General features: G+C 42.6%; 1 protein-coding gene across 2 annotated transcripts; it reads left to right on the top strand.

Moving 5' to 3' along the window:
* The first annotated feature begins 22018 nt into the window (after window positions 1-22018).
* RPIA (ribose 5-phosphate isomerase A) lies at window positions 22019-44257 on the top strand. 2 transcript variants are annotated; one of them, XM_004437244.3, is made up of 9 exons: window positions 22019-22337; window positions 29206-29266; window positions 30753-30808; window positions 32478-32537; window positions 34891-34955; window positions 36196-36264; window positions 37004-37145; window positions 38916-39015; window positions 43337-44257. In XM_004437244.3, exons 1-9 carry the CDS (start codon window positions 22053-22055, stop codon window positions 43432-43434), a joined length of 936 nt encoding a protein of 311 aa, XP_004437301.1. In that variant the 5' UTR covers window positions 22019-22052; the 3' UTR covers window positions 43435-44257. The 2 variants fall into 2 exon arrangements, with proteins under 2 accessions (XP_004437301.1, XP_087292570.1); XM_087436444.1 differs by lacking the exon at window positions 32478-32537.
* The last annotated feature ends 27452 nt before the right edge of the window (window positions 44258-71709 follow it).

Below are 71709 nucleotides of genomic sequence, written 5' to 3'. Positions count from 1 at the left end.
GGCTGCCAAAGTGGAGCCTGCCAAACTTAACCGCCAGGCCATCAGGGCTGGCTCCAATGTGATCTTAATTTGCTTTTCCCTAATGGCTAGTGAGGTTGAACATCTTTTTGTGTGCTTATTTTCCTTCAGTATATGCTGTCGAAGTAAAATAACCAGTAACCACTCTATAGATAAGAGAGATAGGTGAGTTTTACTGAGCCGCAGTGAGGATTATAACCTAGGAAGGCCTTTTCCAGAAAGCAAGAAAGTACTCTGGAGAAGCACAGTTTTCAGTACAGTCTTCTATCTTTTTAGAACAAAGAATTTACATTAAACACACCCAGGATACATATTCATCAAAGTTTCAAAGAGGAATTCAGTCGCCAATTAACAAGCCAACATGATCCTGATGTCTGGAAAGGGACTAATATGGGCGTTACCAATAGGATGTAGGAGGAGAAGTGTGCATTGTTGTCTTAAGAGAGTGCATTCTTTAATGGTTAAAGCAGATGTACAATGTATGTCTGACAGGTCATAAGTCAGGCTTTTTAGTTCAAGCTGAATCAGTTTTGAACCCAAATAGTTACCCATATACCTCAACATGTGAAAATCTCTTATCAGTGTCGTGCTTAAGAACTCTTCAACAAGGCCTAGGTCCTGAAGATTTTCTCCTACGTAATTGTGGTATCGTGATATAATAAGAAATATATCTTGGTCTTGTAGGAGAGGAAGAGAATTCCTCTACCCTCTGGGTCCTTCCGGCTGGGTTATGAATTAAATTGACCTGAGACAGAATAACAAGAGAAAATCGAACAAAGCTTTATAACATGTATACAGGGGAGAAACCCGGAAAAGCTGAGTAACTCACCAAAATGGCAGAGGCTGCCAGTTTAAATAGCATCTTTTGCTGAAGACAGAGGAGGATGTTGGAGGTGGGAGGAGTCAGTAATGGAATTTTGGAGGGAAGGGAGACAATTTACGTGGAGATGGAAATGCAAATGTTTATTAAACAAGTTTTGCTGGGTCAAAAATAGGCTCGTTGGTGCCTTTCTAGCACACCTATTTTACATTATACTATGGTTATCTTATGGTACTAGCTCCTTCCTGGAACAGGCCTTCTATGTTCAATTCTTTTAGGCAGTTTGGGAGAAGGTCATGTGTTCTTCCTGGGCTGGCCCCGTGGCTTAGCGGTTAAGTGCGTGCGCTCTGCTGCTGGCGGCCCGGGTTCGGATCCCGGGCGCACGCAGACGCACCGCTTCTCTGGCCATGCTGAGGCTGCGTCCCACATACAGCAACTAGAAGGTTGTGCAGCTATGACATACAACTATGTACTGGGGCTTTGCGGGGGAAAAAAAAATAAAATCTTAAAAAAAAAAAAAAAGTGTTCTTCCTGAGTCTTCTGAGCCTTCACTGTCTTCAGCTTGAAATAATCTGCATACCAGAGTGGCACATCTTGGGGCAGCCTGCCCTGAACCCCACCAGTCTTTATCCACATTCCTCCTGGTACACACTTTTAAAACCCTTGTAATTTCTAAGTGATAAAAGCTATAGAAGCATCTTTTGTTATAACTAGTTTTTATTCCCAGCTCCTGAAATAGCTCCAGAGTGTAAAGGTGAAAGGAGTCTTTTGTTATTCATTACAAGCTCCTTTCAACCATATCTGAGTTTTTGTTAATGAGGTAACTTTTGGAAAGCCCCTAAGGATGAGGGGGTGGTGCTGGTCACCAAGAGAGCCAACCATCGATTAAAGAGTAGGAATTTTCAGTCCCACCCCTGCCTCAGGGGAGGCGAGACGGGCTGGAGATCGAGTTTAATCACCAATGGCCAATGATTTAATCAATCATGGCTATGTAATGAAGCTTCCATAAACATCTCTAAAATAAGAGGTTTGGAAACCTTCCAGGTTGGTGAACAAGTGGAGGTGCTTGGAGAATGGCGTCCCAGGAGAGGACATGGAAGCTCGAGCCCCTTCCCGCATATCTTGCCCTATGTATCTCTCCCATCTGTCTGTTCCTAAATTGTATCCTTTTATATTAAACTGATAATCTAGAAGGAAAATGTTTTTCTGAGGTCTGTGAGCCGTTCTAGCAAATTATCTAGCCCAAGGAGGGGGTTGCAGGAAGCTCCAATTTCTAGCCAGTCAATCAGAAGCTCAGGTGACAACCTGGGACTTGCAATTGGCATCGAAGTGGGAGCAGTCTTGTGGGACTGAGCCCTTAACCTGTGGGGTCTGTGTAACTCCAGATAGATAGTGTCAGAATTGAATTGAATCGTAGGACACCCAGCTGGTGTCTGCATAGAACCAGAGAATTGGTCAGTGTGGGGGAAAAAAAGCTACACATGGTGTCAAAAGTAAAGTATTGAGAGTACTAGTAGAGTAGAAAAGAAACAGGAATTTTCCTTTTGGTAATCTTCTAAAAATTTTTAGTTGTGCATTTTACATTTAAAACTATGAACCATTCTGAATTAATTTTTTAATGAAGGGTGAGCTTTAGGTTGAGGTTCTTTTTTTTTTTTGCTTATGGTTATCAGTGGTAAGCTGAATAATGGCCCCTCAAAGATGTCCACATCCTAATATCTGGAACCTGTGATTGCTACCTTATATGGCAAGAGGAATTTTGCAGATGTGATTAAGTTAAAGTTCTTGAGAGGGGGCCATTATCCTGGCTTATCTGTGTGGGCCAGGTGTAATCACAAAGCTTCTAGTAAAAGGGAAGCAGGAGATCAGAGTGAGTAGTAGGAGATGTGACCACGGAACCAAGATGTTGAGTGATGTAGGAAGGAGCCACAAGCCAAGAAATGCAGGCAGCCTCTACCAGTTAGTGACAAAGACGGGACTGAAAATTAGTTCTTCTAACCCAATTCTTTATTCTTTCCATTACACTATATAGTTTCTACATGATGTTATATGTTAAATCATATATGTTGTTAAGCAACAGAAATTCAGCTGAGTAAATTTGATGATCTAATTGGCTTTATTCAACAATTCATGAATTGAGCAGCATCCCATCTAGAAAGTAGCAGGGAGTTCCAAGGAGTTGTAGAAAATGGAAAGTTTTTATAGGCAGAAGGGGGTGGGAAGAGGAAGTTATAAAAACAAAGAGCAGGCTGTCTTAGGCATGGTCACCTTCCCTTAGGGGCGGGAATGGCAGGGGTCTTATCAGGCAGATTACCTCCCTCGCTAGTGTTGATCAGGAAATTCCAGACTGGTTTAAAATTCCGCTCCTGGGAGAGATTGAAACTGCAGTTAGGCTAGGTAGTAAGTCTTGGTTTGCCGACATGGGGCTTAGCACGAGTGACTCCATTTTGGATCTGTTACCTCTTTTTAACAATGTTATATATGTTAAATCATATTTTAATAAACTGTAAGCAGTTATATAATATCTGGGTTGTACTGAAATTTTAACATGCTGATTTTGTTCATTCATCATCCATCCATCCATCCATCCATCCACCCATCCAATAACCACATACTGAGTGGTGCCTACCTTGTGCTAGGGTAAAGTCCTGAGGATGCAGACATAAAAGATGCAGGCTCTAGGCTCTGACCTCGAGGAGTTTGCCCTCTAGTGGCCAAAAATATGAATAGGTAGATATACATGTACATATATGAGTGTGAATAGTACTGTGACAAGTTTATTTAGTAAGTGAGGCCTGAGCTGGGTCTTAGACGATGAGTAGGAGTTAACCAGATGAGGGTGAAGCCTGGTGGGACAGAGTGGTTGTAGAGAGGACATTCTAGGCTGAGGCACCAGGTCTTGCAAAGGCACGAAGACATGACAGAACATGGTGAACTAGGTAAACTATTGGCTGGCTATGATTGGTGTTTAGGCAGTGAGGGTGCTAGTGAGGGAGGAGGATGTTGAAGGAAAAGGCAAGGGTCAGCTCCTGGAAGGCCCCTGCATGCCTAGTTAAGAAGTTTGGAACTGATCCTGAAAACAATGAGGTTCCATTGTAAGATTTAAACCAGGATAACATGATCAGATTTAAAAAAAAAAATTGCTCTAATGGTTGTGGAAGGGAGTTGAAACTGGGGAAAGGGAGAGAAGTTATGAAGCTGTTGCGGTAATCTAGAATTGATAAATGCCTGAACTGAGGAGCTGCCATTGGACATAAAGAAAGGGGCTGGGTCTAAGGGTAATACAGGTGGTAGAACGTGTAGGCAGAAAGTGATTAATTGGATATAGTGAAAGAGAGGACTATTCCTAAAACTCTGGCTTGGAATTTGTTCATTCATTCATTCATTCATTCACTCATTCATTGCAAATGGTTCTTGCTTGTTGGTGGCTTAAATCTATCATCTGTAGGGAAATATAGACATTTCCGATGATCTGGTGTTGGTTATGATAGTATTTAACTGGAATAGCATTGTAAATCAACTTTCCTTTCTTTTGTGCAAAATGTACACAATAAAATTTGCCTACAAAAATATTATAACTCCAGCTATTTTTTCCCTTTGCCACATTGCTCACTCGTGGATTGTTTCCCTGACACTAGCAGATGGTAGCTGTGTATATGGGAGATGCCAACCCATTTTAATATTTTATTGATTGTTTAATGTATTTGTAACTCCACCTGTTTCCAAAAAGAATTTGAAAGAGCCTACTATGAAAACACAAATACAATAGGACTAAACATAATGAGTACAAAGCAAAAGATTGATGGATAGTCTTGGTACTCCCTTGTACAAGTGGTGCTATTTTCAACTTCCTAGCATCCATTTCTTTCTTCCGCCCAGTAAGAGTACCCTCATTTTTATTCCATCCCTCCTCTCCACAGTCCTTGAGCTTCCAGGGACTCCAGCTCCTAAAGAATTTGAGGCCCAAACTAAGCAAAATCCACCTCCCCCAATTGGTTCTGAGTGGGCGTATTCTTTAAATTGGTCCAATTAAAGTAAACCTGAGGACTTTTGCTCAGAGGCTGGGGGACACTCAACTGAAGCTTCTGGTAGTCATCTTGAGATGTAAGGAGAGGGTCCATCTGAGTCTGGAGACAATTTAAGGGAGGCCGAGCTGAGACACGGATTATAGTTACATCCTTTGAAATGGAAATCAGGGGGCCGGCCCCATGGTGTAGCGGTTGGGTGCGCGTACTCCGCTGCTGGCGGCCCAGGTTCTGACCAGGCGCGCACAGACACACCGCTTGTCAGGCCATGCTATGGTGGCGTCCCACATAAAGTGGAAGAAGATGGGCACAAATGTTAGCTCAGGGCCAGTCTTCCTCAGCAAAAAGAGGAGGATTTGCAGATGTTAGCTCAGGGCTGATCTTCCTCACAAAAAAAAAAAAAAACAAAAAAAAAGAAATTGAAATCAAGCTGAGCTGTGGACTATTTGGTTTGGGGAACCAATGAATTTCTTTGTGGCTGGACCCAGTTTGGGCTGGGTTTTCTGACTCCCAGAAGTGACAGATTTCCTAACTTGAAGACCTCCCTGGGAGGGGCTTCTTGCTCTGGGAAAGTCAAGGCTAGTAAGAACTGACGTGGAGCCCAGGGGAAAAGAGGTTTGAAACCAGCCACCGAAACCTACTTTGTTTTGGGTAAACAGTATCCTTTTTAGACAGCACATTCACCTGTTACTCCATTAGGTTGGGGCAGCAGGGTGGGAGGCAAGGTCCCTGGGGGTAATAAGGAAAAGCACATTTGCCTTAAGGAGGGAAAGACCCAGGGAAGCAGCTTTGGGTTCCTCAACAAAAAGATGTAGACCCTCTGCCCAGAGGCCTCTGCTGTAAATACAGCTCAATCCCAACAATAATCTTGGAGAGATGCTGGGTGTTTGGAAACACCAGGGTAGGGCAGCTTCTTGAAGGAACCTCAACCAGACTTGCTTCCAACCAAAGCCTGCAAGGCTTTTCTTCCTTCTGACTCCACTGTCTGCTCTTCAATATATAATGAGCTTCACTAAATACGTCCTTCATCCAGGTATCTCTGTCCTCCGATCCTGCGTCACAGAGGCCCCAAAGTTGTGTTTTTCAAACTGCTGATCTCTACCCACTAGCAGTTGTGAAATCAATTTGGTAGTCTCAACTAATGTTAAAAAAAAAACAAACAGACAATATCAGTACATTACATATAATGAGTCAGTGCTGTTTTCATGAATATTTTTTCAGTGTTGCTATGTATAATGTAGTCCTTGCTGTGGGTCTGGGTGAAAGGTTGAATGGGTTTAGCTGCGACTCTTCTTAGAGGACTTGGGGTGGGAAGCCACGGTGGGATGACGGGAGCTAGAGGGGATGAGGGAGGGGAAAGAAGCTGGATAAAATGGAGCTGCTAATTACAGCTGTTTTTTTCACCCCTACAGCTTTTTTTTTTTTTTTTTTGGAGGAAGATCAGCCCTGAGCTAACATCCGTGCTAATCCTCCTCTTTTGGCTGAGGAAGACCAGCTCTGAGCTAACATCTATTGCCAATCCTCCTCCTTTTTCTTTCCCCCCAAAGCCCCAGTAGATAGTTGTATGTCACAGTTGCACATTCTTCTACTTGCTGTATGTGGGACGCGGCCTCAGCATGGCCAGAGAAGCGGTGCGTCTGTACGCGTCTGGGATCTGAACCCGGGCCACCAGTAGCGGAACACCGGCACTTAACCACTAAGCCACGGGGTCGGCCCTCTACTGCTTTTTTTAAATTGATGTCTTAATTGTTTATAACATTGTGAAATTTTAGTTGTACGTTATTATTTGTCCATCACCATATAAATGCCTCCCTTCACCTCTTGTGCCCCCTGCCCAACCCACTTGCCCCTGGTAACCACCAAACAGTTCTCTCTGTCCGTGTGTTGGTTTATCTCCCACATCTGAGTGAAATCATATGGTGTTTGTCTTTCTCTCTCTGGCTTATTTCACTTAACGCAATACCCTCCAGGTCCATCCATATTGTTGCAAACGGGATGATTTTGTCTTTTTTTATGGCTGAGTAGTATTCCATTGTATATATATACCACATCTTTCTTATCCAGTCATCAGTCGAGGGACAGTTGGGTTGCTTCCACTTCTCGGCTATAGTGAATAATGCTTCGATGAACATAGGGGTGCATAAGCCTCTTTGGATTGTTGATTTCAAGTTCTTTGGATAAATACCCAGAAGTGGGGCAGCTGGATCATAAGGTATTTCTATTTTTAATTTTTTGAGGAATCTCCATACTGTTTTTCACAGAGGTTGCACCAGGTTGCATTCCCACCAGCAGTGAATAAGGGTTCCTGTTTCTTCACAACCTCTCCAACATTTGTTATTTTTTGTCTTGGTGATTACAGCCATTCTAACGGGTGTAAGGTGATATCTTAGTGTAGTTTTGATTTGCATTTCCCTGATGTTTAGTGATGGCACATGAACATCTCTTCATGTGCCTATTGGCCATCTGTATATCTTCCTTGGAAAAATACCCGTTTATATCCTTTGCCCATTTTTTGATCGGGTTGTTTGTTTTTTTGTTGTTTAGTTGTGTGAGTTCTTTATATATTTTGGAGATTAACCCCTTGTTGGATATATGATTTGCAAATATTTTCTCCCAGCCGGTGGGTTGTCTATTCATTTTGATCCTGGTTTCATTTGCCTTGTAGAAGCTCTTTAATCTGATGAAGTCCCACTTGTTTATTTTTTCTTTTGTTTCCTTTGTCCGAGTAGACATGGAATCTGACAAGATCCCTTTATGACCTATGTCAAATAGTGTACTGCGTATATTTACTTCTAGGAGTTTTATAGTTTCAGGTCTCACGTTCAGATCTTTGATCCATTTTGAGTTAATTTTTGTGTATGGCAGAAGAAGATGGTCCACTTTCATTCTTTTGCATGTGGCTGTCCAGTTTTCCCAACACCATTTATTGAAGAGACTTTCCTTTCTCCATTGTATGTTCTTAGCTCCTTTGTTGAAGATTACCTGTCTGTAGATGTGTAGTTTTATTTCTAGGCTTTCAATTCTGTTCCATTGATCTGTGTGTCTGTTTTCTTAACATTACCATGCTGTTTTAATTACTATCACTTTGTAGTATATTTTGAAGTCAGGGATTGTGATGCCTCAATGTTTGTTCTTTTTTCTCAGGATTGCTTTAACTGTTCAGGATCTTTTCTTGCCCCATATGAATTTTAGGATTCTTTGTTCTATTTCTGTGAAGAATGTCCTTGGGATTCTGATTGGGATTGCATTGAATTTGTAGATTGCTTTAGGTAGTATGGACATTTTAACTATATTTATTCTTCCAACCCATGTGCATGGGATAATTTTCCATTTCTTTATGTCATCATCGATTTCTTTCAATAATGTCTTATAGTTTTCATTGTATAGGTCTTTCACCTCCTTGGTTAAATTTATTCCTAGGTATTTTATTCTTTTTGCTGCAATTGTAAATGGGATTATCTTTTTGAGTTCCCTTTGTGTTAGTTCGTTATTAGCATATAGAAATGCAACTGATTTTTATAAGTTGATTTTGTACCCTGCAACTTTGCTGTAGTTGATTATTTCTAATAGTTTTCCAATGGATTCTTTAGAGTTTTCTATATATAAAATCATGTCATCTGCAAATAGTGAGAGTTTCACTTCTTCATTGCCTATTTGGATTCCTTTTATCCCTTTTTCTTGCCTAATTGCTTTGGCCAAAACCTCCAGTTCTATGTTGAATAAGAGTGGCAAGAGTGGGCACCCTTGTCTTATTCCTGTTCTCAGAGGGATGGCTTTCAGTTTTTCCCTGTTGAGTATGATGTTGGCTGTGGGTTTGTCATGTATCTCAACATTTATTATGTCGAGATGATACTTTCCTTCTGTACCCATTTTGTTGAGAGTTTTTATCATAAATGGATGTTGGATCTTGTCAGATGCCTTCTCTGTGTCTATTGAGATGAACATGTGGTTTTTATTCTTCGTTTTGTTAACGTGGTGTATCACGTTGCTTGATTTGCAGATGTTGAACCATCCCTTTGTCCCTGGTATAAATCCCACTTGGTCATGGTGTATGATCCTTTTAACATATTGCTGTATTCAGTTTGCCAATATTTTGCTAAGGATTTTTGCATCTATGTTCATCAGCGATATTGGCCTGTAGTTTTCCTTTTTTGTATTGTCCTTGTCTGGCTTCAGTATCAAGGTGATGTTGGCCTTGTAGAATGTGTTATCTTCCTCTATTTTTGGAATAGTTTGAGAAGGATGGGTATTAAGTCTTCTTTGAATGTTTGGTAAAATTCTCTGGAGAAGCCATCTGGTCCTGGACTTTTATTTTTTGGGAGGTTTTTGATTACTGTTTCAATCTCTTTACTTGTGATTGGTCTATTCAGATTCTCTATTTCTTCTTGGTTCAGCTTTGGGAGGTTACATGAGTCTAAGAATTTATCCATTTCTTCTAGATTATCCAATTTGTTGGCATATAGTTTTTCATAGTATTCTCTTATAATCCTTGTATTTCTGTGATATCCATTGTGATTTCTCCTCTTTCATTTCTAATTTTATTTATTTGAGCCTTTTCTCCTTTTTTCTTAGTGAGTCTGGCTAGGGGTTTGTCAATTTTGTTTATCTTCTCAAAGATCCTTTGTTTCATTGATCCTTTCTCTTGTTTTTTTGGTTTCAATTTCATTTATTTCTGCTCTAATTTTCATTATTTCTCTCTTTCTTTTTTTTTTATTTATAATTTTATTTATTTACTTTTTCCCCCCAAAGCCCCAGCAGATAGTTGTAGGTCATAGCTGCACATCCTTCTAGTTGCTATATGTGGGACGTGGCCTCAGCATGGCTGGACAAGCAGTGCGTCGGTGCACGCCCGGGATCTGAACCCGGGCTGCCAGTAGTGGAGCGCGCACACTTAACCGCTAAGCCACAGGGCCAGCCCTCCGGATATTTTCTGATTTCTCCTTTAATTTCATCAATCATCCATTGGTTGTTCAGTAGCATGTTGTTTAGTCTCCACATCTTTGTCACTTTCCCAGTTATTTTCTTGTAGTTGATTTCTAGTTTCATAGCATTAGGGTCAGAAAAGATGCTTGTTATGATTTCAATTGTCTTAAGTTTATTGAGACATGCCTTGTTTCCCAACATATGATCTATCCTTGAGAATGTTTCATGCATGCTTGAGAAGAGTGTGTATTATGCTATTTTTGGATGGAGTGCCCTATATATGTCTATTAAGTGCATCTCATCTAGTTTTTCATTTATGTCCACTATTTCCTTATTGACTTTTTGTCTGGATGATCTATCCATTGATGTAAATGGGGTGTTAAGATCCCCTACTATTATTGTATTGTTGTTAATATCTCCTTTTAGGTTTGTTAATAGTTGCTTTATGTACTTTGATACTCCAGTGTTGGGTGCATATATATTTATAATTGATATGTCTTCTTGGTGAAGTGTCCCTTTTATCATTATATATTGCTCCTCTTTGTCTCTCTTAACCTGTTTTATCTTGAATTCTACTTTGTCTGATATGAGTATGGCAACACCTGCTTTCTTTTGTTTGCCATTAGCTTGGAGTATTGTCTTCCATCCTTTCACTCTCATCCTGTGTTTGTCTTTAGAGCTGAGATGTGTTTCCTGGAGGCAGCATATTGTCGGGGCTTGCTTTTTAATCCATCCTATCACTCTGTGTCTTTTGATTGGAGAATTCAATCCATTTACATTTAGAGTGATTATTGATATATGTGGGCTTAATGTTGCTATTTTTTTGCTCATTTTCTGGTTCTTTTGCATTTGCTTTGTTTGTTGTCCCATGTGTTTTGGACTACCACTTCAGTTTGGTAGTTCTATATGATGACTCTTTTAGTTTTCTCTTTATTTCTTGTATGTGACTCTGTTCTGATTATTTGTTTAGTGGTTACCTTGAGGTTTGTATAAAAAATCTCATTGATGAGATAGTCCATTATCTCATGACCTCTTATTTCCTTAGACTAAGTCAATTTCATCCCTTTCCTCTTCCCTTTCTATTATTGTCACAACTTATTCCTTCTTGTGTTGTGAGTGTGTGTTTAAAGTGATGAGGTTATAATTTATTTTTGGTGTTTTCCTTCCCTTAATCTTTGGTTTTTGCAATTAAGTGTTTGCTAACCTATCCTGATAGAGAGCTGCAATTTTTCTGATTTTGTCTACCTATTTTTCTCCTTGCTTGAAGCTTTGTATCCCCTTTCTCTTTTTTTTTTTTTTCCGGGCATGAGGGCCTTCTTGAGCATTTCTTCTAGTGGGGGTCTCATGGCAATGAACTCCCTTAGCTTTTGTTTATCTGAGAAAGTTATTATTTCTCCATCATATTTGAAGGATATTTTCACTGGATTCAGCATTCTTGGCTGAAAGTTTTTGTCTTTCAGAATTCTGAATATATCATTCTGGTCTCTGCTGGCCTGTAAAGTTTCCATTGAGAAATCTGCTGAGAGCCTGATGGGAATTCCTTTGTACATTATTATTTTGTTTTTGGTCTAGCTGCCCTTAATATTGTTTCTTTGTCATTGACTTTTGACAGCTTTACTACTATATGCCTCAGAGAAGTTCTTTTCATGTTGATATATATAGGCAATCTATTGGCTTCATTCACTGGTATTTCCAGCTCCTTCCCCAGATTTGGGAAGTTCTCAGCTATTATTTCCTTGAACAATATCTCTGCTCCTTTTTGCCTCTCTTCTCCCTCAGGAATACCTATAATCCTTATGTTGCATTTCCTAATTGAGTCAGATATTTCTCAAAAATTTCTTCATTTCTTTTTAGTCTTAGTTCTCTCTCCTCCTCTATCTGGAGCATTTCTGCATTCCTAACCTCAATACTGCTAATTCTTTCCTCCATATTGTCAGCTCTGTTCTTTAAAGATTCCAGATTTTCCTTCATCTCCTCCATTGTGTTCTTCATCTCCAACAATACTGATTGGTTTTTCTTTATGGTTTCAATTTCTTTTGTGAAGAAATTCTTGATATCATTGAATTGTCTATCTGTGTTTTCTTGTAATTTGTTGAACTTTTTTATGATAGATATTTTGAATTCTCTGTTATTTAGGTTGTAAACTTCTGTGCCTTCAGGGTTGATTTCTGGGTGCTTGTCATTTTCCTTCTGGTCTGGAGATTTAGTGTATTTTTGCATCATGCCTGGTGATTTGGCTTGTTTTTCCTCATCCTAAAAATATCTGGTTGCAGTTTCCACCTGCCGCCACTGGATGGGTGTCAAGGGCTATGTATTCTGAGCCGGCTGTGCTCTGCTGGCACTCTGGCTGAAGCATCGGGCGTAAGGGGTGGAGGGTCTCTGTCTCTTTTGCCTCCCCCATGCCAGGGCGCTTCTTGTTCTTCCCTGGCTATCTGCTCTCCTGGGGTGCTCAGATCTTGATGGTAGCCCTGCAACAGTTCCGTGTCTTCCATATGGGATTTTCCCACAGGCTGTGAGAGGACTTAGAGAGCGACGGTTCTCCTGCAGAGGGCTGCCCCCCCCACCCCCCCGGGAGCCGCATGGTCTCGGATGGGAGGGGTTCTTTCTTTCTTCTGCCTGATCCCATGGGCTTCTCGTGCTTCCCTCGCTATCTGCTCTCCTGGGGTGCTCAGATGTTGATGGCACCCCCACAACAGTTCAGACTCCTCCGTATGGGAATTTCCCATAGGCTGTGAGAGGACTTGGAAAGGGACAGTTTTCCCATAGGGGGGTGCCCCCCCCACCCCGAGCCACATGGACCCAGAGTCACGAATGGAAAGTGGAGGGGGAGAATTTCTCCTTACCTCTCCCCACTTCCTCCAGGGGTCCCAGCACCTTCACCCTCAGATGTACAGCTGCATGGGTCTCTCAGATGTTTTTTGTGTTGTGTGAGTGTCCTTTCTTGGTATGCAAATGTCATTTTGTTGTATCTTATTGGGGGAGAGTTTACAGGGAAAGCTCAGTCTGCCATGATGCTGACATCACTCCCCACAGCTGTTTTTGTATTTGTTTTTGTGGCTGGGGGCGGGGGGAGGGCAAGTCTGTGGCTACTCCAATGTTCATAGGATCCTAAGACAAATATTGGGTACTAGGACTACAGCTATCTAGGGTTGCCTGTGTTTTCTACAGTTTGTGGGGTTGGGATTAGTGCTGCAGTATTCATGCATGCCTGTGTTGCCAGCTCAGTGGTTCCCAACCGGGGACAGCTTTACCCCCCAGGGGACATTTCACAATGTCTGGAGACACCATTGATTATCACAACTGCAGGGTGTGGGGGTGCTACTGGCATCTAGTGGGTGAAGGCCAGGGATGCTGCATTTCCCTACAATAAAGGATTACTATGTTGTTAAAAATGTCCGTAGTGTCGAGTCTGAGAAATTCTGTGCCAGCTCCCTGTAGCCTTAGAGAGACAGGGTGCATGGAAGTCTTGACGTTGGCATTGTAGGGAAAATTTTGGGCTTCAGTGGAAAACTATGCATTGTCTAGACTGCAGAGAACACCCCTCCAGGTTATGTGATTCTATGGAAGATATTTTGCAGGTCTGTAAATTAGCAATAACCAACAAAATCATTCCTGTCTATAGACATGCAGAATCTGCTTTATCTAGTAGATGTTCAGTTGACTTCCCTGTCCCACTGTGGAACAATTTGTTTTGTCTCCGTTAGCACATTCATTTCAATATTCTTTTACTCCACAGAAATTTGTGATTTTTTTGACTTCTTCTTTAAACTGGTGGTAACACCTCACCAGTTTCCTCGTTAATGAGTTAAATAAAATCATAAACATGTGTTCACTTTTTTTTATCTGTAGGAGAGTCATACTTTATTTCTTGGAGAATTCTCTTTTAACAGCATCATCCACCTTTGAGGTGCTGAGGGAACTGAATCATTTCCATTGGAAGCTGCCCTCGCCTTGGCAACAGAGGCAGGAACCTGGACTTCTATGTGAGCTTCAAAAAGACAGACATTTGTCTGTATGGCCCATTGCTGTGTTCCTAGTGCGTAAACCAAGATCCAGCATGTAGTAAATGCTCTGTAAATATTTGTGGAATGACTACATGAGGCAACTCAATGGAAATCTTTTGTTTAGGCTGAGTAGATTGAGAACAAAATGGGGGAGAGAAGTCATGTGTTCTCTGTAGGAACAAAGAAGCGTAGATTTCTCTAAGGAGAGGAAAAAATTGACGTGATAATGGGAAGAAATTTGTGTTAAATTTTGTAGGGTGCTAGCAAATTTGGGGTCCCTTACAATGCTGGTGGCTGTATTATCTGGTGCATATTGCATAAGCCAGTCTACGGAGTTGAGCATAATTGAAAGAACAGATGGTGACTTCTCTCCTTAGGTGATAGTGTTTCAGATAAACTTATTTATTTCAAAGACTTCCTGGGTAAAAATGAAAGGCATTCATAAAATATTTAAGGTGCAGTGCTTCCTATATATTTGGTCTCAGGTGAATACATAAGGGGTCAAATACAAGATAACCTCAAACATATTGGGATTATAGGAAATGTACAAATAGTAGAAAAAACTTAAGAAATGAAACGTGGAAGCTTTGAGCTTCTGAAAAGCCTGAGCAGAGCTTTTGTTGTCTAATAGTAGGAAGCATATCTGTTCATCAGGGGGAGTAAATATAGGTTTCTTGTGCCCTGAGCTCTGAGGGAATTTGTTACAGATGGTTCTGGAAGACTGGACATCCACATGCAAAAAAATTAATCTAGACACAGACCTTAAACCCCTCACAAAAGTTAACTCCAAATGGACCACAAACCTAAACATGAAATGCAAAACTATAAAACTCCTAGAAGATAACAGGAGAAAATCTAGATGACCTTGGGTTTGGCAATGACTTTTTAGATGCAACACCAAAGGCAAAATCCATAAAAGAAAGAATTGATAAGCTGGACTTCATTAAAATTAAAATTTTTGCTCTGTGAAAGACACTGTCAAGAGAATTAGAAGACAAGTCACAGACTGGGAAAAAATGTTTGCAAAAGACTGTCAACTTAAAAAGCAAATTTGCTTGTTACTTTATCTCAAAATGAGTTTATTTGGGAATAGCTAAAAGAATTGCAATTTGGGATGTGTGTGCTATGGTAAACAACCGGCCAATCCAGAAAACAAAGGAGGGGATCTGCCTTTATAGAGACAAAGGGGGAGTAGGGAGGGATTATTCTAAATGCAAGTTCATTGGGAGAAAGTAGCAGTTGAGGGCAGCAAGAGCTTCTCATTGGTTGAGCTGTGGCATTTCCCACTGGCTAGGCTGCTGCCAGGTGGGAAGAGAAATCTTCCTTCAGTAGTGAAGTAGTTTTACTTTCTGTCCAAGATGCAAGCCTCTGTCTCTTTCTGTTTGGTGTAATTGACAGTGTGTGCTGAGGCATGAGAGCACCCCCTATAGGTCTTCCTTAATCGAATTCAGTTAAGGTTTCTTTTATTAATTCCCACAATACGTATCAGATAAAGGACTCTTATCCAAAATATACAAAGAACACTTAAAATTCAACAATAAGAACACAAACAATCCGATGGAAAAATAGGCCAAAACTTCAACAGGTGCTTCACCAAAGAAGATATACAGATGGCAAATAAGCATTTGAAAAGATGCTCCACATCCTATGTCATCAGGGAAATGCAAATTAAAACAACAATGAGATACCACTACACACCTATTAAAATGGCCTAAATCCAGAACACTGACAACACCAAATACTGACGAGGATGTGGAGCAACAAAAACTCTCAACCATTGCCGGTGGGAATGCGAAATTTACAGCTACTTTGGAAGACAGTTTGGTGTTTTATTACAAAATCAAACCTCCTCTTACCATATGATCCAGCAATCACACTCATTCCTATTTACCCAAAGTAGTTGAAAATTTATGTCCACAAAAACACCTGCCCGTGGAGGTTCATAGCAGCTTTATCTATAATTTCCAAAACCTGGAAGCAACTAAGTTGTCCTTCAGTAGGTGAATGGATAAATAAACTGTGATACATCCGAACAATGGAATATTATTCAGCACTAAAAAGAAATGAGCTATTAAACCATGAAGAGACATGGAGGAAACTTAAGTGCATATTACTAAGTCAAAGAAGCCGATCTGAAAAGGCTACACAGCACATGTATGATTCCAACTATTTGACATTCTGGAAAAGGCAAAACTATGGAGACAGTAAAAAAATCAGTGGTTGTCAGGGACTGGGGGGAGGGAAGGATCAACAGGCAGAGCACAGAGGATTTTTAGGATGGTAAAACTATTCTGTATGATGCTACAATGGTGGATACATGTCATTACATAATTTGTCCAAATTCATGGAACATACAACATCAAGAGTGAACTCTAATGCAAACTATGGACTCTGAGTGATAATGATATGTCAATGTCGGTTCATCAATGGTAATAAACACATCACTCTGGTGGGGGATGTTGATAATGGGGGAAAGCATGTGTGGGGGCAGGGCATATATGGGAAATCTCTGTATTCTGCTCAATTTTGCTATGAATGTAAAACTGCTTTAAAAAATAAAGTTTATTAAAAATTATAATCAAAACATCTGAGTCATAAACCCAATAAATATTTAGATATCATAATTTAGAAAAAAACTGAAACCTAGGAGAGTCTGGACTTTCTAACCAAATTAAGAAAAACATGCTGAGAAAGTTTGCAACTTGTTTTGCTTTTATCCTTCCTGTAATAATAGAAATAATGCTCATTTCCTGCAGCTTCCTTTCCCATTAATAGAACTTTGTGTCAGGCCACTCTAAATGGTGCTCAAGACATGTTCTGCTTTTCTAGTGGGGAGAACAATGGTGGCTGACCCCGAGTTTGTTCCTCTCCTGCTTGAACCACACCCCCGTCCAGTGTGTGGTGACACCCAGGCCCAGAAGCCTCTGCTAGAAGCCCCTCCCCTCTAACCTCTGGCTGGGCCCCAAGTCAGGGAAATCAGCAGGGAAACGGTTGCTGTAAAAGACATTGGGAATGCTGTGCAGAGCACCCAGTAGTGCCTACAGTGTGCTTCACACATAGCAAACAGCTCCAGAGATGCAGGAGAAACATTTGGGATGGAGTTATCTTGCTTTGTTGTTGTTGTTTTTTTTTTTTTTTTAATTTTTTGTTTATTGCAGTAACATTGGTTTATAACATTGTAAAAATTTCAGGTGTACATCATTGTACTGCATAGATTTCTGCATAGATTACATCATGTTCACCACCAAAATACTAATTACAACCCATCACCACACACGTACCGAATTATCCCTTTCACCCTCCTCCCTCCCCCCTTCCCCTCTGGTAACCACCAATCCAATCTCTGTCCCTATGTGTTTGTTTTATCATAGTTTCTTGGTAAAACTATTTCTTAAACTCTTAAACTGCTTGTAAGCTAATAAAGAGGGAGGTAATTCCATACCCTGACTGAGGTAGAGTGAGGGTGAAGGTGGGGAGTTGGAGGATGAGGGGAAGGAGGAGCCAAGGGCTGGTACCCTGTATTCATTCATTCTGCAAATGTGGGAGTCCAGCAGTGAATAAGAAAGGCAAGTTTTCTACTTATATTCTACAAGGGGGAATACAGGCAATAAGCAAAGAAACAGATTACTTAACAAGATGATGTTAGAGCAGAATAGGATGATATGATGGGCATGAGGTGGGAACTGGAGGGCTGAGGATCGGGGCAGTGGTACTCTGAGTGGGCAGAGACCTGAGGGAGTCAGCAGTAAGAAGGTCCATGGCTAAAACGTGTGGTCCAGTCTTAGAAGTGCCCCTCTGACTTCTCTGGAGAACTCCTTTATGTACTAAAGTGGCAGAACAGGTTATTTTCTTCCTCTCTTGACTCCTTCTTGAAGTGGGACACAAATCCTTCCCTTCTTTGGGGCCAGGTACCTGGTAAATCAGGTTGATGCTGCTCAAGGCTGAACTGAGATAGGCTCTTGGGGTGATAGTGCAGGCATGAGGGCCAGAGCTGATCCATCTGATGGTGTGGAAAGGACGAGCCTTCTTGTGGATGTTTGCACTCCCCACCCATGCCCGCGAGGCAAAGCTTGATTTCCTTCAGCCTCCTCCTCCTCTACCTACATGGATCTGAAGCTTCTTTCAGCCTCATCCAGAGAAAAATATCAATGAAACTGAGTGACAACCTTGACCAAAGAGAAGAGGTGAACTCCTGAAGGTGCTGTGGGGAACAAGGAACAACCAACAAGGGTGATGGTGACGACGGGAAGTGGGGAGTTCCCTGGTGATGGGAGGGGACTGGAGAAGGCCGATCACGTAGGAGTTCCGGGTATGGTGAAGCAGGTGACACGAGCTGCACAGGGTGGATGAGTTATCCGTGAATCCCCACTCAAGGGTGCTTGAAGGCCAGTTTCTCAACCTCAGCACTATTGACACTTTGGGTGGGAAAATTCTTCGTGTGTGTCTGGCTGTCTGTGCATGTAGGATGTTTAGCAGCATCCCTGGCCTCCACCCACTAGATGCCAGTACCCCCCGCCCCCCAACCAAAGATGTCTCCAGACATTGCCAAATATTCCCTGGGGGCAAAATCACTCCAGATTGACAGCCACTGCTTTAAAGATTTCAAAAGGTAACTTGATCCTTGAGCAAGGAATGGTTTCACACAGCAGGAAGGAATTGCTCTATACACATTTTTTTTTTTCAGGAAACCAGCTGACTTGGTTTTGGTAAACAGACTGCTCTATGCTCCCTTCCAATGTCAAATGTATAGCAAGGCAGTAACACTGATGTATTAACCACGGCTCATTCTGATCACTAGACCATCAAGAATAATAAGGTCTCATTGTCTTCCAAGGCCTTAACTGTCAGTCAAAATTATTAGTAGACAATAAAACCTGCCCTTGTAGAAATGGGATGCAGTGACGGAGGCCACAAGTTGAGGCTCCAAAGGACCATTCTAAGGGTGTGAGAGTTAGGTGCTAGGCAGATGTGAGCTAAGGGGATGTTAGCTTGAGTACCTACTTCTAAATTAGTCTAACTGCTGAATAAAATTAGGGTATCCAAACCCTAGCCTGACGCGCATTTGAGTTAGCCCCCCTCCAGTCTCTGGCAGAATCCTCAGATCCTCAGCTGCTTTGTAGCTCTCTACAGTCTTCCCTGGGAGTCTTCTCTTCCAAATGAACACTCTGAAGAAAGAGAGAGGGAGAAGGGAGAGAGAAGGGAGGCAGGGAAGTGGAGAGAGAGAGAGTTTTTCTTGCTTCACTGAAGCCCAGGCAGGCACACAATGGTGGCTGTGTATCTCCCTGGGGGAGCATACATCCTGGGATCACAGGAAATGCCATAGTGCCCCATTGCCTTTGTTTTCCCTCAGACTGGACCAGACCAGAGTCATCAAGGGGGTGAGGTGCCCAAGGACTTCTCTCGCACCACCGTAATAGTGCAGGATGGTGGGCTCTGCCCCGTGATCCTTCATTCTGGCCCTGAAAACTCTTTTCCAAGGATATCAGGGTCCATGAAAGAGAGGAAACATGAGCCTCGGGTGGTTCTTTCCAATGTGAGTAATCTAGAAAAAACCCAGAATTTTTAGTGGGTTATTAAACTTATAAAGTACATTGATCTCACCTTTGTGAGACTCTGAAAGTGCTCCAGCATCCAAAAACTGCATCCTTTCATTTAGTACTTCCTCATTTATAGGTTTTTTTCCCCTTCTTTTTTCCCCTTATTAACCATTTTGTCTTAAGGTCCATTGCTATTACTAGTGAATTTAAAGATAAAAGGCACTACCTGTGTGGTTTATACAAAGTTTAGGGCTATATTGGTGTATGTGGGGGCAATTAATAAATCTCCACCTAGGTGATTCCGTTAGATTAAAGTTTGGTCCTACAGTCACTGAAGGTTTGCAGTTCAGCTTCACTTACGAGCAGCATGACCTCGGGTAAATCAGAACTTCTTTCATGCCTCATCTGTACAATGGGAATAATAGTACCCACTTCTTGGAGTTGGTAAGATAAAATGTGATAGCATCTGCAAAGCGTTTAGCATGGTGCCTGGCACTATTATCAATAAATACGTAAAGGAAAAGTGTCATAGGAACACAATGTCCATACTATTCCAAGGATCAGCATAGTCTTCAGCCTTGTGAGCTGCCACTGGGATTTCAGAATGGCCAGAAGTGTCACTGGCCATCAATGGCAGACCTAAGGAGAAGGGTTAAAAGTGGGGCAGGAATGAGAAATGATTGCAAGATGGAGAGAAGAGCAACAAGAAGGAAAGAGAAAACAGACACAGACAGGTGGGCCTTTGTAGAACACTGCTCACTCCCAAAATATTGAGCTAGGCACTGTGCATTCTTTGAGGAATAGACTGTCTCTGCCATCAAGAGACTTGTAGTCTTTTGAGTCAGTCAAGTGAATAGAGTAAGATGGACTGTAACAGAGAGGAGAGAGCTGACTGGGAGCACAGAAGAGCAGCCAATCCTGCTAGCAGTGGGGTTCAGGGTTACAGAGTAACAAGTAATAGAGTGGAGTCCTTAAGAACATCTGAGAGTTAGAAGGGTATAGTGTGTGCAAAGACATGGAGGTAAGAGCATGTGTGCAGGGATTGAAATTCTGTACAGCTGAAGGTGAAGTGTGGGGTTGAGGCATGAAATCTCTCTGTTATTCAATCATTTAATCATGCTTTAGGTATTTGTTGTGGACCATCTACATGTCAGACACACTGAGGATGCTGTAGGGAAAAAGCAAGTTCCCTCTTAGAAATATTTTCTAGAAAGGATGGATGATAAATAAGTACAAAACTAAGTAAACAAATAAATGATCAAGGAAAGTTCTATGACGGAAATAAACAATGGGTAAAGTGATAGAGGATGGGTGGGTGGGAACCCAATTTAAATAGGGCTGTCAGGAAGGCTTCTCTTAAGAAATGGCATTTCAGCTGAGTCTCAAGGATAAGACGGAGCTTGCAGTGCAGAGATGGGCAGAATGGCAGGCAGAACATTTAAGGTGGTGGGAAGCCCCAGTGCAAATGCCCTGAGGTTGGAGTGGTAAAGCAGAGATTGGCCACTAACTTTTGCTCCACGAACCTTTTGGTAGTGAGTAGAGAAGGCTGAAGGGGGGAAAGACTGCCCCGAAGAGGATGCAGAAAAGGTCACACGTTTGCCTTAAGAGGCCTTCAACTGTGAAAAGACCCACTGTAGCAGGGGTCCAGATATTTTTTCCTTTGTCTTAGCCAGACTCTGCTACTTTCCAAATTCTGCCTAAAACCTACGATTCAAATATCACCTCAAATAACTTTTCCTCCTGCAGACTAAGGTGGAGGTCCAGGGGCTGACAGCTTCAGAGGACACAGCAAACAGAATCCAGGTGACGGCAATAACAGGGGTCTATACTGGTGCCTTGCACACAGAAGAGGGAGAAGGCCTGGAGTATTTGAAAGAAATGAGTTCATAGGCAGACAGAAGGGATTTCACAAACATGGACAAAAAGCACAAAGGCTACGTGCTTTTTTTTTAAGGACCTCCAAGTAGTCGGTATGCCTAGCGTCAGCATTAACTTCTTTGCCTGTAAAATGGAGACAATAAGAATTCTCTGTCCCTTATTATTCCTACGGCAAGACACCTTACAGGCAGAGAAAAAAAGAGCAAGTTGTTAAATTCAGTGCAAGTCCTTGTCAGTCAACAAGGATTGCGGGGATCTCTTCAAGGCACACTCGTATGCGCGGGAGCAGGCTCTTTATGGATGAAGCAAAACATCCAATACTGCCGAGTGCAGAATAATGTCTAAGGCGGGATGCTCGAAATTTGTAGTCCTGGGCCTGCGGGGGTCTCAGGATGGACTTCAGCGGGCCCCGGAGCCCGCATATGCGTTTCCCTGGGAGTGAGTCTGGAGAAGTCACTCCCAAAAGGACGTCTCCAGAAGAGTGACTGCCTTGATGTCTCGTCCAAGGCCATGTTCTTACTGCCGGAAAAACAACAGGCTCACGTCTAACACTCACTTCTCGGATGAGTGGGCGGACAGACAACCTCTAGGATTCACCCGACCGCGGCTTCTTGGGCCAAACAGGCTGACGTGCCCAAGGCGGCCGCCGGCGATTTGAGCACCCGGTCGCGGAGCATTGTGGAGCTGGTAGTTCAGGTTGGGGCGCGGCTTCGGGCTACCGAAGCCATAGAACTACATTTCCCAGCAAGACCCGCGCAGCAGCGGGTGCGGACCGTGTACGTGAGCGACCAGACTTCCGGACCAGCCGGGGGCGGGACCGTGGCAGAGGCTGGAGTGAGGCGTCGGGATGCAGCGCCCCGCGGCCTTCAGCACCCTCTACGGGCGGGTCCTGGCCCCGCTGCCCGGGCGGGCCGGGGGCGCGGCCTCTGGCGGAGGCGGGAACGGTTGGGGCGTCCCGGGCTCCCACGTGCGGCTGCCGGGGCCCGCGGAGTTCGGGACCCGCGGCCGCGCCGGCAACACAAACACCAGTGGCGGGGACACTAAAAGCGTCTGCCCGGGCACCTCCACGATGTCTAAGGCCGAGGAGGCCAAGAAGCTGGCGGGCCGCGCGGCCGTGGAGAACCACGTGAGGGTGAGCAGCTCGGGGCGTGGGGCGCCTGTGCTCGCCGTGATAGGCTCATGTTGCGCGCTCTCGGCATTGCCGGGGCGCGCCTGGTTGCTGCCAGGGCCGGGGCTGCGTGAGAGGGGTGAGGGTGCGCGCTTTACCCAGGTTTAGACCCGCTTCGTCCCAGCTTCTTAAAGGCCTTTTAGATATGGAATCGGTTGGGGGCAAGTCCCTTGAAAGTTGAGCTGTCTAAAGACTCCTTGTCCGGCTGGATAACACTTTACAGAGTGGAGCCTGGTAGTGTCTGACGTTTGGAGTGGGACTGGAAGGGACTTGCCGTGTGGTTTCCTTATTGACAAATGGAACATGATGAGTTCTGGAGCTGCCGAGAGGTCTGGCCTTCCCTTCAGTGTCCTGGGAAGTCAGTGGAGAGCCGGTTTGAAAAGTGCTTTGAAATTTCATTCCAAGGAGGTTCTAATTTGGCGCGTGCCCGCTTCTGAGTGTAGTCACCAGAGGGAAGGAGAGACAGAGCCAAAGGGCTTTAAACCTGCTCCCTTTGACAGTCTGGGGGACGCTTGAAGCCTGGAGGATGCTGTTCTTTAACGTCTGGTGCGGAGATGTTGTAGCTGTTACTGGGTGAGGTCGTGGCCCCACTTGTTTGTCAAGCGCCGGGTGTGGTGCTGTTTGTGGAGTCGTTTAACCTGAGTGGATTTGCTGTCACCAATCAAGTTAATTATTTTAATAATAGTACTTCGGGAGCCAAGTGGAGTATCTCTGCCCTTAGGTGGAGTTTTCTTGGCTTTACTGGCTTTTTGTCTTTTCTGCTTCTTAGAAAGTCGTATCAGATTCACTTTTCTCCTCTAATGATAGTTCTTTACATTTGATAAAGCTTTAGTTTACTACAGTTTTGCATAGATAGATGATGTTTGATCCTCAAACAGCCTGATTAAGGGGGAGAGGCCAGTGTGGTAACCTGTGGCTCAGCGTGTTCTGTAGAAGGAATGGCCAAGGATTTTCCAGAACCCAAACCAAGTGACTCTTGTTCCAGTGCCCCAACTCCTGTTCCAGTGCCCTTACACCAGTTCCATGGCTGCCTGCCCTGTTCTGGTGTAACTTATTCCAAATCTGGTGAGCAGTAGGATTTTTCTATGGGAATTCACAGAGATAATGTGAAATGTGTAATCTGGCTCTACTGTTGGGATTCAGTGCCTCAGCTGCAAAATTGGGACAATAAGCTGAAATTTCAAAATGCCTGGATAAAGTGTATAGTTAATAGACGGGTAAATGAAAGCTATACAATTAGAAAAGCCCTATGTGTTAGTTTTCCTATTAACCTATTTGCATAAATATTTGGTGGCACACGTCTCCCTGACCGTTGTTTTATAGTTATGTATTTGGTCAAATAAAAATCTGCAATCCTCTACCTCAGGCTAGAGCCCCCAAACACTGGATTCCAGCCACATTATTCCATGAAGTTACCAGGTGATCCTGGGGAGATCTCTGTTGGCCTTTTGGGAGCACCTCACCCCAATCTCAGTTGCACCCACTTTCCCTACCAAACTTCTTTCCTGAGATGCCATCACTACTTGAATTTTGTGTTTTCTGCTCTTTAACGTTGATTTATTCATTTCGTTCATTTGCCAGGTATTTATTGAGTCCTTAGTGTTTGTCAGGCAGTTGGTGTGGTGGCCAGAAATGTGGCTAAAGGGAGGAGGAGAGTCAGGTCCTGGATACTTTGCAAACAGGCTAACTAATTCAAATCCACACGTATATTGAGCATAGTTATGTGCCTAATTCTCAAGGCTTAGCTGCCCTCCCTAGGGGGTATCCTTTGCCCCATCTAAGACTATATTTTTCTCTAGCACTTTGTGTCTTGAAATTGTTTACTCACTTGTGTAAGTTTATCAAGGTAGGTTGTGTACCAAGTCCTGTTGATTCCACCTTTGGAATGTTCTTAGAGCTGACCTTTCCCTTTGATCTGCCAACTTTCCTGGTTTAGGCTCTCCCCGTGGCCAGAGGATTGCAGTTGCCCTTATCTTGTCTCCTCTGTAGACCTCCCAACTGATGTATGATCATCTTCTGAAGCTCTCATCTGCTCTTGTCACAGTGGCCTTCAGGTGGCCTCATCCTAAGCTTTGTGTAACACATCTGGAATGTCTATTGCGACCTATGTACTGAGCCAGGTGGGGGGGCTACACAGATAAGAGGCTCTGGTTCTTGTCCTTAAGCCCGCAGTCTTGTTTCCTTCTAATGCTCTCTTCTCTCCCATGTTCCAGAACATTGGAAAAGTCAGATTACTGGCGTATGGTGTGTGTTTTAACATCACTGCCCTCAACCTAGAATGCTCTTTCTTGTCCTGTGCCTTTGCCTCTTAAAATCATATATGTCCTTTAGGGTTTGGTTCGAAGCCCATTTCTTCCTTTCAGTTTTTCCTTAGCCTCCTAAGGGGAGGAAGGTAGCTCCTCTTTGATTCTGTAGCACTTTATAACTCTTAGGTGCCTTTTGCTGGTGTCGTATGTTCTAGTCATCTGTGTGTTTGTTTCTGCCATCCCCCTAAAGTGTAAGCTCCTAGAGGGTAGTTAACCTTATCTTCAGTCAGTGTTGACCACAGTGAGCCCTACTGGTAAATGTTCGCTGAATTGTGTGGAGTGTGGACACAAATATGGAGATTGTGGGGTTATTGGTGGTCATTTGCTTAGATTCTCTGGGGTGTCAGGTTTCCACTTCCCCTAGCCCACTGGTGTTCCATTGTGGTGACCACTTCCACGTCTGGGTGTATGGAGACCTTGGAGAGTTCTCAGCTGAATCTTTGGGGTAGCCACCCTGGACTCAGGTCTGCCTGTTTCTGGGAGTGTAGCCACCCAGGATAGGTCACCATGCAGGGCCATGCTCTCCTGAAGGTCTGTAGCTCCGTTTGTTGTCTTTGGAGCCTGGGCTTTGTTTTTTGACTGGATTAACCTTGAAGAAGTTGTTGGGCAGTGGTTCCAGTTGGTCAGCAGAAGACATATTTCCAAGGTTACTACACTGGACAAGGTGATTGAAGTTTTGATGTTGCACATACAACATGTGGTTTAGTGTTGCCCATTAGAAGGGGCTTGCTCCTCCAGTAGAGCCTGCTTGGCAGCCTTCTGCTGTTGGGCACAAGCAGCCTTTGGCTACCTATGTTTGGCTTTGGCTGGGACACCGATTCCTGGGCCAGTCATTTGATTCTAAGGTAGCAGGACCACATGGTTGAAGAGCTTTGGGCCTGGCAGGCCCTTGTAATTCCTGGCCTCCTCCGAAAGCCAAGGAGGAACCTTGCAAAGAGCTTGTCTGACTCACCCAAGTTCATCTGTGTGCCACCTGCCTGCTGGGTGACGTGAGTGTATGGCTGAGCATGGTAATGAGGAATCTGGCGGTGAATTATTGTGTAACTAGAGCTCTCAGCTTTAGGTCAGGTGTGAAGGTCAGGTCAAGCCTACCTAGGCATTAATAAGTCAAGACATTGTCGACGCAAATAATCCATAACCAATCTGTAAATCAAAATTGGGGTGAGTTTATTATGAGCCAACTTTTGAGTACCATATAGCCCGGGAGAGTCCTTTCACAAAGAAATGGAGCACTCCAAAGAAGTGGGGTGTACAGAGTAGTTATATACCATCAAAGAGCATCTATCACATATGATTGCAATGTCCCTTTTACAATAGCCATGACATTGACCCGTCGGCGCTGCGATTGATGGACATGGTGGGTATCAGGTCTGCTGTCTCCATGGGCGTGGCTGTTGTCTCGAGTTGGGTGGTCATAGGATGAGCACAGCAATCAAATCCTAGCCTAGGGAGAAATGCTTATCCTTAAGGAAATGCCAATGTGGGGGAAGTTGCATTTATATCTTAAGGGCATCGTTCTTGTCTTTGGGACATGTTAATTGCTTAAAGCAGATATGCAATGAATGAACAGAGGCTACAGGCCCCTTTTGGAAAAAAACAAGGTCAGGCTGAATTAGTTTTACACCAAATGGCTTCCTAATGTGTTCCAATATATCCTATTGCTCGCCATTTATTTATCAACATTTTCTCATTACTTGAAGATTTTTACATGTTCAGATATTCAGCAATTTTGAATGTTTTTGTGTTGTGATGTACTATTTACTTGTCTTGAAGACCTTGCTGTCGAGGTTTGCCCAGGGAGCCAAATGACCATTGGATGCATCGCCTTCTTGAGGTCATCATCGCGGGTGGAATCCTGACCTAGCACAAGCTCTGCTTTGAGGGCCCCTTGGTGTATTTGGTGACTTTGGAACTATGAGCTAGTAAAGGTGATTTCCATCAGGTCGCAAACATGGGGGCTGATGGGTAAAGCCTTCTGTAGGTAAAATCATGATACTTATACAAAACAAACATCTCAGAGATTTTATGTAACTCATTAAATTAATGAGGGAACGAAAAGATGCTACAACCTGTTACAGGAAAAACCAAAGAACCATACATTTAGATGCATTCAAGAACTGTTAAAATAGGGGCCAGCCAGGTGGCGTAGTGGTTAAGTTCCTGGGCTCCGCTTCCTCGGCCGGGGGTTCGGGGTTCTCGGGTTTGGATCCCGGGTGCGGACCGACGCACTGCTTGTCAAGCCATTCTGTGGCGGTGTCCCGTATAAGGTAGACGAAGATGGGCACAGATGTTAGCCCAGAGCCAGTTTTCCTCAGCAAAAAGAGGAGGCCCGTATAAAGTGGAGGAAGATGGGCACAGATGTTAGCCCAGAGCCAGTTTTCCTCAGCAAAAAGAGGAGGCCCGTATAAAGTGGAGGAAGATGGGCACAGATGTTAGCCCCGGGCCAGTCTTCCTCAGCAAAAAGAGGAGGGTTGGCAACGGATGTTAGCTCAGGGCTAATCTTCCTCACACACACACAAAAATTTACAAGACCTGTCTATAGGGTAGTAGTCAGTTGGATCTCACAAAACAATTCATTTGCATTTTTTTTTTTTTTTTTTTTGGTGAGGAGATCAGCCCTGTGCTAACATCTGCCAATCCTCCTCTGTTTTTGCTGAGGAAGACTGGCCCTGGGCTAACATCCGTGCCCATCTTCCTCCTCTTTATATGGGACGCCGCCACAGCATGGCTTGCCAAGCAGCGCGTCGGTGTGCGCCTGGGATCCGAACCGGCGAACCCCAGGCAGCCGCAGCGGAGTGTGTGCACCCAACCGCTTGCGCCACCGGGGCCGGCCCCCTAATTTGCATTGTTAACAGTTATCTAGGAGTTCAAGTCTCTCTCTCGAGTTGTAAAGTGGTCTAGTCCAAGGCAAAGACATACACTCCTGTAGGATCACATAATACCTGCAGGCTCCAGCATGCCATTGAGAGGACATCCAGGAGTCTCTTGTTCATTTCTAAGTCTTAAATTTTTCCTTACAGTGTTGGATTCACTTCTAAAGAGGGGATGATGAGTCTTAAGGTCACAGGGGGTGGTTGTGAGATTTGATTTATATTAACATTTATAAATGTTCTTGGTAGGTGCTTAATGGTAGCTGCTGCTTTGGTTTTTAGCTGTTTTGCCTTAGACTGGCAGGAGATTGCTCCCAGGAAGTTGCTTAGGAACTGAGGTCACATTAGTTCCTAACTGTTCCTACCCTGAGCTTGTTTTGCTATTTGTGGTCTAACTGACCTCGCTGGGCCCCTACTCTGCTCCTGGTCTGCTCGTAGGTACCTTCCCCCTTTGTTAAGATGGCAGGCTCAGTAGTGCGATGCCTGTTTCTTGACCTTTGTACTCAGGAAGTGGTCTGTATCTATTACAAATCCTTTCTATTTGCAGGTGAAGACTAGTTCTCATGTTCCTAACTACGCCTTCGCCTTCTTCCCATATTGTCTGAGGCAGGCTTGTGCAAAATGAGGACCCCTTGGCATCAACTGGACAGTTGCTGATGTGAATTGCTATTTTGAGGTTACTTCAGACTCTCCCCTCTTCTGCTGACTTTAGGGGAACTCTAGATGGTGGGCTTGATGTGTCCCTGAGGTTCCCTATGATGCCACCAACTTGAAGGTGCCTGTGGTCAGTCCCCTGCCTTCTAGATGTTAAGCTTGTGTGAAAAGGCACTGAAGCCAGAAACTTCTGCTTTCTGCTCTCAGGGTGCACCTAGACTCTGTTGTTTCTTCCTAGGGCCTTTGCTTTCTGATCACCCGCCTGGGGCTGGCCAGGAATCTTTCAGTGCTCATCTGCAGGCCATTTTTGTGAGGCCAACTTAAGTTGCTGTGTATTGTAAGTAAGCCAAGCCTTTTGTCTGATAGGATGCAGAGAGTGTTGAACAGGCCTCAAATGGAGTCGCTTATGCTAAGCCCCATGTCATCAAACTGAGACTTAATTACAGTTTCGGCTCTCCCAGAAATGGAATCTTAAACCATTCGATCAGGCATTGCCTGATCAGCACTAGTTAGGTTATCTGCCTGATGGACCTCTACCATCCCCTAAAGGAAAGTAACCTTGCCATAACCAACCTGCTTTTTTGCCTTGTATGACTTCCTTCTTCCTGCTCCCTCCTGGCTGTAAAAGTCTTTCATTTTGTATAGCTCCTAGGAGTTTCTTTCTATCTGCTAGATTGGATGCTGCCCAAATCAAATTGATTTTTGCTGACACTCTTAAAATTTTTAATATGCCTCAGTTTATCTTTTAACAGGAGGAAATGGTAATGTCAGTGTCAGAGATGAAAGGAGGAGGACTGTGCTGATAAATTCCCCCAGGGCACTAGGATAAAGTGCAGCTTTGAGGTTCAGTGGTCATGTTTCTGTAAAATGGACTCGGTACCTACCTTGCATCCATGTTGGTGAATTGCTGTTCATAATAATTTTATAGTTGTAGGAAGTGGGATGAAGAGGGAGTAAAATATGGTATTAATAAGTTTTGGTTGTTCCTCCCCTTTTTGGCAGAATAACCAAGTGCTGGGAATTGGAAGTGGTTCTACAATTGTTCATGCTGTGCAACGAATAGGTATGTTCTTGGGCTGTCTCCTGGGTATTTTGTGTGGGATGATGGGGGTGGGAAGGTAGAGGAGGTGGGGAGCGGGGCACAGGTTTGGCCCCTGCCTAGCTTGGCTCCAGCAGTGTGCAGCTGGGGAGAGGGGGTGCCTGCCTGAGGTCAGCTGAGTGCTTCTGCTCTTCTCTGAGAGAGGGATTCTTGGGCCTCTTGAACTATCTTTGGGGGATGCCTGGTTTTGTTTACTCTGCTCAGCTAGAGGGGTGGAGCTGACTTATGATGAGGTCGCAACAGAATTTATCATCGTCAGTGGTCTGGTGTGTGGCTGCAAGGACACTGAGGCAAGCCCTCTGAAGCCTGTGGGTTTCTCAGGCAAACAAATCAAGGTCAGCCAGGCTTGCCCTGTCCATGACCCTGGAGTGGATATGAGGCGCCTGCACTTGGTGGCTGGTTCCTGCAGGTGCTGACTTCATTCTGATTAGGGCGTCTCTGTGCTTAGGAAAGGCTCAGGAATTGTTAGCCCCTGTGGCTGCTCAACAGGTTTTACTGCCCTGCTCTTGTTTGTAAGAACAAAGCCCAGAGGAGAGGCTTGCCTGAATGCTGATCGCTTCTTCTGGGTGCCAAGGGGCAGTGCTCAGGAGATAGTCCAGGAACGCTTTGCCTTTAAGAAGTGGTTGTGGTGCTGGTGTGATGGCTTCTGGAAGCCTTCTCGTTGGCCCTATAGGGGTTTTAGTGTTGCACACGTTTTACGTTAGCACTGAGTGTGTGGAGGATTTTAGGGTGCAAGAGTTACTGTGGATTTCATAATAGTGGCATCTAAACCTCCCAAGATGCAGACCAATGATTAAAAAGACTTGAAATTTTAATAAGACAGTTTTTTCCTTAAGACTTTTTTTTAAAAATCAAGTTTTCCTGAAAGGTACAAATCCAAAATGAATAAATAAACCCCCTTTAACTGCCCTCTGGGGCCTACGAATGATTATGTTTTTTACTAAGTGTAAAAGTCAAGTTCTCGCCTTTTCCTTGTAAAAGGCAATATAGGGAAGTAGTTAAGACTGTGGAGCTGGACTGCCTGGGATCATATCCCAGCTCTGTGTCTTGTTAGCTGTGTAACCACCCAGTTACTTTACCTCTCTCTGCCTCAGTTTCCTCTCTCTAAAATGGGGATAATAGCTGTCACTTATCTGTGCGTAGTTAGGATTAAAAGAGTTCATATGTGCAAAGTTCTTTGAGTATTGCCAGGCACATACTAACAGCAAACGCTGACACTGCTCTTTCTGTGGTTGGTACTTAACCTCCTTAGACTTTGTAGTGTCCTTCTCTTGTGATGTGTGACATTGTTCACCAACTTTTTCACCAAGGGTGGGGGCACAGAATGAAAGGCAGCTGTCAGTGGGGGATAGGCCTTTGCTTTTCTGTTGGGTTTGAGCAAGTGTGCACATGACATGACAAGTAAAGTGAGGAGAGTGAAAAACTACCCACACGGCTTTTGTCTCCACAGCTGAAAGAGTGAAACAAGAGAATCTGAACCTCGTCTGTATTCCCACTTCCTTCCAGGTATGTCCTGCTTTCCAGTCTGCATCTTGGCAGTTGCTGCTGAATCTCCTGGGTCCCTGAGGACATGGAGGTGTGGCTTTGGGCTGTGCACTAGGGTTGTTGTAGGTGAGAGAGTCAGAAGCAGGAGAGGAGTTTATTGACTGGGGATTGGTCCTGGGAAGTGTGGTTTTAGATGCAGTCATTTTTCACTGAGTGACTACTTCAGTGTATCTTGTATTAGGCACCATGGAGTATATAGAGATGACCACATGGTCTCTATCCTCAAGGCATATTATCTCCATTTATAGATGAAAAGACTGAGGCTAAAGGGCGTTAAGTAATACGTTAGTAATGCAAGTACAGTATTTTGTGTCCATGTCTAATGCTCTTTCACCATAAAATAGTAGGGGCTGGTGAGGAAAGCAGTAGGGCCAGTTAAATGTGGGGAAAGATAAGGGAAGAGCACACTTCGGGAAGGGAAGGAAGAGAGGTGCCCAGATAGAGCCATCCCCTGTCCCTCATCTGGCCATGGTGGGGAAGGATATGTGTATAATCCCATTGGATTTGTGGAGAGGATACTATGAACTGAGGTTAAAGGTTGGAATTGAGGATGGTTGGTTCTCCTGTGACTTTGTGGACTTAGTTTTGGACAGCTAGGTCTTGGGAAACTCTCCCAGTCCTGGAGATTCAGTGCTGGCAGCCTGAAGGGAGAGAGTGGTTAAGGGGCTGAGAGGTTCTTTCTAAGCAGGTGTGTGCCCCAGCCTGTCAGAATAGGGAGTGGAGGAGGGATTCCAGGTAGATAGGATAGGGAGTTAGGAGAGTACATGCTGTAAGAGCTTCCTTGAAGTTAAATCCCTTGGGGACCCTGAACAAGATGAGTGGGCACCCAGGGGACCAAAGACAATACTGTAATTCCTGCTTAGTGCTAGAAAATGAGTGGTTTTACATTGCCTCTTTTGGGGGGCTGGCCCCTTGGTGTAGTGTTTAAAGTTCGGTGTACTCTGCTTTGGTGGTCTGGGTTTGTGGGTTCGGATCCTGGGTGCAGACCTACACCACTCATCATGCCAAGCTGTGGCGGCATCCCACATACAAAATAGAGGAAGATTGGCACAGATGTTAGCTCAGGGCTAATCTTCCTCACCAAAAAAAAAACAAAAAACAGCAACATTGCCCTGCCTTTGAAATCCTGCTGTCCTGATGAGATGCTTTTAAAGTCAGTGGAAATCATAAAACATCACACAGTTTTATTTGCATGATAGAATATCACACTGAACTGTATGCAGTTTATATCACTTTTCTAACACCATCTCCATTAGGTATCTGTTTCTATGGAACAAATTACCTCCAAACTTAGCAGCTTAAAACAACAATTTATTATCTCATAGTTTCCAAGAGTCAGGAATCTGGAGTGGTTTAGCTGGGTGGTTCTGGCTTCTGGTCTCTTGTCAGGTTGCACTTAAGCTGTTGGCCTGTGCTGCAGTCATCTCAAGACTCCGGCTCCTGGGATGAATTAACTTAGTTTTGCCATTCATGGGGCTAGATCTTCTACCTCTTGGTGGGCCAGGTTGGGAATTGGGAGGGAGCCTTGGTCAGGACTCGCTGTTTGACACTTAAATCCAAAAGAATTCTGAGAATCCTTGTCACGTGCTCAGAGTAAATGGTTATGGGCACTTTTTCCTGTCCTCTGCAGGCCCGTCAGCTCATCCTGCAACACGGTTTAACTCTCAGTGACCTGGATAGACACCCAGAGGTAAGAGTCAGGCTGCTGTGTCTTTCTGTCTCCTTTTTTATGGCTGTCACTTGTTCATGGGCTCTGGATATCTCGTGACTCTAGGAGAAAGGTCAGTTAGTTATACTAGCTTTTCTCCTGAGACCTTGAGTATTAATCCTGGCTGGGGTCACAAGTGGAGAAGTGCTTAGTTTCCAGTATATTCCCTGTGAGGGCTCAGTAAGAGTGTAGTGAAGGGGGATTTGTCAAGTCCAAGGCTGGACCCAGGGCTTCCTGCAGTCCTTGTACAGAGGTAGAAGAGTGAGCTGGCCCATGCAGCTTACCGTTAAGTGGAGATAAGAAGTAATCATCTGAGGCAGCCATGGACGTTTGAAAACAGATTAAAATTGAGTTTTATGGTAAAGACAGTTAAACACACAGGCAAATCCAGAGGAGATTGAATTGATGAGGGGGAGCAGCATGGTCATAGCTAACATTTACTGAGCCCTTACTGTATACCAGGCATGGTGCTCAGTGCTGTACCCATAGTAAACTAATCTCCAGTAGTCTTGTGGGTGGATACCATTATTATCCCATTTTATAAATATGAAGAGGGCACAGAGAAGGCAAACCATTTGCCTAAGTCCACGCTTTGCGTAAGTGGCAGAGCCAGAATTTGAATTCGGGTGATTCTGGCTATAGAGCAGTGCTACTTAGAAGGGCTTTGTGGGAAGAGGTAAAGTTTGAGCAGAGCTGTGAAGGCTGGGTGGAAAGGGCAGGAGAGAGCATTCCCAAGCAGAGTAGATGGGAACCACGAGAGCAATTCCAGGCAGCAGGTGGGCATATGTGGACAGTGCCCAGATTGGCTGGAGAAATTAGGAGCAAGTGAGTGGAATGTGGTGGTGCACAGTGGGGGAAAGGGTAGGGGCCAGGCTGGATTGGAATAGTGGGGCAGGATGATGGTGGCCCCAAACCCACCCTGGGGGGTGAGGCCTGATGGTGATCTAGTAACCTAGTCATCATGGTATACAAAGGCCTTGGGTTAAGGAAGAACCATGGGAAGGGCTTACTGGGAGATTTCTGGGGGCAGAGCCAGGGCGCAGGCTGAATCAACTGTTAGCATTGTGAGGAGAGTGATTTGGGCTGAAGATGGGCCTGTAACCCAGACAGAAATGGTTGCAGCCTTCTAGGCCCCAGAGAGTTGCCACAGTGCAGCCCAACCCTGGGCTTATTGCAGGGTGGGGGAGGAGCAGTGCAGGCCTCAACTTCAGACAAAGGGCAGGTCTGTGAAAGGATGGAAGCAAGAGTGCCCTGCTGAAGCATTGTAGGCCATGCTGGCCATGCCGGGCAAGTTCTAACTGCAGCTTGAACTGAATTTGTACCCTGAGGTTTTTTTTTTTTTGTGAGGAAGATTGGCCCTTAGCTAACATCCGTTGCCAATCTTCCTCTTTTTGCTGAGAAAGTTTAGCCCTGAGCTAACATCTGTGCCCATCTTCCTCTATTTTGTATATGGGGTGCCGCCATAGCATGGCTTGATGAGTGGTGCATAGGTCCGCACCTGGGATCTGAACCTACGAACTCCGGGCCACCAAAGCAAAGTGTGCAAGCTTAACCACTACACCACTGGGTCAGCCCCTGTATCCTGAAGTTTTTTATATTGCTGTCTTACAGACTGTACTTGAAGCTCCCACGTTGTCCATGCAGAGTACCAGGAGTGATGAGAAATACATAGTTTCCTTGATTTTGAATTTTGAAAGATGAATGAGCCCATTAGCCCCTCAATTGATTTTGGGGCTGAGAATGGAGCTTCCTAATAGAGGAAGTGTGCAAGCCCAGACAGGTGCTTTGGTGGGGTCGTAGTAGGGTTGCCTCAAATAATTTCCAATTCCAGATCACATCACATGTGTGTCAGCTTTATAACTCTTCACTGGCTCTTTGCCTGTGTTTTTGCCACATTAATATGGAGACTTCTGAATCAGTGTTTCTCAGCCTTTTTTCTATTATTGCTGCTTTCATTGAAATTCTAATACCACAGATATGCTGTATATCTCTTTCTGTACTTGGGGATGATGTCACTCATGTTGAGATTGCATGCTCTCAGTAATTCCAGCTCGTCCACAAAGAAGCCCATCAAAGAGAAAAGGGAGTGTAATGTTGTAGGTAAGAGCTGGATCCGGATTTGGTTCCCAGGCCCCGTATTTGTTTCCTGGTGACCCTAGTGGAACAGTTTCACCTCTCAGAGCCTCAGTTTCTTGATTGGTTAAGTGGGAATAACTGTACCTAGCTAATAGGGCTGCCAAGGATTCAATGGGCTATTGCATGTTCAAACTTTGCTGAGAGCCTCCCCTTAAAAGGCTCTTAGTGGTTTTTGTATCTTCCCATCCCCCCAACACAGATTGACCTCGCCATTGATGGTGCTGATGAAGTAGATGCTGACCTCAATCTCATCAAGGGCGGTGGGTGAGTGTGGTGAGGACTTTCTTGCTAAAGAGTATCTGCCAGTTAATCTTGAGCAAAGCCAAGTGGAATACAGAAGAAACAAATTGCCACTGTGGTGTATGTGAGTTTGTTTTTCTACTAGGATGTTGATAGCATATGGCTGTGGAGCCAGCTTTGCATTTCTGCCCCTTAGTAGCAATCTGGTGACTAAGAATCTGGGCCTCTTTAGTGAAATTATTCATCTTTAATGGGTTCTCTGTGTCTGCAATCTTCTGCTGATTCAAACGTCAAAAACTGTACAGGCTAAACCAAACATATTATTGGGGTAGATTATTAGGTCTGTGGGCACCAGTGTGTGATCTTTGCTTTAAAGCTGCGTTTACATCTGTTAGCAGTTAATGATATATTTATTCATTCATTTGGAGAACGTTTATTGGGTGTTTCTTAAGTGTTGATTTAGAGGGTGGGGAATGGTGAGTTGAAGAAGGTGAAGTCCTTTTCTGCTGGGTTCTAATAATCAGAGCATGGAATGACACAAAATGCCTTTAAAATCTCACTGTGCTTTCTCTGCTTCCTCACCCTGTCAGATAGCGAATGCAGCAGGTTGTTCAATGCTTGTCCTTCTCAAGTTACAGACCCTGCCATTCATGTCCTGCTCAGATGACTTCTCCCTAAGCACAGTGCTTCCTCTCAGATGCATCTTAGATGGGATTATGCCTGGCCTGACTGGGGAACCATTTCTCCCAGACGCAGGCTAATGTTTCCATCGTCTATTTACTACTAGAAGCAGCTTGTCTTAGCCACAGTCATACCATAGTCTGGGTGGCTTTGATAACAAAAACTTATTTCTCACAGTTTGGAGGCTCTTGGCTTGCAGATGGCTGCCTTCTCACTGTGGCCTGACATGGCAGAGAGAGAGAGAGAAAGGGAGCTCTCTAGTGTCTCTTCTTAGAAGGACTCTAATCCTATTAGACCAGGATCCCACCCATATGACCTAATTTAACCATAATTCCTTAGAGGCCTCATCTTCCAAATATAGTCACATTGGGGGTCAGGGCTTCAACATATGAATTTTGAGGGGGACACAATTCAGTCCATTGCATAGCACGATGAAGTGGGGGATGTTCTGCTAAGAATTAAAAATTAAATTTCTCTTTAAGTGCCAGAATTGAGTGGATTTGGGTTTCCTGTATCTGACCTTAGTTCCTAAATTTGAGTTTTTGTCTGACCCCTGTGTTCATTTGCTTCTTCCCATCCCCAGAGGCTGCCTGACCCAGGAGAAAATTGTGGCTGGGTATGCCAGTCGCTTCATTGTGATTGCTGATTTCAGGTACAATGTTCAGTGTTCTGAACTGTCCACTGAGTAGGTAGATCAGACCCCAGGCCTCGTCCCCGTTTTATAGAGGAGGAAGTAGAGAAATGAGGGGGCCGTCTGACTTTCTGAGACTGATGGCTAGGACTTAGGGCAGTGTCTTGCAGGACTGTGTTCTGCTTTCATGCTGAAGGTGGGTGTTGTATTTCATGTGTCCATGGGAAGGAGGAGGAAACAGCTTGTCACCCTTGTTAACAGAGTGTGTGCTCATATACCACTCATTTGATCCTTGAAGGGAGTCTCAGAGGAAGCAGAGCAAGCCCTGCCCACAGACAGTGACTCAGCACGCCCTGCTTCCTCTGGGGCCACACGTGACTTGTGTGGTGGACAGTGTTTGCCAGGCTCTCAGATTCTCTTTCAAGGAGTCTGGTAGAAGGCACTTGTGCTGAGCATGTTAATTAAAAGGAAAATATATTTACTTAGGAAAGATTATAGCTGTGGGAAGAACATAAATAATAAACACCTGTATAACCACAAGCCAGTCATATCTAATTTTAACATTTTCTTTGTATTTACTTCAAATACCTCTTTTCTTAAATAGTAAAACATAGCCAGTATGTTTGAAGCCCTGTATACTTGTCCCTGCTCGCTTCCCTTGCCCTCTCACCATATAGTTAACCCCATGCCTGAATTTGGTGTTTATTTGTACCATTGAACTTACTTACATTTATTGTACTTTTTGACTCTTTCTTTCCAGGAAAGATTCAAAGAACCTTGGGGATCAGTGGCACAAGGGAATCCCCATCGAGGTCATCCCAATGGCCTACGTCCCAGTGAGCCGAGCTGTGACCCAGAAGTTTGGGGGCGTGATCGAACTTCGAATGGCCGTCAACAAGGCAGTAAGTGGCCAGGGAGGCTTCAGGAGGGCATTGTAGGCTCTAGGTGTGGTGTCCTCCTTTCTGCTTTGGTTAGGTCCTCTGTGCCTAGACTGAGCAGTCAGCTTTCATTTATTTTTAATCAGTTTATTGGTTTATTTTTAGAGTGCTGGCTTTATTGGTTTCTATATTCAAACTCATGTAGATAAGACTGTACTTAGTGCAGTGCATATCCTCTGTACAAACTGGGGAATGATTCTTTCTCTCCCCTTTGGGTCTGACCCTCCTCAGGTGATCTGACCTTTGTACCTGAGGCCTGGACCACCCTGATTGACAGCTGCTAAAAACAGGCTTTGGGAAGCCCCCCTGGGGCAGAAAGTTTTTCAAGTTTAGTGATATAATTTTCTTTTTTCCTCCTCTTTTCTCATTCTGTGGTTAAATGTGACAGGAAGTAGAGTTTCTTGGGGAATGTGAACCCCTCCCCAGGGATACACTCCAGATATGTAATCCAAATGTTTCTCTTCAGCTGCTAAAGTGGGTTGAACAGAACTGTTTTTTCATCTTATGTTTAAATAAGCAAACAAGCAAAAGTAAAAATCCAAAAACTAACTGTAGTTAGAGACATAACTACATAGAAAATTTGGAAGATATAGAAAACAAATTATCTGTAACTCTACCCTGATGAATTTTTATTTTGATATGTTTTCTTCTTGGCGTTTCTGTGACTTTTTAAAAATCATAGTCCTAATCATAGTGGTCGTACAGCGCTCTGACTCAGGCTCCCTTTGTAGCTGAGAGGCCAGGAGGGGATTGTTGGAGGTTCTCTCTCACAGCTGGGGTTACTGCAGCATCCGCCTTTGTGGCGTTCTTACCTGACCTCCCACCCCTTCTCCTCCAGTCTGCAAGGGAGTCCTGGTTTCCTTCCCTTTGACTGTAGCGTTCTGTCAACACTTCTGATCCTAAACGCTGTCTAGTGCCCACAGTGGGTTAATGAACGAAAACTACCTCCTGCTTGTTTGACCTCAGAACCATCTCTGCTTCCTGTCTTTTTGATGGGACTGCCTGGTCGGGGAGGTGATGGGTGAAATAGCAGTGTCTTGTTTTGTGTTACTGATGGTACTTAATGTGAAGCTGTGAGAACCTTACATCATGTTGGTAGCCTGTTCTGTTGCTGTAGTTTTTCACTCTAATAACGGCTAAGAATTGTTGAGCCTTTACTGTAAGGGCTTTCCCATGTGGTTTATACATAAGCTGCCTTAGGAAGTATATATCATTATCCCTTTATTGCGGTGGAAGAATGTAAGGCTCACAGAGGTTGATGGCTCCTCTGAGATCTATACCTACGTGGCTTTTTTTCTTTTTTGTGAGGAAGATTAGCCCTGAGCTAACATCCATGGCAATCCTCTTTTTTTGCTGAGGAAGACTGGCCCTGAGCTAACATCTGTGCCCATCTTCCTCCACTTTATGTGGACGCCGCCACAGCATGGCCCAACAAGCGGTGTGTTGGTGCGCACCCGGGATCCGGACCTGGGCCGCCAGCAGCGGAGCGCGCAAAATTAACCGCTATGCCACGGGGCCGGCCCTATACCTCTGTGGCTTTAAGACTCAGATTTTGACTCCAAAGCTCCTGCTCAGTACTACTTTGTAGCACTGCCTTCTAGAAAGCACGAGGCGGGAGTACTGGTTGGAGTGCATTAATTCAGATGCTTATCTTTGGTTATCACCTCCACTTTTCTGCCTCTCTCTGCCTACCTGTATCCACATCCTTTGTAAATGTGGCAAATTATCTTCTAGGGTCCTGTGGTGACGGATAATGGGAATTTTATCCTGGACTGGAAGTTTGACCGAGTACACAAATGGAGTGAAGTGAACACAGTTATCAAAATGATCCCAGGTAATGTGAGTGGTGTTCACTGAGTGTAGACACCTATGCCCTTCATAACTGTCCTCAGCCTTTGGCCATAGGAGCACAATGGACGTGGGCTTTGTAAGACTTGGTTGGAAAGAGGAATTTCCTTTATACCATGTTTGGGGTTTCTAACTTCATGCTTCTGCCTTTTCCCCCCAGGAATAGTTATTGCTTACCTAGCAACTTTGTTGGTTGTGCATTTCACAACCCGTTTCAGTTGGGATAGGCCTGGAGCTGATAGAGTGTCAGAGAGGGCTTGCCTTGAAATAAGTCTGCTCTCTCCTCATAGAGCCTTTCCTTCCAGGAGCTTGACTGTAGCCTCTTTGATTTTTATGGGCTTGATTGCAGCCTCTTTGATTTTTATGGGCTTGACTGTAGCCTCTTTGATTTTTATGGGCTCGCTTGTTAAGCAGTGGGGAAAAATGACTCAATTCACTCACACTCATTGGATACATAACCACAGGCAAGATGCTGTGCCACATTACAGGGAATGCACCCATCTATAGAACATGGAGTCTCCCTAAAGGAGAGTTGATGTAAACCAGTTGAAGCTGTGCGTGGCTGTGTGGAAGCCATGCCCACAAGTAAGATGGAATGTGCTAAATTCTGCTAGAGGAATACCGAGAGTCTAGAGTGCACATAGGGTGCTTCTTTTTTGGGGAATGTAGGGAAGTTCCATGGGGAAGAGGTGGCTTTTGACCTATGCCCTAGCATAGCGTGATCTAGACACTGTGCTAAGTGTTTAAAGATGGTCTCATTTGATTCTCCATTTTGATGAGCTAGTTACAGAGGAAGATGTGGATGGAGGAAGGTTCAATGATTTTCTCAAGGTCTGCAGTGCCAAGATGGGAGCCCTAGATTGTCTGCCTCTAGACCGTAAACTTTTAGTCCTTACTTCCTTGAGTGCTAGGTTGAGGAGGGGTTGTGTGACGTGAATATTTGGAGCAGTGGAGAGCCTCTAATGCAGCTTGTACCAGGGATCTGGGGCCCTGGATAAAGGCTGGGTGGATAGTGTGGAGGTGAATTATGAGTCCAGACCTGAGGAGGTATTGAGGGCTCATACGAGGGGATTAAAAGGAGAAGGCAGATGTGAGAGATACCAGTCTTATGATATTGAGAGGCTAAGATTCTAACTGGGAATATTCCATGACATGGAATGGGCCAGAACTGGCTAATGAGGCTGATAAGGGTTAGCCGATTGTAGTGGCTGTGAGTGGATTTTGGAGCAGACTGCCTGGGTAAGGATCCTAACCCAGCCTTGCTCCATCAGTGTGACCTTTGAGCAGTTAGTTAACATCTCTGCCTCAATTTCTTCCTCTGTGAAAAAGGCTAATACTAGTACCTACCTCACAGGATTGTTGGGAGGATTAAATGAGTTAAAGTGGTGCCTGGGAGACAAGGGAGTGTTTGTTGAATGAATAAATATTCCTAGGAAGAAAGGATACTATCTTCACCATTAATTAAATATGCTAGATTCTAAGTTATCCATGCTATTTGGGAATGAAAATGGTGTGAATATATGCCATGTAATGAAGAGCTAATTCTTCCAACCATTCCTTAGTCTGCTATTTTAGTCTTCTAATGACAGTCTTTTTAAGTCTGATTTATTAAGTAAAAAAGATGAAGTGAATTATGGTTATTCTCTCACTTAGTGTTAACTTCTTAGTGAAAGAACTAAAGAGCTGAAAGGCAGGAAGAAGAGAATACATAGAGGTCACTATTGGTACAGTGGAGAATTTGTCCTTAATGATAATGCAAACAAACTCAGGGGACCGTGGAGGAAATGGCTCACCAGTGTCAGCTGCAGGTGGATTTCTTGCAGTGCCCACTAGGTAGCTCTGTTGCTCCTGCTCAGACCTTTCTTGGCTTATTGAGACATTGAGATGACCTTCATGAGGAAATTTCTCCCATATTTGCTCTCCACGCAAGTAGGTAGAAGCTACATCCTAGAGGAGTTCTGAATTTTATTAGGAACCTAAGGTGAAGAAAATGAAAAAAGAGAGGCTAGATATTAAATCATGTAGTACTGTGCCCCCAAGATCATCAGTGTGGCTTGTTCTCTTTCTCTTCCCGATTTGGTCCATTATAATACTTGCTGCTGGACCAAGATCAAGGGAGGAGAAGCAGGGTGTTTCCCTGTCTGTCCCTGTCATCCTGTCCTTGTCCCGTGTACATTCATGTATGTGAGGACACTTAGAGGACAGCTGAACTGGTGCGTGGCTGATCACTCCCTTGGATGTTCCATTGGGTTACACCCAGAGCAGAGAGGCTCTATAGAAGGGCCAAAGCTAGTGGGCTTCTTTCCCCCGTGTTCACATTCAGCCACCTCTGCCCTTTCCACTATTTTTGAGGTAGAGGCCAGGGAGGGTGATTCAGTCGCTTGCAGCATCGATAACGTGAAGAGAGGTTGCTCTAAGATCAGAGCTTAGACTGCTGCCTTTCATCTCTGCTCTTTCTTTGAAGCCTTTTCTGAACCTGGTTTGACTTTCTTTTAGATCAGGCGGAAGCTGTCACCTTGTATTACAGAGTTTTTGAAAAGGATGGCCTCTGAGTGGCCACTTTGCTTATCTTTGGGAGGCTGCAGTTGTGTCAGCACAATTTCAGCAGCTCTTTTCTCCACCTGATGGCTTCGCGTTGCTGATGGAGGATTTTATTGATGTCTTGGGGGCTGTCTTTGGAAGTGTTAATTTTATTTATCTTTTGTAATTTACATTGTTGAAAATTACAAGAGTAAACAGTGAGAAGTCTTTTCCTTCCACCCCTCCACCTTTCCCCTGTCTGGAGGCAGCCAATGTTACCAAAATTGTGTGTCCTTGAGTTGGTCTTTCATAAATGCAAATCAACCTCTCCCCACCCCATCATTTTTTACACAAGTGACGGTACACTAGATAGGTGTTTTGCTTCCTACCTTTTTCCATCTTGGAAATTATTATATAATGGCTCACAAAAGAGCTTCCTCTTTCTTCTTTTTAAAATAATGGTATGGCATTCCGTTTTATGGCTGTCACATAATTTACTTAACCAGATCCCCACTAGTGGATATTTGTTTCCAGTCCTTTGCTAGAAGAGAATTACTAGATCAAAGGATAAGATTATCTGATTTCACTAGATGGTGCTAAATTGCCCTCCATGGGTTGTACCACTTAGTTCATCCTTCCACTAGCAACATAGGCAGGTGCCACTTTCCCTACACACTGGTCCGTCAGACTTTTTTTCTGATAGTTGAACTGTGTTATCTCATTGTAGTATGTGTGTATATATGTAAATATTTTTGGTAAAGATTGCTTACAACTGTAGTTAATTCTCATTGCTGAATAGTACTGCGTCTTTATGCGTATGAAAAAACATGTTTGTATATCCATTCTGCTCTTGATGGGCATTTGGGTGTTTCCAGTTTTTAGCTGTTAGGAAAGTGCTGCTGTGAACATTTTTATACATGTCTTTTGATGACTTTATGTATGTCTAACAGTTGCGTATATACCTAGGAGTAGAATTGCTGGATCATTAGGTATGAGTGTGTTTAGCTTTAGAAGATGTACTAACATTTTCCAAAGTGATTTTGCCAGATTACTCTCACTGTCAGTGTGTGGGAGTGTCTTTGCAGCCTAGTCAAATTTTATTATACTCATCCTGGTGAGTGTGTAGTGGTATCTTGTAGTTTTAATTTGCATTCCCTTTTGACTAATTAGTTTGAGCACTACTTTTTATGTTTATTGGCCATTTTGTATAGCCATTTTTGTGAAGTGTCTTTAAGTCTTTTGCCCATTTTTCTACTAGATTGTCTTACTGATTTGGAGAGAGTATATATTTTGATGTAGGTCCTTTGTTAGGTGTATATATATTGCAAATATCTTCTTGCACTCTGTGGGGAAAACATCTAAGGCTGATAGTGTGATTGAAAATAACTGGGAGTAAGGGTTACTTAGAATAGTCACGGAGGGTCTCTCTGAAAAGATGGCTTGTCATCTGATATCTGAAGGACAGAGAAGAACCAGCCCTTTGAAGGGCTCAAAGAATCCTAGTCCAGCAAAGGGAATAGCATGAGTAAAGGCTCTGAGGCAGGAAAAAGCTTGGCACATTTGGATATAGAAAGAAAGCCACAATGGGAGAGGAGAAGGGGATTGCAAGAAGAAATAAAAATAATCAGAATCTCTTTTCATTGTTATGTGAGAGGGAAAGGCTTTAGATTTGTCATTTTGACCAGTGCTGCTCGTGGGAGTTGCTCCTACTGACTCTCTGATCCTTGATTGTCTTCCTGCCTTGGGAAGCTGAAACTTAATGCTTCTTTCCGTGCTTTGTCCTGCAGGCGTGGTGGACACAGGCCTGTTCATCAACATGGCTGAGCGAGTTTACTTCGGGATGCAGGATGGCTCAGTGAACGTGAGGGAGAAGCCTTTCTGTTGACCCTGCAGGAGCGGAGTGTGTTCACCTTGAGTCCCCAGCCCACAGCCGAGGTGGACATGCCTCTCCAGGAGCCCTTGCCTTAATGTGTCTTTGCCAGGTGGACAGCTGGCAGGGTAGAGGGTTGGATTAAATCCAGTCTTTTGAAGTATTGTTATTAAATGTCTTTTTAAAAAGAGAAATATAAACATATATTTTTACTATTAAAAATAGATTTTTTTTATAATGTAGGACTTGATTTCATGTTTTATATGAAATATTTACCAAAAGAAAGAAGGGGACTATCTTTTAAACTTTTAACTTGAGCCTGCTGGTTAAGCTTCTGAATATTGGGTTTGCTGAGAAATGTAAATCAAACCTTTTCTTTAAACTGGTAACACGAAGGGCCCAGCCAGCAGTGATTCCCTGATGCCTTACTGGAAACATTAGAGTTTACTTTTCTACCACACTCTGTTTTGTTTTTAGTTTTCCTTCTGATGACGCACAATACCTGGTTACGTATTTTAAGACGAGGTTTACAAAAGTCTGGTGAGTGGTGCAGTGTGGTGTGTAGTGACTCAGTGTAAACTATCAGGGAGAAAATGTGGTGGTGGTTCTGTTAAGATCAGCGGGTTCGTTCAGACCCCTGTTGTTCGAAGCAATTGCGCGGAAATACTTGCCAGTACTGCCAAAGCACTGCTGTGAAATGTGAAATACTTTTTAATGATTGTCTTTTTGTTAATATTTTTTCCATTGCTTTATTATTACTTGCATGATTTGGCATCAGAAGTTGTCACCTCTTTATATTGTTTGAAAGTTGAAATAAAACAGTATGGTGCCATTTTGACTCTTTGTCTTCAGTATAGAATTTGCAGTAGATTTGCAGTATAATAGGAATCAATTTTGCTCACTCAGTTGATGTCGGATCTTTGATAAGGGGTGGAATTCACTCAAGAAATCTTGAGCCAAAGAGTAAGTAAATATTTCCTTTATTTCTGAGAGAGCTTGATGTCAGTTTTATTCCCTAGACCTTTGTCAAGTAAGACATTAATTTTCTTTGTTAATAGAGGATTGTTCAACATAGCTGAACAAAAGTCACGGATTATCCCCAAGTTTATGTTAGTTAAAACTTTAGTCGTGGGAGCTGACAAGCAGTTAAATGGGGCACCTGAATTCCCTCTTCATTCTCTGCTCTCTAATCTTCACAGTTTGCCTAATGAGCAATGGACTATCCAGAAAGCCTCATAGGCGGGGAGAGGAAAGGCCGCGATCAGCTCAGTGATAATTCTAGATGGGACTTGAATCCATCCTGTTGTAAAGGTGTTGGTGCTGAGAGCTCTGGATTTCCCTGTGCTGACTTTGCACAATACTTGGCACAGGCATTTCACTGGGTTTGCCCTCTGTTTTGAAGGCTGGATTATAGCTACCAAACTTGTCAGTATCTAAATTCCTGCCGAATCAAGTTGCAGAATAAAAGTTAATCAGGACTAAGCATTGAAGAGGCTTTTTTCCTTGCTGAATTCCTCTTTTTCTTCGCTCTCAAGGTGCTTTTCAAAAATAGTTGCCCCACACATTGTTAGGAAACCTGTTGTTAGGAGTACTTTCGTTTTCTTCAAGACTGTTTTTGTCTGGATGATAGGTAAGTTTTGCACAAAATGGGCACTAGATCTTTGCTGAGAAAACTTGATAGAACTGATTTTTTTATTGATGTTTTAATAGTTTTTAACATTGTAAAATTTTGGGTTGTACATTTTTGTTTGCCCATCACCATATATATGACTCCGTTCATCCCTTGTGCCCACCCCCATTGCCCCTGGTAACCACAATACAGTTTTCTCTGTCCACGAGTTGGTTTATATTCCACATATGAGTGAGATCATACAGTGTTGGTCTTTCTCCTTCTGGCTAACCTCACTTAACATAATACCCTCCAGGCCCATCCATGTTGTCGCAAATGGGACGATTTTGTCTTTTTTTAATGGCCGAGTAGTATTCCATTGTATATATATATATACCACATCTTGATCTAATCATCAGTCGAGGGACACTTAGGTTGCTTCCACTTCTTGGCTATGGTGAATAATGCTGTGATGAACATAGGGGTGCATAAGCCTCTTTGCATTGTTGATTTCAGGTTCGTTGGATAGATTCCCAGTAGTGAGATGGCTGGATCATAGGGCATCTCTCTCTTTAATTCTTTGAGGAATCTCCATACCGTTTTCCATAGAGGTTGCACCAGTTTGCATTCCCACCAGCTGTGTATGAGGAAATAGAACTAATTTTTTAAATGATCCTTTAAAGCTCTTGTGGTGTGGATTAAATTCAGGGATAAAGATAAACAACAAAGTTAAACTGGGGTTCTGAAAAACACCTGCATGCTCTAGATCACATGTAAATTTTCAGCGGGTTTCACAGGCATTTGCACCTGTGACTGAACTACAGTTCCTTTATGTGTTAATGTGAGGTTTTTCTTGAAGAAAACAAAATACCTGCTATGCTTTAGGCACACAAAGAGGTAAATTGAAGTAAATCTTGATTACAGTTTCTTAAATGAAATTGTTATTAAATATGATCTTGTGAGTGATAAGTTGGATGGAAAAAATTTCCAGGCTTATGATCAGTCTGAGGGGGGCACAGGGCAAGCTGTAAGTTTAGTATTTGGGAAAGGTTTGTAACCAAGTTAAGCTGCCAGATTTCTGGGAGCATCAAAGGGGAAAAATCACTTGGATTTGAATGAAATCTGTGCAATTTTGGTTTTAGCTAGAGCTCAAAGTTTTGATACTCCTCATTCACCTAACTTTTTCTGAGTCCCCATCATGTGCCAATTCCTAGTGGAGACTAGTGGGAGGGAGGGGTGGACAGAGATGAGTAAGACACCTCCTATGCTCCAGTTTACTCTTGTGCTCCAGATGCTTCCAGCCTGTCGGGCAAGACAGGCGGTTGACAAGAAGGCCGTATGGAGGAGCAACGTGAAGGAATTGTCAGTGTAGTGGGGAAGAGGTGGGCCATGAGGTGGGAACAGTGGTTAAATGACTCTGGTGACAGCTTCCTGTCATTACTGCACGTCAGGTGCTGTTCCGGGCCTTTGGCCTGTTATATCAGCAAGTTTATGGTGTGTGTTCTCTTAATTTGCAGAATGAGCAACAGGCTCGGTTTACGTAACTTGCTCAGGTCATACACTGAAAGCAGGCCAGAATTCTCTGGCTCCAGGCCTTGCTCCTAATTCCAGGTGGCTGTAGGACCCTGAATGTTTGTGTTCCTTAATTGTTGTGTCTGTCTGTAATTTGAGTCACAAGTAATTTGTTCAACTACTGAAGTTAGTGAAATGGTTTGTTTTATGTGTGTGTGTGTAGAGGCATATAGGCAATCCTATAATATTAACTAGTTTCTGTTTTCTGATGAGCTCTCTTTAGTGGAAGAAAGGAGTAGAATATTGCACAACCTGGGGTTGGCCATCGGAGAGTGCCATTTACCTAGAAGACATCCCTACCTGCCACCACTGAAGTTTCTCCTCCCCTGTGCTTGCTTCCTCTGTCCCCTTCCCAGGCCCCGGAATGCAGGCACAGTGGCAACCATAGGCATTGCTAATGGGGGGAAAGAGCTAAGGATTGTTAGCTCCCTTTAGCCAAAGACTCTTCAGGAACACAAGGCTGAACAAAGTTGATATTATTGACCCATTGAAGTAGGGAAGTCACATGCTATGGGGAGCCGCAGGGTGTCTCAGAGGATGTTAGGACTTATGGAATTTGGACTTATGTCTGGTGCTTTGGAGGAGGGCTCAAGGAAGCGCAGCTTTGCTCTGGATCAGATGTCAGGAAGCAGGAGAATTCTGTGATCAGCTATCTTAATTTTTACAGAGAAGGTAAGAAGAATGGAGTGAGGCTAAAGCTGGGATTGGTAAAGAAGCAGCAGTCACTCATTAGCCAGGACGGGAAGTTGTCCAGTCTTTTTTGTGGTTTGGATGAGATTCATGTTTTGTCTGTTTTGAGATGTGATTATCGACTTGTCTGGTTTTTTACTTCATCACCATCACAGAGTGGCCTTGTCTGATGGTGTTCTGTGAAATTGTTTATGTTCCACAGGAGAACACAACAGCCTGGCCTTCGGGGCCAGGCCAGCTCATAGCAACACCAGGGCCCGACTATAGAGCTGGGCCAATTCCCGGCTGTCAGGGGCTGCATTTCTCTTTCCCAGGGTATGCTGACCCCAGGATCCAGAGGGCCTGGGCATTCTATAATCAACTCTTCCTCTCCCTTCAATTAACAGGTATTGAGCACTTGCTGTGTACTGGGCACTGGCGTGGAGGAGTCAGGCCACAAATACACTATGATGTGGCTCCAGCCTTCAAAGACTTCGTCAGTGCCATGACAACCACTTCTCATGACTTCCTTCTCAAATGCCTGAGTGTGCTCACTTCCTGTCACAACTAGCAGCTGATGCAGCCAGATTTCGGATTGCATCAGCCTTCACTCTCCACTAGCCCAGTGATCAGGGGATGTTTTGACATAAGTTCAGTGCGTTGGCTTTTTTAGTTACTGGGTTGTATTGCAGGACAGCAAAACACTCCAATATAGCCTAGCATTCAAATGTGCCAAGTTTACCTCTGCAAATAAACATCTGTAAGGGTACTTTGAGAGGGATGGAAGTGTGATGGTTAACAGGGGCAGTGGGGTGGGGGTGGAATCCAGAGGTGGGGGAAAGGTCTTCTTTGGAAAGGCCACCACAGTATCCTGTGGACGATGCATTATGCAGACTGATGAATGAAGTAAATTCAATGTGGAAACCCCCATTCTCTTAGATCACTGGGAACCATCTCCGCTCAGCATCCAGGTGGGGGAGGAAGCAGCTTCTCCGGGAACTGAAGCCTGGCTGGCTGCATCTCTGTTGGCCTCGGCCCACTGGCACTGAGGCCCTTGAATGTCTCCCTGATGACAGAGAACTACATTTGAGGGAGTTCCCAGGTTCAGGAGTATCCCAACCTGAGTTTCAAAAAGGAGAGTGGTGTTCATCCTCAGTTTATTTCAGGTAAAGAGAAACAGGTGAGATTGATTTTAATGAAATATTTTAACTCAACATACATTAAATATTACTGTTTTAGCATGTAATCAATACTTGACATTCCTTTTTTGTACTGTCTTCGAAACACACCGTATATTTAACTTCAGTACATCTCATTTTGGATGACTAGCCACATTTCAAGTGCTCAGTAGCCATACTGGTGAGTGACTACAGGAAGGCACAGTTCTAGAACTCAAGGGGAGCTCTGGTGCTGTCCTTGTTCTGGCTTGTTGAAAGCTCCTTCAATTTCCTGGAGCAAGCCTGGGGTCCTCCTGTGGCCTTAGACGTGTCTTAGAGCCCACAGAGTTGAGTCAAATGGATGGCTCCCCAGGGGGTCCACTCAGTAGCCCCACTGTGACTGAGACTGTCTATACTTCATCGGAGCTTCTTGCCCTTGTAAGTGGCCTTAACTCCTGGTAAGAGAACACCATTTCAGCTTCTAAGTTAAATGATTATTTTAGTTGTGTGATGCTACTTTTTCTGAGAGGTAAGTGTGAGTAAGATAGTAACTTCAGTTTGAAATTCCATTCTCCACTTACTAGCTTTTGGAGAAGTTATTTCACCTCTAAGCCTTGACTTCCTCTGTGTAAAATGGGTATAATTTACCTTTTACGGTTGTTTCAAAGATTAAACAAGCTAATTCATGCCAAGTGCTTAGAATGCTTATTGGCACATAAAACACTTAATAAATGTTAAATTGCTTTAGACTGCTGTGGACTTATATTTTCTGGTGCCTTGGGCCTCAGGATTAAGAGCACTGGGATGCACAAAATGACATGATGAAAATAATTTAGGGGGCGGGCAGTGGATGGGGAAACCATGAGCTGAGAGGTAGGTACGTGGGGCTTCACTGCTCTCTGCTTTTACATGAGTGATATTTTCCATAATAAAGTTTTTCTTGAAATGGCTTGCCAACTTTTGTTCTGGAATTTGCTGAAATAAAAAATTGCTACAATAATTTTATATGCCCCTATAAAGTGTCGTATAGGTTTACTTGAGATGAGTGCATGTGTGTATTCTGCTTGGGGAAGTCAGGGAAAACCTCATAGAATAGGTGGTCTGTTTAGCTGAATCTTTAAAAAAATTTTAAGTTAAAAATTTCTTTTGTCAGTTTTTTTGAGATATAATTCACATACCATAGTTCACCCATTTAAAGTGTACAGTTCAGTGGCTTTTAGTCTACTCAGAGTTGTGCTACCATCACTGCAATCAATTCTAGAACGTTTTCATCAACCCGAAGAGAAACCCCACGTCTATTAGCAGTTCATTCCTATTTCTACCCAATGCCTCCCGGTCCCACCCCCCAGCCCTAGGAAACCATGAATTCACTTTCTGTGTGTATAGATGTGCCTCTTCTGGACATTTCATATAGAGGGAATCATACAATATATGATCTCCTGTGTCTGGCTTCTTTTATTTAGCATGTTTTCAAGGTTCATCTGTGTAGCATATACCAGTACTTCATTCTTTTATTGCCAGAGAATATTACATTGTATGGATATACCAGTTTTATTTATCCATTCATCAGTTGATTGAATATCTGGGTTGTTTCCACTTTTTATGAATAATGCTGCTATGATCATTCATGTACAAGTTTTTGTGTATGATATGTAGGTATATGTTTTCATTGTCTCCTGTTTTTTTTTCTTGTTCCTCTCTTCCTCCTTTACTAGCTTCTTTTGATTTAAATAAATATTTTTTAGCATACTATTCTAATTCCTCTGTTTTTTTTTTTCCTTTGTTTTATTTGGTTTTTACTATATATATTTTAGTGACTTTCTCAATGGTTGCTCTGGTTGCTGAATCTTGAAGGAAGACTGAAAGATCACCAGGCAGGCAGTGGTGCGTGGGGGAAGAGTGAGATGGAAAAAAGCATTCCGTGAAGGGGAAACAGAGTGTGCAAAGACAAGGGTTAGTGAGGACGTGGTTGTTACAGATAACTTGGAGCAGCTGTGTATGGCTGACAGGGATTGCTGGCTCTGGGGAGGTGTTGAGCGAAGGGAAGGGAAGGGAGGGCTCACATACTAAAAGGCTGTGTTCACCACAGCTGAGGACTTTGGCCTTAACCCTGACAGTGGGGGTTTTTAGGCAGTGGAGTGTATGATCAGAGTCATTGCTGGCTGCAGGGCAGAGGCTGAGATGAACGAGGCGGAGTCTGGGCCAGGGACATCAGTTATGAATCTATAGAAGTGGTTCAGAGGGGCTTCCTAGCTTGTTTGAAGACTGTCTTTAAGGCTGTTGGAATGTTTTCTTTCCAGTGTCAGGGCACAGCAAATATGGATTGTGGGAGATGCTTTCACTGCTGGGAAACGTTCTCTCATGTGGGAATTTTACAAGACATTATGGAGTGTCAGTAGTTACCCTGAAGGCAGGAACTTTGAAACTTCCTAAATCCAGTTAATTTCAAAATGTTTGCATTAAAATGATCCGTTGTTTGGGAATCCCACAGACACAATAAGATACAAAATGGAAGTAAGGAATGTAATTCTTGGGAGGGAGACACAATTATCAGTATCTGTAGAGAAAGATCAGTATATAAAACACAGATACGCAGAGGCAGATAAAAGGCAGGTACTAAGTTTAACAGATTTTTTTTTTCTGCTCTTCCCCGGCATCTGAACACCCTATTTCTATTTGGGGAATTCCTCACTGTGGGAACTTGCTGTGGGTTATGTCTTCTCCTCTCTACTGAAGCTGAAATGTCCAAATGCCTCCTCCATCCTCCCTGGCAGCCAGGGCGCGGACCCAGGCTTGGCCAATTGGCTGTTCCTGTCCAGCATTTGAACCTTAAGGCAGTGTTTTAGTTATCTATTGCAGCATAAGAAACCACCCCAAAACTTGGTGGCTTTAAACAACCATCACCATTCATTTGCTCACAGTCCTGCAAATTGAGCTGAGCTTGGTGGGGATGGCTCATCTCTGTAGCATGTGGCTTCAGCTGGGGCAACTTGACTGAGGCTGGAATGTTTGGGAGACACCTGGGCCTCTTACTCTGCATGGGCCGTCTTGAGCTTCCTCACATCGTGCCTGCCAGACTCTCAGAAGGAGCATTCTGGTGGAAGCTGCAAGGCTTCCTCAGAAATTGCACAATGTCACTCTTACTTCTATTGCTCAAAGCAAGCCAAAATGCCAGCCCAGATTCAAAGAGGTGGAGAAATAGACTCTACTTCTTGATGAGGGAGGGAATTAATGCAGTTTCAAGTTGTCACAAGGAATAACAAAAGCACAAGAAGAGTTTAATATTCATTCTGCTGGTGGCATCCAGAATTCAGCGGTGGGTGGCGGCAATGCCAGGAACAACATTCAGGATAGCAGCATCAGTAGTGGCATCTTATTCAGACCATTTTAGGGGTGGGATCTTGGCCATATTTCTAGCTTACCAGGTTTCCTTGGTTCCATCTGTTTTCCGAACCTAATTTTACACCCTTTTCTTCCCCTTTAGAGATGCATGATATGCTTCCAATAAATCCCATTTCTGCTTTATTTAGCGAGAGCCAATTTCTGTTGTTTGTATCTAAGAACCCAGGCTGATACCCAGTCAATAAGAGGATCACTAAGGACTGTTTAGTATAATAGATAATTTACCAAAAAGGAAGTACATATGGCTAATAAACGCCTGAAAAAATGTTCTATTTCACTAACAATAAAAACAAAACACATCTAAATTAAAACAGTAACAACCAGATGCCTTTTTTTAACCTATAAGATTAGGAAATAAATTAATATTGTAATCAGAGCTGCAGAGGGCATGGTGAGACAAACTCCCTTTAGACGTCTACTCTGGTGGATTGTAAACTGGTCTAATCTTTTTCTCTGGGGATTTCTTGGCAATTTTTACCAAGAATCTTAAAATGGATCAATTCTTTTTAGTGACTTCCAGGAATCTGGTCTGAACAAATACTTAGAAATGTAGATAGAAATTTATGCACGAAGATGTTCATACTAATGTTATATTTTAGCAAACATTAGAAATTTGAATCATGAAAATCAGCTAAAGTGTGAAGTAATTAGATATTATGCAGCTGTTAAGAAAGGTTTGTAAAGAACTAAAGATACAGGAAAAACCCTTATAGAATAATATTGAGTGATAAATTAACCAAAAATTATAGGCATGACATATATTAGTCATGATCTAGTGGGAAAAGTAAACCACTCTAGGCATTTCAAACAAAGGGAATTTATTATGGGAAATGCGTCACAGGTGATGGAAGGGCAGAGAAGCCAATAATTATGTTGAAGCAATGTAGAGATGAGCAACAGCAGGAAGCCACTCCACTCCCAGGGCTGCAGAAGGTGGTGTTCCCAGAAACGAGACATTGGGCACTTGGAGGAAGTGAGAAACACAGAGGAGACATGGCCACTGCTGGAAAATTCCTTCCCAAAGCAGAGAAAGGGGCAAATGTCTTGGCTTAACCCTTCTTCCCACTCTCCAGCCTTTTGCCAGTGAATTCCATTAGCCAAGTCTAGCTGGGAGCCAGCTGGCAATGGAGCCAAGGGCAAGAAATGGATCTGAGAGTAGATGGACAATGACGGCCACACAGCATGATCTCAACTAGATAAAGATTGCGCATATTAAGTGATGTTAAAAGTAGTTACCTTTGCTGATGAGATTGTATAGGGCTTTTATTTTCATATGTTTTTCTGTATTTTCTAAAGAACCCAAACAATATTATTAAAATAAAAAATAGCAAGTGTATGCGGGGTAGATGCCAAATAACATTTTTATGAAGATAATATATATATGTCGTCACGATGGATGTGATGCCGTCAAACAACAGAGTTTTAGATCCTGGGTCTCTCTCATTAAGCTGCAGGCTTTAGTCAGTGGCCCTTCAAGGGCTGGGCGTTCTCTCCTCACGAGGGCCAGCAGGGGGCGCTCCAGCCTAGCACACCAAGGTCTACTCTGACTGCTGGCTGACAGACTGGGCTTTCCCGTGGCTGTTGCAGAGCAGGACTCTAGGCGAGATGTTTCCCTGTTGGTTAACCCTGGTCCCCAGAGGTTTGTCTCCGTCAGCCACCATCTTAGAGCTGTCCCTCCCTTCCGTCTTAGGCAAGCTATTGCCAGGACTCATGAGAAAGCCAAGCGAAGCACCACTGGATCTTGAGGGTCCTTCCTTGTCCCTTTGGAGTGTTTGACATGTGTGTGCATTGAACCCTGAGCCTCACTGAATTGATTATACTTGGCCTAAAGGGACTTGCATGGAGGTGCCAGTGGTTACTAGTTAGAGCTCTCAGTCCTAGATGTCATATAACAGTAAATGCCCTATAAAACCACCTTGGATTTTCCCTGAATAAGTACGTTAAACTGCTGTGTGCAAAGCTTCATAATTTGCAGTTTCTGCTGTTTCTTCAAGCCATCTCACTCAAAGTGCCTGATTCAAGTGGATCAGCTTGGGCTACTTAACCAGTGAAGTACCAGGAGTAGTTAGCATTATTAAGTGTTATTAAGAGGCCAGAGGATATATCTTTGCTGTTAAGATGTGTATCTTGACTGGTACCTCTGCTTGCCTAACCCTTAGCTTTGTCTGCTCTCCTGGGTACACAAAGCTCTCCCACTGCTGAAGTGCAGGCTGGGCTGCGCTGGAATTCCTGCCTGCCTGGAGCTCCTCCATGACCTCTTCAGGCAGATGGTTTTCCTTGGACATCTACACACAGGTCCTCAGAGGTCACAGGAGATTGTTCTAGGGAGTGGGGAAGCTTTCCTGGGGGAGAACGGGTCAAACTCTGAGTAGCGGACATTGCAAAAATGTAACGGGGCTCTGGTATTGAGGGCACCTGCAGTGAGGAGCTGCCCTGGGCTGCCACTAGGGCTCCCACAGTGAGTGCTGCCAACCTGCTGCCTGTACAGAAACTCTGGGGTAAGAGCTGGGTCCTGGAGTCCTCCCCAGGCTGTGCCCATCGCAGTTTGCTGTGTGTGTGTAATTTGCTATGTGTGTGTGTGTGTGTGTGTGTGTGTGTGTGTATAGTGTTGGAAAATCAAAGGGAGGTCCAGAGAGATGGAAGACAATTCCATGTTCTCCCAGATAGTTTGTCTTTCCCCTCCACTCCCTTACTCCTCAACTGAGAGAACGTGCTTCTATTTGGTGGCTTCCTTTCCCTCAACAAGTATAGAGTGCTGTATAACTTTGTGCTTTTCTGTTTTGGGAAATGAGTTAAAACCTCTTAAAGGAAAGGATTGCTTTGAAGAAGTGTAAATAAAGAGATTGTGTAAGCAAAATACAATTATAATTAATACAATTGTTAAAGAGGGCAATGGATGCAATTTGAATTGTGAAAAATAAGCACAGTTTCATCAAAGTAAATTATTTCAGGTAAGAAAAGTTGAGTCTCTGAATAAGTATTAACCCAGGCTGATAATGCTTGCAGATGTTGATCTTGACAATTCTTGAGGTACTTGGCAGAGCTGAGAGTTGTGTTCTCTGGGTTGATGCCTCAGATCACCTCCTGTCTCTTAAGTACAGTTTTCTTAGGGTAATGCATTCTTATTTTTTAAGATATAATTCACATACAATAAAATTCACCACAATGCCTTCTTATTCCTAAAGTAGATCACTATTTTATAAGACATGTGCATAGGGAATTTTATACTTATGTTTAAAAGTTTTGAGGAGAAAAGAGGAATCTTTATTTCTTTAAGTAACTTTGTAGATTTTGTTATAATTGCACACATACGGCAAGTTCTCGTTAATTATATACTCATTTCATGGGGCAAAATATATTTTCTTTATGCCCCTTTCTATGGGAACCTGACTAGATAATTTCTTATTCTGAGTGTATATCAGATATAAATAATGGCAATGAGTAAGTGATCCAAAATATTTATCCAAATAAAAGACTAAATTTTAGAACTTATTTTTATGAATAATTTTCTGTAATTAAAATAATTAAGATGTTTAAAATCTGAATGTTATATTAAGGGTAATTTTAAATGAATTCCCAAAGTTTTGGTTTTAGAAGTAGTTCAAGAATTATTTTGCTCTACAAGGAGAGCTTGTGCAACATGTGCCTCTAAGTCTGGCTTCTTAGTGTGTCTTTTCTAACATACCAATTTTTGGTTTCAGTCCACTTTTATTAAAAACCTACATTAGAGCTGAAATACTTTATTAAAAATTTCTTAGTTTGGGGGGTATACAGTGGTAGAGATTTAGTTCCCACAATTATTCTTCTGTACTATTTGAATGTTTTACAAAGGGAAGGTATTACCTTTCCAAAAATTAGATGGAAAAATTTTCACTAATCAAGTCAGTAAATATTTGAGCAGGCCTGTGAGCCCACCACACATGGAGAATAAAGCTTCATTTCACGTCGCTGCCGGGGGCCAGGAAGGTGCACCATGTTGCCTTTTATGAAGTGAATTCTGCTCTCATCCTGGGAGCTGTCGTTCAGAAAGTTGTGTGTAATAAGCTTGCCAAGAGTTTTCTTGAACATTGTTTGTGTGACCATTACTTATTGTGAGTGAAAAACACTTATTCTAGTGTTTTTCTTTAATGCATTTTTGCCTTTTCAAATACTTTCAAGAATGGAACTAGACAAATGGGTGTGGGAAATTAGAGAGAAGTTACTTAATAAACCAAAGCATGCCTCTGTCCCCAAACATACCCTTGTTAATTTATTTTAGACAATTGTCTAAATCTAACGTATTTTCCATTCTCAATCCAGAATGGCTAAACTTCTTTTTGTGGTTCATGTGTCACTTGACAATAAAAGATAATTTATGATTCTGAGAAGTATTTGCTGCAACTGGTGAAATTTTACTTTTAAACTCACTTAGTTCAAACTGTTGGAAAGCAATTAGCTCTTATGTTTGTCTGGTTAAGTAACGGCACTTGACTGCTTGGGCAGGGTCTCCACGGCTGTGGAATGATCTGCCCAGGGCCTGGCACAGAGCTGGTGCTCAGGAGGGGTTAGTTCTATCTGAGTCTGAAAACAAGACAACAGATTATTTCTATTTTTATTTTTTATTTTTATTTATTTATTTATTTTGTGAGGAAGATCAGCCCTGAGCTAAAATCTATTGCCGATCCTCCTTTTTTTCCCTTTTTCTCCCCAAGGCCCCAGTAGACAGTTTATGTCATAGCTGCACATCCTTCTAGTTGCTGTATGTGGGACGTGGCCTCAGCATGGCCAGACAAGTGGTGCGTCGGTGCGCGCCCGGATCCGAACCCGGGCCGCCAGTAGCGGAGCACACGCACTTAACCGCTAAGCCACGGGGCCTGCCCCAACAGTTTATTTCTGACTTCTACTCTGCAATATTTTTCTGTTCCTGAGTATTACGTATTAGAAAAATGGTATGCTAACAACAAAAATTTCAAAGGAATAAAAGTCACAATTTTGCACTTTAATATTACAGTCTTAGCATTTTGTCCATGTTTTCTTTCCAATCTTTGTTCATAGGCACATATATTTTTACATAGAGCTAATTGTAAGGCATATAGAATTCCACACTATATATGCCTCATTAATTGAGTTTTTCATGTTGCCACATGGACTTTATAAGCCTCCTCTCAAATGACTGTAAGTTAGTCCATTGAGTTGGCTTTCATTTCCTCTGCCATTTCTTCTACTGTTGGGCATTTAGGATTTTTCTCATGTTTGATTTTTAGTCTTCTTGAAATGATCGAGTTAAAGGGAATGGACTTTTAGTGGCTTTTGATATGTTACTAAATTTCTTTTCAAAAGTTTATACTGATTTATAATGCCAATTAAATGTTTCAGAAGTGTTATTTTTCAACCATATGATGATTCTTTTACAGTTTATTTCCACACATCTATATCCCTCCTCTCCAGCCAGTAAAATAATGTGCTTGAGGGTGAAGTAGGGCATTGACATACACACATACATCTATGTTTACTGTGAATGTCTAAGCTTCAGATACTAAATTCTGCAGATGTTATCTCACTGAGAAATACAGAAATAACCCACTTGGCTCCAGGCCTCAAGTCTGGTATCAGTTCCTACTTGATAACTCAATTCTGTAGGTTTTTGTTACAAACCTTGAACAGTAAAGTGGCAACTTTGACTTTCTGTTTCTGACTATAATTGCAGGTGTCTCTCCAGAAAGAGGGAGTTGAGGGAAATTGTTCCCACCTGTCTAATTACACAAGACTAAGTAAATACTTAACATGGAGTCAGTAAGGAGAGCAGGCCTGTGAGCCCACCACACATGGAGAATAAAGCTTCATTTCACGTCGCTGATGGGGGCCAGGAAGGTGCACCATGTTGCCTTTTATGAAATGAATTCTGCTCTCATCCTGGGAGCTGTCGTTCAGAAAGTTGTGTGTAATAAGCTTGCCAAGAGTTTTCTTGAACATTGTTTGTGTGACCGTTACTTATTGTTATGTAGCACACAGGGAGGTATTTTCATCCTCAGTTTTATACCATGGTTTATTTCAGATGGGCTGAGTGACTCGAAGTCAGCTTCATGCAGGAGCAGAACCAGAACCAGATGAGTCTGTTTTCAAATCAGTGTTGTTTTACTAGCTTTTATTTCCATTTATTTCCACTTGACTATTTAAAAACATGCCATTGAGGATAGGAATCTCTCAGTCAGCATCCACAGCACAGATGAAGGGAAAAGTAGATCAGTTGTCTTGGTGATTTTGTCCAATGTTGATACTCAAATCAAGAAACTCAGGGATTTCTAGACTTAATTCATGTTTTCTTCTGACTGCATTTAAATAATCTAGATAATCTAGATGTTTAAATAATCTAGATCATCTCCTAATCTCGCTCTTGGACTCTGTGGGTGTATTCTCAGCATCCATGTGAGTGAGCACATGTTTTAGGTGGTGAGCTCCTAAAGGTCTGTGGAGGCACAAGGCCATGCACGTCAGGTGAGTCTTGGTTAAGCGGCATGGGGCCTGGTCTGTCTCTGGCAGAGCTAGTATCTTAGTTTCTCTTTGGCTAGTTATTTTTCTTAGAGCAGTGCCTCTTCGTATGCCTTTCATTTGATTAAACTTTAAAATTCTTCTCTAAAAGGGATACTGCAAGGCCTCTTCATATTAAAGTGATTATTTCCACATTATAGATAGCAAATCATGTTCAAAAGAAGGACCTTAAAAATTCTTCATGTTGCCATGTAGGAATCATAGCATTTTAGATGTGGAAGGGAGCTTCACAGTCACCCAGTCTAACCTCCTCACGTTATAGATGGGGAGACTGAGGCCCGGTGACTCGTCCAAGATTGTGAGCCAGGTGGTGGCTGAGGAGGGACTCCAGTGCATCTTCACACGTCAGTCCACTGCTTTTAAAGACTGCATAGTGAGCATCTGATGTTAGCTCTTCTGCAAAAGGGGAGCAGACAAAAGGAAAAATGCTCTAGTTCAGAAATCAGAGGCAAATAATAATCATAAGCACAGGATCCCATTACAACTGTGAAGTCCTTTACAATGTATAAAGCTCTTACACAGGCAAAAGTATGAATACATAAAATGAAATGTATTTGATATTTTATGAAATAGATTCTTAATTCGCCAGCATTTTTGCCCCTTTATAGTACTGCCATAATTTTTTGTGAGATTCTGAAATGACTTCTGAATTATCAAAGAAAGAAGATTGTTAAAGAAAGGAAACCAGATCTACTGGTTTTATTTCACTTCAGTCATGATCTTTTAAAATCTATTCACTTTATTTTAATTAGAATAAGCCATTCTTTAAGTAGGACAGCTAACAGGGAATTTTCTGAGGTTACTTAACCCAAATTTTGGCAATTTCCTTAGCCCTGCATTGGATATTTTTATTTTTTCTTGTGCTAAAGAAATAGAGTTTGTGAATTTTGATAACTGCACACACCAGATTTTAAATCATCAGGTTTTGATAGAGCCAGGAGGTCTAATGACATGATTTAAACTAAAATTCACAGAATCCTTTGAATTTGGATGGCAGGGTCTTAGAGGAGAAGGATGCTAGAGAGTGGCCTCTGCATTATTAGTGGAGCCCTGAGGATAGGATTTATCGCTTATGTTCTGAAATGAGGAAACAGTAGTGAAGCATCTTGTCTAAGCTTTGAAAATTGTAAAGCAATGTTCACATGTAGGTCGATAAAAATAACCAGAGTAGTTACCTTTACGTAGGCCCTGCCAGAGGTGCTTTCATGTTGTCACTGTCCTTACAATAGCCTTCGAAGAGGTGCTCTGTTATTGTCTTAAAACTGCAGATGGGGAAACTGAGGTTTCAACAGTGTTAGTAACTTGCTCAAGGCCAGTCAACCAAGTTAGTGGCAGAGCTGGATTCAAATTCAGGTCTGCTTGGCTCTGAAGTCCATAATCTTTCCATTGCACTTTTATTGTTAAACTGAAGAAGCTATGATTAAAACATTTTTCTGCTTTTGTTGGCAATTTATTCTGAGATCTAACAATTTCCTTTTTCTGGACATGCTGAGTAGGGAGTGTGGGCTCTTACCTCCCCTGCCTCTAACCTACGGCTGGGCTGGACCCTCTCTTGCTTCCTTCCTCCTGCTTAATCAGCCCACTGTGGGACGACACACGAGCCAGGATATCAGAGAGTCATTCTCTGGCTTTGCCTTACTTTCCCCCTTGCTGTTGTGGGGACAAGCTCTGTAGTAACTGAATTGGGAATCTTAGGAGGAAAGGCCCCACCCCCATGGGGTACACATTAGCAACATTTGGCTCCCCCATTTTACGAAACCTGTGACCAGGACCCTCATGCCAGCCCTGTGGTGAGAAAAGCTTGTTTTCGTTTCTACTTTTGCCGAGCCCATCTGGATAGAGCAGGTGCAGGGCCAGTCTCTTAAAATAGAAGCCTCTGTTCCGTGTGACGTGGTGCTATGGAAACCCCCTCGCTTCTTCCCCTGTTGTTCAGATTAATGAAATGATGAAGATCTGTCCTCTGTGTTGTGGCATTTTCCTGGCTTCTTTGGGTCCTGTCATTTGTCAATTGACCTCTCTAGTTTCTTCCCTTGTAAAATACAGGACTTGTCCTTGGTAACCTCAAGGATCCTTCCTGGCTTTGATCTTCTCTGTCCATGTTTCTGATTAGGGCTCAGATCTTGGGATTCACCATCTCTATCTTGTTTAATTCTCCCAGCAATATTTTTCTAGCAGGAAATCTGGGACTACAAATTATTCTTGGGGGTTAAATTATATCACCCCGTCATCTTGATAGCCCATTGCTCTGTATCAGCAGCCCTGTTTTAAGTGTCAGCACCACTTAAAAGCTTCATTAAGTTCTGATATATGTGCTTGGGATCACAGAAAACAGAGGTGATTTAATTTAACATCAGGGAGGGTTACTTTCATGACACTTGTTCTTCCTTTTTGGCCTAAGAATTAAAGTTTCCTTTCAAAAGCTCTAAATCTTAAGAGATTAAACTTTAAGAAATTGATATTTATAAAACTCCTCTGGCTTTTTTTCTGATCTTCAAGTCTCAGTCTCCTTTATTGTAAATTAGGAATAATAATACTTCCTTCTTGGGGAATTAAATGAGGAAAAGGATGCGGCACCACTTAGCAAGTGTCCGACACATATTAGGCACTCAGAAAATGTTCGTTCACTTAGGATTAAATAATGTTTCATTTTTTATGCTTATGAGTGCTAGCTATTGATTAGCCTTGAGGCTGAAAAATCGGCCCTCTGATCTCAAGAAGCTAGCAGTATTTTCAGGAGACAAAATAAATACATGTAAAACAATTAGAGAACAACTTAAGTCAAGATATGACCAATTGCTGCACTGGGGACAAGGTGCTCCTAGCATAGCAGGCAGATTCTCTCAGTGATGGTCTCTGAGTCAAATTTTCAAGGAGAGTGGTGTGCCAGCATGGTGACTATCCTAAGAAAGAGTCAAGACCATAGGTTATGGGGAAACAATGGGGAAAAGGCTAGTAAAGTAAAATTATGTCCTATCAATAAGAGAGAATGATTTGTATAATTCAAAATGATCAATATGATGTCTAAGTAGAAGAAAGAAGTGCTGTGGAACAGCAAGTGAAAGAAGTTGAATATAAAATTACAGTAATAGTGTGACTTGTCCCTGTGGCTACGTATGAAGATATATGCAGATAAAAGAAAAGAATATGATGTGAGAAATTAAAATAATAGATGTCTTAGAGTTATAGATTTATGGATGAATTTCAAAAATATTCCTTTTAGTGGGCTTTCACTTTTAACAATTGTCATAGACCAAATATTTTGAATAATTTTAAACTTAATAATGACTTGAATTGACTGTTATACCAGTCCCTGGGTGAAGGCTCCATCCTTCTCTAAGGCAGGACTTCCTTTCTAATATTAAGTGTGATCTCTGCATGACTTAAATTTTTTTAAAGAGAAACAAGTACCAAAAATCCAGTAGGTTATGCAGTCCTCTTCCATTTACATTTCTGTGAATCTTCCTTCTCAAATTCCCTACAACCTGATATTGAATCCAGAGGAAGGGAGAGGCCCTGGGAGCTCTGATCTTGAGCTTCAGGGATTTGTCCTTCTACTTCTCTAGAAAATGCCTGGTTCTCCTAAGAATCAGTCAGCCCCAATTGAGGCACATATCCTTTCAAGAAAAAACAGTATACCAACAGTCAACTAAGTGAATGGATAATTCAGGAGGTGATTTATGTTTTATTTTGGCAGATGGACCCTTAATTTTCAAAAGAATTCCCTGTGAACTCTCCTTAAAAACGTATTGACTTTTCAGGAACACATAGATTCCATGCAGTGACTTACCCTTTAGGTAGTAATATATACTTAGGGCTGGCTCTTCCACAGCTTAAGTAGGTTGGTTCTTGTTAAGGGGAAGAATCTGAGGAGATGCAACACAACCGTGAACCTCAGTGGTCTTCCAGCTTTCAATTTGATTTAAGTCAAATCAATTCAACTATACAAGCCAATCCAATGCAAACTAGTCCAATGTAACCAGTCCAAAAAACAAGAGGGTGTTTGTGCCAGTGAATCTAAGGATCGATACTTCCCTCCTGAATTAGGAGTTAACAAAGCAGCATGGCTCACGTTTTTTTCTAGTCCTTCTTGCCACCACAGGGAAGCCTGGGGCCCTTTTTCACTCACTCTATGTGTCAACTTCTGAAGGCCTCCTTGCCTAAGTTTACTTGAGAATGTAGATTACAGGAAGGAGAACTGGACAGAGAGCCTCAAGACCTGGCTTCTAGTCTTGGCTCAACTTCAGCTACTAACAGTGTTGAGTGAGTCAGTCAACATCTCTAGGCCTTCGTCTCTTTATTTATTAAAATAAAGAGGGTAGTCTGATTTTTCTGGCCATTTCTCTCTAGTTCTACTAGTCCATGAATTAACTTTCAGCTCTTTTATCCAAACTTCTTGATTAATTCAAATCAAGTCACAATCACTCTCATACTTTTAATTGGCTCTTCTCAGAGCATTAATGCCTAATTTGTACTATTCTAATGTTCCCTTGTTTGTACCCATTTTTTTTTTTTGGCAAGGATTATGTTATTTTTCCACACAGACCCCTTAAGGGTAGGGCTTGTGACATCCATGTCCTTATATCTTCTCACAGTGACCCGAGCTCTTAGGACCATTGTCAAAACAACATTCTTCTTGATGAGTCTATCTTTTCTTTTAGAGTCTTTCTCATGTCTTTAAAACATTCTTAACTCAAGAGTAAAAAGTTATCAAAATTTTAAATAAATCCTGGAATTTTTATAGATTCAATATTTCTTTTTAGAGTACATGTTGGAAATAATTTCACACAGTTTTTTTAAAGATTTATTCTTATAACTAAATGATGATGTTTGATAAATTTGTCTGGAGAGGAACACACAAAAAATCCTTTCCAGTTGTGAAAGAGCAATAACTCTAAGTCATTCAGTGCAAATAAGCAGTTCTCTCCTGTCAACTCAACGACTTCTTGTCTCTGGTCAAACCACTCTGCCCCAAAGTGGACTTATCCTCTCCACTCTAAGTGGGAGTGCCCATCATGTGTGCACAGAGGTGGTGGGAATGGCCGTGGTGCTGGGTAAGGATTGGTGTTGGTGGAACTGGACTAAGTTATGTGGGGTCATGAGAAATGACACTTCATTTCTAGCTGGCTGGCTCCAGAAGGTGCAATCTCCTTTCCTTACAGGCAATATTTTTTGAAACTGAAGGCAGCATAGAGCAGGCATGCTGTACAAGGACAGGAAAGGAATAAGAAGCCCAGTCCCTGAAGGTCACAGTTGGAGAGTGAGTACAAGTACAGCAGGACTCTTCAGGAAGACCTGGATCATCAGATCCAGTGGTGCTGTTCCAGGCAGCTGGTTGTGTGGAGCAAAAGGAGCAATGGGCTTGAAATCAGAGGGCAGGCATCTGAGAGACGGCTTTTCCACTTGGGCAAGTCTCTCCATCTTTCTGGTCCTGTTTCTTCATCTGTAAACTGGGGTATTAATGTCACGCTTTGTGAGTTGGTGTATCCAAATAACAAACAAACATAACCACACATACAGAAAAACAACCCCTATAATAGTTCTACAAACATATATCAACCATCAACAATTCATTATTCATTCATTCATTTATTTATTCAAGAAATGCTTGTGTAACCGAGGCACCATGCTTTATGCTAAGCACTACAATAAATATAAAATTGTAGAAGGATCAAGGTGCAAAAATCCTAGTTCAGATCTTCAATAAATGGTAAATGAATCAAAAACTGAAGCATGGAAATAAAGAGTGACTTTCTATAGGTCCTCCAGCTACTATCATGATCCTCAAATGTTGTTTCGGTGCCTGGTTTCCAAGTGAAACAGTGCCAATTTCTTTATAATGGACAAAAGCCCCTGCCTTTTAGGAGCTTATATTCTGATGGGAAATAAAGACAGAGATACTTGAGGCTTACAGAAATCAAATGCATGAGTGATGAATGGTTCATACTGAACACAGTGATGTGGGGAATCAAGAGAGAGTGGATTCTGGATGAAGTCAGAGTTTCTCGTTATTCACAGATGATCTTTTAGAGGAGGTGGGATTTCTTTAGGTCAACTGGAAATAGAACCAATTTCATTGATTTTCAGACCTGTCTGCAGACAAATAGATTATAAGAGTTATAAGGTTAACAAATTTGATAGTGTGACATTTAAGAAGGCATTTGTGCCTCATTGTCTTGGAGTGTGTCATGAATCTGACAACATGGGTAAAAAGACTTTGCAACTGTCATATCAGATAGGCTTAGTGAAAACATAAACTTTAGGAACTTGTTTAATTTTACTTATAAGCTCTTACCACAGAATACGGTAATTAAAAGAGGTATATTCCTTTTTCTTACATAATAATTAGGGGTTACTATATTTCCGAGCAACAGTGCATATTAAAAACCAAGTTGAGGTTGAGGGTGGAGAGAGCCAGTATCAAGAGTGAAAAACACTCTAGACAGAGTGTGTCCGTGGGTGGGTGTGTGTGTTGAGGCGAGGGCGATGAGGGTTGGAATGCGTCATTTTTTATATGTATCTATTTAGCTGCCTCTGTTTCAAGAACTTTGATTTTTTACAGTCAATTTAAGAGACACTGTGTGTGTCCTCAAGCATTTACAATCTTAAAAGAGTGGGGAGGGGGAAGGGAGGAGAAGACAAGCTAACATGAGGGCACGAAGCCTCAGACCATCCAGCCCTTTGGCTGATGTGGCTCTCTTCACCACTGCTGCAATCCGAGGAAATCATTCCATCTCTGGGTGGGCTGCTTCGGTTAATATAGTCAGTGGAGACTTGGGAATTATATCATCTAGCAATGGAACCCTGGTACAGTGAGTGGCAGACCAGCTGAGCAACATCTCAACTCATCGCAATTCTCAACAATCTCACAGCCCACACCCTTAGGGGAAAGACCTCTGATTAGAACACTCTTCAGGGCCTACGCAGTTTCTCCATCTTTTTCCCTCCTTCCTTATTATTTCCATATCTATTTTCTTTAGTCTTTCTTCTAGCTCTCTTTATCCTTTTCCCTATAACCTTCTTTTAAATTTACTTTAATTAAACACATTACGGAATTAAATTATAAACATTAATTTGTTAAATAAAATGCTGCATACACACATGCGCGTGTGGAATATTTTCTATTTCTTAAAAAAAAAAGGCAGAGAATTAAAAAGTCTCTCTGGAATGTAGAAATCTGGGGCAGATTATTTGCTTGGATCAATGATCCTCAATCCAGAATTTCGTCATGTTTAGATTATTGTCTTTGGTGGGCAACAAAAGAAAATATATATTGGAAACCCATATGTGGATCCTTGACTCAGTGGGGAGTACAGTGAAAGTTGAATAGGAGTAGGTAGGAAGTCCTTCTTATTTTATTTAGGCCCAGGGAACAGATTTGAGCTTCTTTTTTGTGGCTGGGGATCTTAAAGGGCTCAAGGTGCATGTTTGTAGGCCATGCTGCAGCCCCATGAGGACAGCGACTGCTGTGTCCTCCCTTCCCCGTCCACCTTCCCTCGTCCTCCTCCCAGCCCCTAGCACACAGACCAGGTGCTCAGAAATGTCTATAGAATGAAAGAATCCAAGAATACATGTGGGGACAGAAGTTGTAAGAGAGTGGGTTGAATATGTTCTGATTCCCCAAGTTATTTATCTATTTACTTTCTTATTCTTGTCTACCTGTGATGTTAGTTTTCTCCTTGTTGTCTCTTTTCATGGTGTAGGGCAAAAAAAACAGTTCCAGTCATTAGAGGACTTCAGTAAATGAGCCATCACCTGCCTGCTCATGAACCAAGTGAGTGGAAGGCGGGTCTCGGTTGGCGTGTAGTCCAAGAGGAGTTTGTGATGTCTCAGATTCCAGAGTCTCCTTTTCCACAAGGATAGACACACACTCTTAGCTCATTATCCTTCTTGTTGGGAAGACAGCCGGGTGGTTCAAATTACATGCAGATGACTGGAGAGCACATTTCTTTTTTTTCAGTGTGAAATATTGGTCTTTTGGCAAATGCACCTTCCACCTTAATCCTGCAACATTTTGTATGTTCCATTATGGCATCAGGCAGAATGGGCTGGGGAAATGTATTGAACTGATCTCAATCTTTAGGCCTATGGGTAAGATATTGTATCAACAAACAGTTCCTTCACTTTGTGCCTCCATTTCTCCATCTTTCAGATTGAGAGATTTTTCTTGCCTTTACATGTCAAAAAGGCAAAGATGAACAGAAGGACAGTGATGTATTATTGCAAATTGGAAGAAATAAAGGTTTCAGACCAAACTTAAAAAGACCTCCTTGTAGAATCACTGCAGGTAGAATATCTATTGAGTTTAGCCATGGAATCCAAGCACCTATTAATTAAAAATAAGAAAAGATCATGGATTTAGCACATACTCTGTGACATGCCCTGTACTTAGTGGATTATATACAATATTTCATTTAAAGTTCACAGTGATATTGAGACAGAGATTTTATTACTATTGCTTTATTATAGACAAATAAGACAAATATTAAGACCAAGAAGCAGTAAGTTTATAAGTGATGAGTTCCCGTATCAGAGCTTGTTAACCCATGGCTTCCTCGTCAGAGAGCTTGAGCACTAGAGTGATTTATGAAAATACCTTTGGTGTCAGATAAGTCCCAGGTTGGCTAATGTTTGGGCAGGAGGGTGAAGGTATATATCTTCCCTATTCTCCAACATATAATCTCTCTGATCACACACAACCTCCTATGTGGTTCCATAGAGCTCTTTAGACACCTCACCCTTTACCCCATTGCTCCATGTTGCAATTTCTGCTTACTTATTTCCACACTAGGCTGGGAGCTCCTTGAGGTTGAGAGCTCTATCTTGTTCTCTATGTTTTCTGCAGAACATAGTACAAGAGCGAGGTACATGAAGATGCTAATCAATGTCTGTAGAATGAATGAAGGTGGGCATCCATACATCCAATCATACAAACAAGTTTTGTCTGTAGTAGTTAGGGCTGCTTAGCATAGAAGGGCAAACGACTAACCCTGTGACTTCGGTAAGAACAAACAGATGGGTGAATAGATGTGTAGATGGCTATATGCATGGATGGAAAGGGGATATAGCAGAAGAGAATGCTTCTGTCATGGATGCTAAGAAGTTTACTGAAAGATATTCTGAAATGTTGCTATATCTCATCCCTATCCTTCCCAGCATCCTATCCCTGAGATGCCCAAACTATTCAACATGAATTGTTTCTTGCTGCTCTCAAATATTTCCCGGACCTCTGTGGGCCTCATGAAGAGCCTGCTTGCTCACAACTTCTTTCTCATGTGCAGTCTGTGTGGGTCCTGTTACCATATCAGACCTCTTTGAGGATGCTGATTACTCTGGGCTGAGGTTTTCCAGCAGGAGAACCCTAGGACTGGAGATGGGGCAGTGGGTTTAGGTGGAATGGTATCAACAAGTTTAGGGTTGGTGTTACCTCCATCCCAGTGCTGGACACAGACTTGGCCAGGTACTCTGAGAGCCCCAGGTGCAGGGGGCAAGGAGAACTTCTGAAAGGGTGTGGAGTGCACCACCCAGCCTGTTGGAGGAGGATGGGAGTGAAACCAGCAGATGTGCTCAGGCTCCTGTTTTCAGTTCCCCAAAAGGTCGTCTCCTTGACCAAAGCAGTGTGACCGTTGCTATGACAGTTGCTATCTTGGTCCTTGGGACTCTCCCTCAAAAAGTGGCATTACTTTTTTAACCTTCTCAGGCCAGTCACCATGAAACTCGGTAATAACTAATCTGGGGTGGGGATGGTTGGGGGCATGGTTGGGGCCTGAGCACTGTGATGGTGGAAGATATTGGGGTACTAAGAGGGACCTTTGGTTAATGAGTTATTTTTCCAAACTAGACCAATACTCCTAGTTGTTTTAGGCTTGGTTGACTCTTTATTTTTGCAAGGGTCATGGAATCCTCCCCTGAGATGCCTGTAATTAGCTCATTATTGCATCTAGTAAAAACATAGGTAGAAAGAGCACTGGCCTTGAATCTCAATTTTGTGTCTAAGTGACAAGACCATGGCCTTCAACCTTTGCTCTTCAGTCTTCTCATCTGTTAATGAGAGATATGATTTCTAAGCTCCCTTCTCACTCTAAGATTCACTGATTCTTTGTCCCTGAAAATGGCAACCATGAACAGTAGTTATTAAGGGACTAGCACTGTTTTAGAGTTAGGGCTCTTGATCAGGCTGCCTGAGTTTGAAATCTGATTTTGGTATGTACTCTGTGTGACCTTGGACACAGTATTTATTCTCTCCAAGTCTTAGTTTCCTCATAATACAAACTAGCCCCTGGGGTTGTTGGAAGATTCAGTGACATAATCTTTGTCAGTGTTGAGCCATTGTATCCGTTACTATTTTTATAGAGTAAAAACGTGTTACAAGTTGGCATGTGTTGAGCCATCAACAATATTGCAGAGGGTCTTCTCTACGTATTTTTTATTTCCAACCTTGACCATGAATATTTTATTATTGTGTTGTAGGTTGGAGACTGTTCCTCATTTGCTCTTTGAGCCCATAATAAAATAAAAGCTTGTATATTTTCTTGAGAAAGACTCATAGAGAGGGAAGACCTTTATTCACCACCCAGTCCAACCATTTTATTAGATTTAGAGAAGTTGATTGAGGCCTAACTATTACTATTACAAACTGATATTATTGAAAATCTACACAGAACATGCCATGTGCAAAACTATGAGAAAGACACGGTGGTTTGGGCTTGATAATCTCATTTAAGTCATGGTTCTACCTCTTATGAGTTCTGTAATCTTAAGTATGTTACATAACTTTTTGTAGCCTCAGTTTCTTCATCCATGAAGCAAGATTAATAAGAAACATCTCAGCGTGTTGTGAAGATCAAAGGTGATCATAGGTTCCTCCTCATCTCTTCAACTTCTTAATATTGGAGTGCCTCCCAGCACAGTGTTTGGATTTTTCAATCCATACTCACTTGCTAGGTACTCTGTCACAGTCTGATGGCTTTTTAGCACCATCTGTATGGTGATGACAGCACATTTATGTCTCTAGCACTGACCTCTCTCTTCTGAATTCCAAGCTCTTATATCCAGCTGTCCACCTGACACCTCTGCTTGGTTGTCCAATAGGCTTCTCAGACTTAATGTGTCCAAAATAGAGCTCCTAAAGCTTCAGTAATCAAGGCAGTGTCTATTTGTATAAGAATGGGCAAACTGATCAATGAAAAGGAATAGAGAGCTTAGAAACAGACCCAACTTTATGGTCAATTGATTTTCAACAAAAGTGCCAAAGCAATCCAACTGGGGAAAGAAAAGTCTTTTTAAATAAATGATACTGGAGCAACTGGATATCTATATAGAAAAAAAAATGCACGTTGACCCCTACACCTCATACTATATGCAAAAGTAAATTCCAGATAGATCAAAATTGAGCTCCTAGTCTTTTCTCCCAAACCTGAAGGGTAGCTGACTAGAAGGAAATAGAGTGGTAAAAAGAATTAACAGCAAACTATCTGGATACACAACCTCAGCCTTTTAGTAGCTGGAAAATCTGCCAGTTTTCTCATCTGTACAATGAGGGAGTTGGACTAGAAAAAAGTCCTTCCATTAATATTCGTTCTAATCTTTGCTAAGGTCCTGGGTGTGAGTCCAGAGAAACTTCATTTTATTTCTCCATGGGGCAGCTTAATATCAAGTTTCAAAACCCCTTTGTGTAAACCTTGGGACCATTTTCCAGGACACATTTTGTAGTTTAGGACAATCTAGACAGCACTGCCTGATGGAAATATGTGAGCCACATACATAATTTAAAATTTTCTGGTAGCCATATTATAAAAGTAAAAATAAACTTGTGAAATTAATTTTGATAATATTTTTGATTTAACCCAATATATCCAAAGTATTATCATCTTAACATGTAATCAATATAAAAATATTAATGACATTTTTATATATATTCTCGAAAGTTGACTGTTTTTACATTTATAGCACATCTCAATATGAACCACCCTCATCTCAAGATCTCAGTAGCCATGTGTGGCTAGTGGCTGCCATGTTGGACAGTACAGCTCTGGAACATATATGAGTTAAGGTAAGGTTCAAACATTTTTGGGCTGAAAGAGTTATGAGTGAAGAATAAGTTCAAGGAGCCTCTTGAAGGGAATCAAACAATAGCCAAATTGAGCTACTTCTTCCATTACTAATGATGACTAGTATTTGTACCTCCCTTAATGCATACATGCTAGGCTGGGTGCTTAGCACTTTACATGAATTATTTCCTTTATTCCTCACAACAATCTTACAAGTAAGACACCCCCACTCCCTTTCAGAAGAGAAAACAGGAACAAAAGTCAAGTAACTTGCTATTATGACTTGTGAGCATATTTTCCCAGGCAGTTATATACAAACAACAATGTGGAGAAAACAGCCCAACAATTTATCCACTGCATCTCTCCAGGCTCATAGTCATGGCTGACTTGACCCCTGGTGTTAAGTCACCTGTGCTCACCTAGTGGGGAGAGGGCACGGAGCCCCTGGCCTGTGTCTTTCAGACTCAGCCTTAGGTCCTCCACTGGCCACTCTGGCCAACAATTTAGTTTAATGAAATGTTAGATCCTACCTTGTAAATTTTTATAACAACATTCCTTCTCCTCCCCCAGCACAGGTACCCAGGCCAAGTGGCATCTTCTGTGGGAAGATGAAAAGGCCTGACATGTACACAAGCTCATTGGGGTTCCAGGTTTCAAGAAAAAACAAAGAGAGTCATTAGGTTGGAAGACATAATTGAAGAGTTAAGTCTTGGAGTTGTCGATGCTTGGAAGAAGGCACAGTGTAAAAAGACAAACAAATAAACAAGCAACTATCTCCGCTTCCTCTTTCATTTCTTATTCTCCATCAATCAGCCTTTGCTGCTTCTTCCTCCTCCTCCATCTCCCTCCCCTTTCCCAATTTCTTTCTCTCCATCTTCCATTTCCTGATCTTTTTAATTCTTGACTCACCTCTCTTATCCCTTTCCCTTTTCTTCAAAATAATATGTTCAACTTGTTGACTCACTTAGGGACTTGAGGGAATGTGTTAGCATCAACTTTAAGAAACATGGTTAATTCTGAAAAATTCTACTATTATAGAAAAAAGCTAACAGAAAGCTACAGCCCATTTTTGAAGCCACAGAGAATCCCACTCTGATATATAGACATTAGAGCTGGAAAAGGATGTGGAGGTCCCCAACCAGCCCTTTGTCTTACAGGTAGGGTGAAGGAGGCTCAGAGGGGAAATGATGTGCCCAAGAGTACTTGGGATGGTGTGGGTGGCCCATAGAAGTGGCAGGTGGAGGTGGTGCGTTAGCAGTCGGATTGCCCTAGTCTTGCAACACTGAACATTTATTATTATTCTAAA

The sequence above is a fragment of the Ceratotherium simum genome, chromosome 11, assembly GCF_057802395.1.
Source record: "Ceratotherium simum simum isolate JZ-2026a chromosome 11, ASM5780239v1, whole genome shotgun sequence".
In the NCBI taxonomy this organism is placed as follows: Eukaryota; Metazoa; Chordata; class Mammalia; order Perissodactyla; family Rhinocerotidae; genus Ceratotherium; species Ceratotherium simum.
This window is presented reverse-complemented; position numbering and strand designations above follow the sequence as displayed.

Excerpts from the sequence above, each read along its gene's own strand:
- RPIA (XM_004437244.3), top strand. The coding sequence starts at position 22,053 with ATGCAGCGCCCCGCGGCCTTCAGCACCCTCTACGGGCGGGTCCTGGCC. Across the intron at positions 32,538-34,890 it reads ACCTGGATAGACACCCAGAG|ATTGACCTCGCCATTGATGG; the intron begins GTAAGAGTCAGG and ends CCCCCAACACAG. Across the intron at positions 34,956-36,195 it reads AATCTCATCAAGGGCGGTGG|AGGCTGCCTGACCCAGGAGA; the intron begins GTGAGTGTGGTG and ends TCCCATCCCCAG.